Source organism: Argopecten irradians, chromosome 7 (assembly GCF_041381155.1).
Source record: "Argopecten irradians isolate NY chromosome 7, Ai_NY, whole genome shotgun sequence".
Taxonomy (NCBI): domain Eukaryota; kingdom Metazoa; phylum Mollusca; class Bivalvia; order Pectinida; family Pectinidae; genus Argopecten; species Argopecten irradians.
Window position 1 is genome coordinate 43034196 of NC_091140.1, and position 72089 is coordinate 43106284.

The window sequence follows — 72089 nt, forward strand, 5'->3', positions numbered from 1 at the left end:
AAATGAACGCACTTCCATTAATCGAAATCGATTATGTTTGGAAAGATAGTGCATGTTATCTACGAGGTAGATATAGATTTATATATACACATGTAATTCACCTACATTCGTCTCATTTTACTCTTGTTTTCAGTTTCTGGGTTTTGTGCTTGTTAACATACAGTCATTGCATGTATGCGTTTATTACTTTCAGAGAATTATTTAAATTAATAGCGTATAGAGTGCAACATTCGCGAAGAGGATGATATCTTCGCGTTTTAATTTTGTAACAGTCGCGAAAATTTAATTCACGAAATAGTATATTATTTAAGAATTAATTTGAATAGATTTTTTTATGTTATGGAGATATAACACAAAACTCTGAGTGTACTCTAAATTAACTGCAAATCAGTTTACGATGAGATTACACTCAGATTTTTGTGTTATATTTCCATAACATAAAAAATCTATTCAATTAATCATCCTTATAATCCAATTTACTAAATAAAATCTCTTCAATTTTCGAAATTCATTTTGGGACTCTTTTGTCAATAAAATCAATACGCCGTCATCTCAGCCGATCAGAAGCGACGTCACAAACGGCGACGCCTTTTCTTTCATGATTAAGTAAACTTTTAAGCCAACGAAAAAGCTCGTTATAATCCATATTATATGTAAATTATTTGTATCTTGATAACTCGATTGCACATTAATATCCGATAATAGTCAATTTTCTTGCGATAAGATAAAATTCGCAATGAAATAACCCACAAAAATAACAGGATAAATAGTGTTATGTTCCACCAACAGTCATAATGCTGAGTGCAATTCATATCATACATCACCGGTTTCCAGGTAGACGAACTACGTACGCAGTCACGAACGCGGACCACTGGAAAATAGGGGGCCATCTCAAAACTGTATGTGTTTAATGTGTTGTCAAACATCGAAATGTTTTTATTGACTACTCGAAGAGGTTTACGCTGTAGAGCATAACTCAAATTCAATAGGGAACTGAAAACTGATGTCTAATTATACAATGTATGTGTATAATGGATTGTAAAATATTTTGCATGTACTCAACTTTTGCATGTAGTCTTACGAATTTGTATACATGGGTATTAGCAATATCAATAAATTAATGATGTAAAAGTAATATAAATAAATCATAAATCAATGGAGTTTACAACGATAGTGATCAAATAAACAACCACATGTTATAACTTAATTAACGCGGAGAATTATTCGATTGTTTATTTACCTAATCGACCATGCAGGCGACGTCACATTGTACGACGTTATGAATTAATTTTATGGTCACAATGGTGTATAACACGTTTGTCTTGTACGGTAAGACATTAATTATATATGCACATGTCTGAATGTCCGTCATTACACGCATTCAAAATGAGTCATGACATGAATACGTCGGTCTTCAGATACCAAAACCATATCGTCGACGTCGCCTTTTCAATTCGTATTAAAGCAAAGATGATCAAACGTAATGTGACATGCTTGAAGTCATTTGCATTCGTGCGCTTTCGTATCAACAAACAAGTGACCGTACACATATATGACAACGACCAATTATGTGTATATATAGTAGCGATTGATAGGTTGAATTCTGCCTCTTATAAATATTACTTTTTAACAGCTCTGAACATTGCTGTATTTGATATTGTCAGCAGATATAAATGAGTTTTAAGATTTGCATCATATCATTACCCTAACAAATGCCCCCCTCCCCAGTTATCTGTAGGCCGCGTTCCGTGTTCGCGTACCAAGTCCGTCTACCTGCAAACCGGTGATGTCTAGTAATTAATATTGATATAAGAACTACTTAAATGATCATGAGCCTTCTTTACTTTTCAGGTTCGGGAGACCAGGAGACCATTCGCGTCTGGTGTAAAGACTACATGTCAAGTGGTATAATTACCACCAGCAGTAATACAGTATATATTCACCTCACAACGACTTCCGATGACGTCACAGGGCTCATCTTTATTCTTAATTTCTGGTCTACTATGAGTAAGTATGTCAAACTGACAAGAATATTTTAAACGTTTATTCTTTATATAATAAAGAAACTTTGGGGACCAATTGGATTACTTTGTTACAAGCATTTTTCGTTATAAACATGTTTTTCTTATAAATAGTTTTTTTTATCTTTTTTTATATATTGAAAACAAATATTGGTGATAAGAGAAGAGTATATTGGATATATACGACATTATCGATGGGAAAACAAAAACAAAAATTTATACTGCCACCGAAAATAGAATATAACGGATGTACTTGCTGAATGCTTAACCGGAACAAATAGCCTGTTTTGTAACTCTGTATAAAATCTCATTGCCATTCGATTATTAAAACAACACCAATGTGATATATTGTTTTCTCGAGTAATCACAGGATATAAAAGTACAATGGATCTATTTATAGGTACATAAACATAGGTATCAACTGAAGAATGTAAACAGATCAAACAATAAATATTTAAGTAGGCTGGTGTAAAGAGTGGTCATTCCGATTTATACAGATATTTATATCATATTTAAACTTTCCCTCAGATTTATGACATATCGATGATTAATGATTTATCGATCATGGTCTTTTGAGGACATGCTATATTTCAATTGTGAACAAAATCTGGAGTTTCCAGAGAAAGGTGACAACCTACAGGTAGTTTATAAGATATTATACTGGACACAATGGATATTTTCCAGGTGATGCATTAAATACCCATTGGACTAGGTCTTCAAGAAGAAACTATTCAACACGTGACCTATAGAATATGGTCAAACTACCGTCAACTAACCGAATAACAGCCGAACAAATGTTAATCACACAATGCCATTTCAATATACTAGTACATATTATTTTTAACATTGTTATCCGATTTTGAATTGAATTTCTGACTCGACTTGACTTTATCCTGTTTAACAGAGATTGGCGTTATAACTGTACCTACTACCCACATTGTATGATTGTCAAAGACGATTTTTGTTCTTATATTTTCTCTTCTTTCTAACTTTCTTTCTCCTTCTAAATGCCTTGATTTATACCACCACACGCGTTGGGTTCTGTCCCCATGTCGAGACGCACAAGTCTGTTTAAGCGGTCGCTCCTGTTTAATTAGGACTTAACATGTAACTGGCGTTGACGGACTGGTTTACCCGTTGACCGGGAAGGGTGTGAAGATTGGTGTCTCTGGTGGTATGCTTCAATGAGACAGCACTATAAAACGCCCAAGAGTCATTTTTACCAGAATCTCCCAAACCATAAAACATTTATACAAGCAACACATTGTATTCAGGGGAGACCGTCCTTAAATGAACCTAGCTGTCTCAGGACATCATCGAACATAAACAAATATCGAACGTTGATGGAGCAGAGAAAGAATATCTTTCTGCAGATTGTGATTATGTTTTTTTTTCAGTTTTCATTTTCCCGATTCCAGTATTATTTTATATTTTTTTTTGTGTAAACATGAAAATGTTATTTTTTTTTATTTTTTTTATCTAATTATTTATTTATTTATTCATTTATCTTTTTATTTATTGTAATAGTTTCATACTTTTTCGCTGCTTTTGATAATCTTTTCCATGTGTATTGCAAGTTTCATTTTTCACTGCTTGATCATTATGAATTTCTAGGTCAAACCGTATCCGGACCAGTACGTCTAGGGCCGGCTAACTACCTACTCATATCCTTGAGTATCCTCGTGGGAGCCGTTCTCCTTGTCGGCGTTATCTACCTTTTCTATAGGGAATACACAACAATTATGCAGCGGAAGGAGCAGACGTTCAAAAAGAAGCTCCGCGTCAGGCGTCAAGGCATCAGTGGAGCCAGTGGACTGGTAAATACGCAGTTTCAGATGGAGGACACGAGTAGTGAAAAGGAAACGACTTTGTCTTATCTCACAGTTTCTCCTAGCCCGGACTGCAGTGTTTGATGTGACAAACAAATAAACATGCGTATCTACGAGTGATCCTCGATACTCCAGGGGTTACTATCACTGACGTAATATCCACCCCTGGCAAACGAGGGCTGTTATGGAAACTAATCGGGAGAATAACTGACATTGTCGTTTAAGAGTGTTTCGCCTAGTCTAGAAGGACTTGACAGGACGACTAATATGTGAAGACTGAAGTGTTCGCCTTAGTGTCGTCGACTAGTTGCCATGTTGATGTAAAAACTGCCTAATATTGAAAGGAAATGAGTACTCCTTTGTCATCTCCTTAGCTAGCCTGTTTTGTCATATCAACATAATACATGTGAATTTATTCAAATTGTGTGTTATGAGAGAGTTGATATGTTGTTATTTGGCAACTTATATCATGGAAAGAATGTGCATTGTCTTAATTCACCGTCTCCCCAGTGCAGTGTGGCGTCCATACAGTAACTTCATATGTGTTTGTGTTTCGAATAAAATGTTACCAGGAGGATGGAATATTGCTACATCAATACTTTTGATAAGTAAATCCAAAACGACGGCACAAATGAGTGCCGAAACTGTAATACAATATATGTTTATTGCTTTACTAGAAATGAACATTTAAATGTTATACCTATTCAAAGAAACACAAACAACGTGCAAGTTTAAAAAAACAACCCTTATTGATTTCAAAAATGATAAATGCATTGAACTTATATTATCCAGCATAGCGATGGGTGGCAAACTTTTCAGCGACAAGTGAGGATTGTATCTTCGTGTTTAATCATGAGGATTGGCATCCAGCACTTACAATCGTTTACGTTACTAACAAGTTATACAAAGTAAATCAATATATAATGCCTTTACTTGAAGAGGGTTGAAGAAATTTCACTGATTGACAGATAATGAGTAAATATGATGTGATTCATAATTACTTTCTATGCAATTAAAATCACAAGAATTAATGCCAATTAATGTCTCATTATGTGTTTATTACATCAAATTACATAATCTAGCCCGCTCCTTTGGGGATAATTTATTACCATTTGTGTCATTGCTTTGTGTGAATAACGTCATCAGTTTATGGAAGCCGACGTCCTATTCAATCACACAAACTTATGACGTAACAATCAATACCACATGAATACGGATCTATGCTTATTGACTTTTCTTTAACGGTTTGATTATTCATTTAGCATTTAAGAAAGATACAATGGTGCCATTGAAAATAGTAAGTATCTTGATCATTGGACCATTCGGCATTACTTTACCTATTTCATTATATCATTTGATGCCATCGTTAAAATTGTTTTCATGAATACAGCACAAATATGTGAACTTCAATTTAATTAATTTGATTTGGATTACTTAAGATATAAATACAAAACATGTAATAATATAGTTACCATTTTGAATCATTAAAGAGTTCTATAAAAATAAGGTAAATGTTGAAGAGTGCGATTTAATTTGTACAGGTGTTCAAATCTTTTATGTTTGTTCTGTAAATATTTAAGATTACTTCGTCTTCATTGCACTTTAGTTAACCGTGATTATTTCATTGTTCAATGTCCTCTTGATATTGAACCACACAGAATCATTCGTTGGCAAACCCTTTTGTTATCAGACCATATCAGGAAATTCACTACCCAGGAATATTTTATAGAGTATTATGTAATATACAATATTCTGATATAAAATGGAACTTGAAAATAAAAAAAAATAAAAAAAAAAAAAATAAAAACAGTTCAAGCGGTTCCTGAGTACCTTTGTGTCTATGCTGAGTACACATATTTAAAAGGCAAATCATTAAAGCATAAAAAGAACTGAAGAATTCTCGCATACTTCTTTTGTTTATTTTTACTTTATTTTGTTATGCTTGTGGAAAGCCACAGAAATTTTATACCAATATATATTTTTATACATTCCCGAATTAATTATTTTTATAATATTACTGATTTTCTGTGATGAAAAATAGAACATAATCGATGTTGAAGGTAAACTCTTCACTCTCTTTATATACATCAAATACAATGCGTGGTATTGTCTTTCAAATTGATTGGTTGCTTTTACCATCATAAGTCAGCCCTGTGTACGATTATTTAGACAAATGAATGATTTAATGATTTCTCTTGAATGTGAATGTTTTATCCACAACCGTAGGATGATTCTACAAAATCAAACAGCCTTTTGTTATTTGTTCCCTTGTCGGACATTTTTACATTTCTCATCACATTCACTGGTTGACTTTGTAAACAGATTTGTCTAAAGATGAAATGTTTTATTTGAAATCATTTGGCCTCGTTGTAGACTGTGGTCACGTGAGTTGATGTGATTGAATGCTCCAATCAATATGCATCAACATTTGCAATTTTTCTGTGCTATTAATATCATTTACATTACTTATACTTTAATGGCGTCAATGGTAACGCCAATCAACAGGTATGATGGATAAGATTAGTATCGGATGTTTCATCATCTGAAATATTGACTTGTCTTTGCAAAGAGGGATATGGACTGTTTTCTTGTTACTTTTATTTATTTTGATAAATTTGTTGTAAAGATCGATTTAACACGTGCGTGATTATTAAAGGCTAGTGATAGAATGTCCGACACCTTAATTACTCAGCCACTGTGATCAATAGGTGGACGCTAGTGGTAGAAAATCCGTCACCTTAATCACTCAGCCATTGTGATCCATAGGTGGACGGTTAGTGTTATAATGACAGACACCTTAATCATTCCGCTACTGTGATCCATAGATGGACGGCTAGTGTTAGACAGTCCGTCACCTTAACCAATTAACCACTATAACCCAGAGATGGAGGGCAAGTGGTAGAATGTCAGACACCTCAACCACTAGGCCCCTACGATCAACAGATGAGGGCTAGTGGTAGAATGCCAGACACCTTGGAAACATACGTACCATAACCTGCATGAAGCGCTAGTGTTGATTTTATACAAGTACATAATCATTGCCGTCATCGCCGTCATCACCAAAGCAAAGACCCTTGGCGTCGGAGATCCACTATGTTAATCTCTGCATACTAACCATACTTTTATTGATACACAGATTTAATTAACACCTTTATGAAAGGTATGATAAAAGTGGAAAGAGATGATCGATAGATACACAGAGAACGATGTCCTTAGTGGGACAAACTCATCTGCCAATATTAATGGGGAGAATATCAATACCAACTTGTCGCTGCCGTGACCGTTAATATCAATATCCAATATCGCTGTTACGTACCGAATAGATGTCAAGGTCAGACCAACGATGGCATATGCAATTTGTGCAGTTTACCACCCTCGTTTGGGTCAAAATATAAGAAAATAACTACTGTTAATCACTTGGATTTCGCCAGCTTTGTACCTACAGTGTCGTGCCAAAAGTCTTTCACATTTTTATGACGCGTCGTCGGTCAATACCCGGAAGTAATTACAGTTTATTTCCTCGCGATTCAAAAATTGGTACTAGAATCGGAACTCTTTTGTGTTGTGCAAGATGAAGTGCAGGGGTTATCTCCTATATCTGTCAAATTCGCTTGGGGCTATTTTTAGTTTTGTAGCAGACGTCAACAATCATGAAGGATGGTTCGCCGGGAAATGACGTTGGCTGAAAAGGAACTAGTGGCGCGATTGAAAGAAGGCGGTAGAAAAGTTGTAGATATTGCCAAAATTTTAGGATTTTCCCATTCAACCATCAGTAAATGTTTTAAGAATTTTAATGAAAGAGAAAGTGTTGAAAATAAGCAGCGAAGCGGGCGGCCCAGATTAACAAGTGAACGACAACTTTTTCGCCTAGTGAATCATGACCGTTGGCAAACATTGACGGATTTATCTACACAATTTCATTCATTTACTCCTGTTAAAGTTTCAAAAAGAACTGTACAGAGATCTAGAAAATTACATTTTGAGGGTTATTCCAGGCGGTCTGTATGTAAGACGTTGACGATATCGGCAGTTAAAGGAAAAAACGAGTTGAGTGGTGCCGTGGACATAAAAATTGGACAATTTCTGAAAAAAATGAACACTGTAATATTCTCTGATGAGACACAGGTAATTTTAGGTACTGATCCAAAAATTTATGTGTGGAGAAAAGCCGACGAGAAATGGCGTCCCGTATGTTTGGAGATCAGGACAGTACGTCACGGTAGTTCCCGAGTATCGGTGTCGTTTTGGGGGTGTGTTTGTGCCTCCGGAGTAGGTGTGCTGAGACCAATAGAAGGAAATTTAAATACAGATAAGTACATTGAACTATTAGATCAAAATGTATGTCCTGTTGTCTTGAAACATTTTCCTGACAAGCCTTGGTTATTTCAAGATGATAATTGTCCTGCACACATGTCGGGAAGGACTCAGCAGTGGAAAACAGAAAGCAATATTAACTGTTTAATCTGGCCTTCTCATTCTCCAGATATAAACATTATTGAAAATAAATGGAAAATGATTAAGATTCGTCTACAGAGAGTGCAACATGCTATTAAAAGTCGCCAAGAACTTATTGATGCTGTAACTCTGATTTAGACTTCATTTAATCCGGGGTATATTGCTGCGCTGTATGCAACTTTACCAAGACGAGTCCAAGCTGTAATTAGTAAAATTTCAGGTAGGTGTGTTTCATGGTTTCTGAGTTATGGTTTTCTAAAGTTGCAATATTCATAATCACAAGACGACGCAACGTCATAAAAATGTGAAAGACTTTTGGCACGTCACTGTCTGTTCTCTATGTATGTTCAAGAATATGTGCATACCCGAAGCCGCGAAATATAGCATACACAGAAATAAAGTGGTTTACCGTAACATAAACATATTTTGGCATACAGAAATATTATATCATAAATGGAAATAAACGCAGTGCGTTCATTCTCCACTAAATGTACAAATTCCATTATCAAGTGTCCTCTATCAATATTGGGACTTAAAAGTCATATTTGTATATCATTTCACCAGTGAAATGTATTCGTTTATCTTCGTAAATAATCAAGTGTGGTTTCTCATCATCACATTAAATATGACTCTTGTGACGAATTTCGACTGACCTCTTAAGCGATAATGTATTTCATAAATCACCTGTGACTAAGGAAATGAGTAAATGTTACATTTTTCTATCATATCATAGATATTAGCATACGCAATGAGAGTAGACAAGCATTGGCACACAAAATGCTCAGACATTTTTTTATAACTCATTTTATCATTGTCACAAACTATACTGGCAGATACGTTACCAACAAATAAAATCATGTAAACAATTGATATATCATCAAATGTCCACGTTTTGTTCGTGATTATGAACTTTAATATGTATACCAACTTTTACCTTTATGACATAGACACATCCATTAACAATTAAATGGACAGGTGCGATTTAATCTTGAAAATATACTTGTTACGCAACGACATCAACAGATACGTTACTTCTATTTACTTGATTACATAAGATGCCACTTTTCCAAAGAGATAAGTTCACATCACAGTTTGAAAAGTATATAATATTTAGTGTAACAATGTTTGTGGTTTAGTCGACAAGTCACACGGTGTCATTTAAATGATGAGAGTGGTTAGTGTCGGTCAGTACATTACCGAAAGATACGTTATGGAAAAATACCCATATCGACAGATACTCTCACACTTGTCATAAAACATTTAAAATTAGCTGTGTCCGAGAGTTTGTCAATAATTTACAAGCGGGAAGATTCGTTGTGTTGCCAGTGTTGGGAAACTCGAAATAAGAAAAACCTTTACTTTCCATTAGTATATACCTGTAAATAGTAACATATATATACATTTCTGATAATAATCACGTGATTTCTAACACTAGTTTGCTGTATTGATTAAGCTATTAGGTATATTTAATTGTTATTTGTATAAATCACATTACAAATTAGTAACGTATCTGGTATAAAAGATCATGTATCTGTTTGACGAAAGATGTACCGTACTCTAATATTTAGTTTAAAACTATTAAGAATAGTGTTACAACGATTAATTCAAATACATTTTATAGCCAGATATTGTTAGAATGTTTGTTATACTAATGATACAGTAATGTGATATATAAACATGACATAACGTATCTGTTTATTTGGTAATGTACCTGTCATATTTGGTAAAGTATCTGTACTTTTGTACGTTTCACTCCAATTTGAGTGAACTTGGTTTCATTTGTAGCCCTTTGTTTCAGAATAGATATGGTCAGAAAATGTAAGTTTATGGTTGTTTGTGGCAATCAAGTATGACGGAGACAGATCCGTTTTTCAGGTGAAGGAACGCGAGGACGTTGAGAATGAAGCAGATTCTTGTTATTAAATTCGTTTATATACCAAGAGAACAGATACGTTACCGCTGCTAATTTAGGCAAAAAACATCGAAAGTATTGCAGATAAGTGAAACCGCTGAAAATTACATTTTCTTTGATGAATTTTGATGAATTTATAAAACAAAAAAAACATAAAATTTCTCTGTCATGTTTCTACAGTCATATATTTAGTATGTTGAAACATATACGTTGCTTTTTAAAGAAGGATTTTAATGTCCTATACAGTATTTGTGATTTATGCAAATAAAAAAAATTACTGAAATGTACTTATGCAGATATAAATGCAATTTGGTAATAACGGAAAATATAGAAACCAAATACTACAGTACTATTTTCAAATGAAACTATTCGAACGCACTTATGAATCATACAAACCAATATTCACAAATGAACTTTTCATAACTGCAAGCGATAAAGACAAGTTGCTTTCGAGACGGACAAATGGCTTTGAATGGAAAGAAAAGTCCAAAACCAAAGCAAAAATTCAGTTAAAGTGTTATTATGTGGCAATTCTAATGACAAACCTCAATTTAGTTTATTTTAAGAAAGTCACGTATCTGTTATTTACCAAAATATGGTGGCTGACTGTAACAATTATAACTTTTCTATGAGTAAAGATAGGAGCCAGCCCTTTTGTATTTAGATAGTAAAGATATTTGCCAAACAAATGACAATACACAAGAATTTGTTTTCAATTTCCATTTTTTATGTTTTTATTTCTGAAAACATGCAAATTAGTGGAGAATGAACGAGTAATCTTTATACCATATGGCGTACGAATTCGTCTGCTCCTGTTTTTTATAGAGACAAAATATTATTCGTAAGCAGTGTGTCATCTTTAAACAATTATCACATTTTAATACAAACTAATAAGCCATGCAATATAATACAATTTATTAATGATGATTGGCAATGAAAACTAGTACATTCTACTAAATGATCATTGGACTTGGAATTGTGTGAAAAGGTTTTGTCTTTTTAGTCTAGAATGTAACACTAACAATCAATGCTTAGTAAATAAATAAGTCGTAAAAACTAGAAATAATAACTCATAGCCTCATATTCCATAAGCATGTTAAACCTTATAAGCATTTAAAAAATATATCACATTACATTAAAAAAGAAATATACATGTATGAATGAAAAGTTCGACATATTTTAATTATGAACCTTTGTTGGGCTCAATATGCTGTTATATCGCCTTTGTAGAATAAATTATATCCGACGGTTTACCCCATGGTCATTGTTTTAGATTCGTCGAAATCAAAGGCCCTTAATTTTTATAGGTATAAATTTTCTTTAACAAATGTAAATAGGATTAGCAAATGCACATGTTAAGTACAAGAAGAAAGATAGGCATAAGACACCACCCTGCATGCGACCATGAATTAGCCAATGAGAAAAGTGGAAAATCAGAGCATATCTAATATAAGCACATTCCATATTATATGTAGCAATATCAATACCATAAAAATGGTGATATATTTTAATGTGATCATATTTCACTATTGTGATTGATTGCTATTCGATAATGACGTGGGAAGACTCGGGTAAAACACTTCTCTAAAGTAGTAAACGTTTCAAGACAATTCGGCACATTAACAATTTAAATAGGTCATATATGTCGTTTGATTCCAGGTTTACATTCGATTGGCCGGCCTATCTTTATTGTATTTCCTTAGGTAGCCTTTGAATTATTCATTGTATGGGTTTGTCAATGTCCTAAGCACTTATTATCATGGGTCCATTTTTGCTTCTTCGCCGCCCACTTCCACTATGCGTGTCGGCTCGGGAGTTTCACCCCCTACCTCACTATACACCGGTAGACTTACTTGATCCGGCTCTTTTTCTGTTTCATGCAAATCCTTCAGCTCCGGATCCAGTTCTTGGTTTGTATCGTTGACTTCCGGTTCCTCTCCTGCCTGAGGTAAATCTTGCTCCACCTCATTTAAATCCATATAATCCTCATTGACCCCCGGGGTTGTTGGGGCTAGCGTTATCCTCTCAGAATCTATCCCGGGAGTTGTGGCACACAAAGTGACACCTCCATCATCATCCTGAATCGGTGACGGACCAAATCGACAAATTGCCATTTCACTGACGGTGGGGTAGGGCGAATTTGTCGCAAACATTCCGTCCCTGCTAAAGGCGGAGTTAACTCTATCAAACGTATTCATTGGTGGGGACTTACACGGAACCACACCTGGACTCACGTGCTTCACTTTCCATTTCTTGTAACATACAGCAGCAAAGGCGGCCACGATAGCTAAAAGGACGATGAAAGCCACAAGTACAATTACGGCGATGGATCCAGCGCTGAGAACAGCGTCTTCGTCTTCAGATGCAGCTGCCACGGGTACTAATCAAGAAGACAATAGAGGACCATGTGATTGTGAGTTGGAAATACAGTGAAACACGTTTATATCGAACATGGTTACAGCAAATTCATTACTATAATGTATAACTTTGTATGAACTACATTTATATCAAAGCAATTTTTAGTCCTCAAATGTTCGTTATTTATGCATTTTACTGTACTTAAGGATTAACTTGAATAGATTTTTTATGTTATTGAGATATAACACAAAGATCTGAGTGTACTCTAAATAAACCGCGAAGCGGTTTATGATGAGAGTACACTCAGATTTTTGTGTTATATCTCCATAACATAAAAATCTATTCAAATTAATCCTTATAATTCAATTTACTAAAGAGAATCTCTTCAATATTCAAAATTCATTATGGGACTCTTTTGTCTATGAAATCACTACGCCGTCATCTCAGCCAATCAGAAGCAACGTTATAAACGGCGACGTTTTTTTTCTTTATGGGCTGATAAAGTTAATTTTTAAGCCAATGAAAATGCTCGAAACAAGCAAAATTCAATTATATATATATATGCTTGATGTTCATTCATTATAATAAATTTTAAATTTTACATGTAGATGCTTTAAAAGATTTTTTTTTTTATTTCTAAGAGGCTCTTTACAATGCAGCTATTTTAAGAAGTAGAAAAAGACAGAAAGTCCTTTGTAAGCAATATAGTTTTAATTGTCACTCAAAAACTTAATTTTCAAATCATAGTTTTTATGTTATTTTATAAGCTTTCAGGACATTAAGAGGAGGAAAAAACATCAATTCCATTAGAAGTGCATTTATGTTTCCATTTTGCGTTCAATAAAAAAATACTTACCACAGGTTTCTGAAATATTGAGAAGACAAATGCGTGTGAAAAATAGAGCCTTTTTAAATACTGCTTTTGTATAATTTCAGTGAGCTGTTTTTCAATTTTTGATAGTGCTTTTGCATATCAATGATTTCTAAAAACATTCATAAAAAGATTTGTAATCATTTTATAACTATTTTGATCTCTCGCTATTGTTTTTATTACCTTGATATTTATTGCTTCATGCCTCTTTAAATTAATCGATACATTTACCAACGACATAATATATTACGTCAGCAAATTATGCGCGGATACGTAACTGATTTCCGTGCACTTACCACTGGAGACTAGTTCCATGGAAGCTCCTGGCGAAGAGACACTTGTAGATGTTTGAGACGAGTGACAACCTTGTGAGAACTGTGTCATGTAGACCCGAGAGTCATTCGCCGTGTTAGATGCTGCCTACATAGGTAAAATACACTATACTGAAAAATGGGTTCTTATTTGCGTTTACTTTTCAGTCTCTGCATACACAATTCTGTATTGATAATTTCCTGAGATGCACAAGCTTTGATTTAATACCAATTCTGCAAAATCTTTCACAATTTCAATAATTAACTATGAATTATTCGTTTTGAATTTGCCCTAGTAAAGCAGTTCTTCTAAGACAGACATGTCTTATACTTTACTTCAATTTAAAAAGAAACTTTGAAGGTATGAAGAGAAAGTTCAAAGCTTCGACAACCCGGGAAAACAAGCTTTAGATGTGGTTGTTGAGACTGAATATGATAAATCAACAATGAATGATTTATATTCGCTGTAAAACATTTTAGATGAAAGAAAAACTCTTACATGCATTTCATTTGTCATGTTTCATTCATTATTTTTTGTTTTACATTAGATTATATTACTATCGATAATATTGGTGTTTAATTGGATTTATTTAATCAAATTAAAATAATTAATTTTCTTTGTTTTCATACCATATCTGGCGTTCTGATTGGCCAATATTTTTTTTTTTTTGCATACCACTAAGAGAAAAAAATAAAAAATTTGCATGCTTAATTAAACGTTGTACTAGGCAAATAGTGTTTTTATATACAGAGTGTCCCAAAAGCATGTCCCGATTTCCAATATAAGTATTAACAAAAGGATATTTATCTGGGTTGTTTTATATCGTTGTACAGAGCTGATCACTACTTTTCTAACGGTACGTAGATCAAATTCCTTCGTCTATTAAAATATCTTTATAAAGCGTCAAACTCGGGACATGTTTTTGCGACACTCTGTATTGATCTTTTCGAAGAAAAAAATATATAACTGAATGATCAATTTGGCAAAAGGTTCTTGACGGACGACAATGCGTTAATACATTATAATCATTAACCTTATATGTTCCGTAATTTTTATAGTGACTAATCAAGAACATATTCAAATATGTTATTCACAATCAAACGTTACCACAATTTCGAGTAAAATATACTTACAATGTACAATGCATATATTTTAATTTAACATGTTGTAATAAAAGAACAAAATTATAAAGAATAAAAACTAGAACTTTTGAATTGCATAGTTTGATAACTGATATCTATGTTTTTATATTTGAATTGTTTTCGCAGCTTAAGTCTTTCATCCTCGAAGACGCATTAATACTCTTTCAAGTCAAATATTTGACCATTCTAATATGAAATTACATGGGTAGATGAGTTAATTATGGTGTTTTACTCACATAACACGTGAACCGGAAATACGTGCTCTCGTCCGGTGAAGTGCTATCCGTGTTCATAGCGAGAGTGAAAACGTCATCTCCGGACACTTCAGAGTAAATACATGTCAGCTTACCCTCCTCTGTAAAACAACATAACAGCTTGTGCAATACGTTTTAATTAAACTAACTATACTTAACAACATTTGTATACCTCACACCAGGTGCCGTATATCAAGGATACATAATAATTCTATATTCAATATCTTCAAGTTTTTGAAATGGTTTTCTTATGTTTTGATTGTCTTTTTTCAATTTCGTTTTATTCTTCGAATTCACATCAGATTTAAATTCTGATTAGCGTACCGTTGATACTAATACTAATATTTGCTCTTATCAGATTTTATCATAGCAAAAATTATCTTGTCGAATATGTTCAAGAACATCTTTTATACTTATATTGATAAAGAGTATTGAACTCAACACATAATGAATATTCTTTGCTAGAGTCTGAATTTTGCATAATAAAACAAATTTTATCAATTATACAATTAGACCACGTGATGCGTAATAAGATATGTGTATTTCGATTACTTTCGAGTCTCCAAATCTAAAACTTTAAAGATGCTCCACCGCCGACAGAGCATAAATGATATTCATCATTTGAACAATAATTGGTGTTTAATCGTGTATATATATGACTAATTAACAAAAACAATATTATAAAATAATTTATTTCGCCTTTGGTGCATGCGCAATCAGTACTTCATTCCATATAGAATATAGTGTCACGGATTTTTTTCGGGATGCAATTAATTATTTTTCATATTTTTAACTTGAAGTAAAATTAAAAGCTCTAAACTTTCAATGGTGGTAATGGTGTCAAGTAAGTAACTTTTGTAACTGAAGAAAAATAATAAATCGTCTGCTCCTGTTTTGATAGCGAAAAAATACCATTTGTCAGCGGTGAGCATCTTTATATCTTGACCCTTGATAGAGTTGTTTCTATTTAAGATTTATTTTTTACTTACGAGAGTATCCCTGTACAGTCGAGCATGCGCTATAATTGTAGGACATTTCCGAGTTTTCCGTACAAACGTCAAGTTCCGAGGATCCGGTACAAAGGTTTCCGGACCCACTATCGAACGTGTAGTTAAATCTCCCCAGGAGAGAGTTTGGACAGTTGATTTTTGCGTCGGTTAAACTTCCTGTTGAAATATGCATTAAATATCCAGAAAAAAAAACCAATATTTCATGATAGATTTTGTACATGTACATTTGTTTTTGAACTTTTTAATGTAAACTTCATTTTATTTTAACGGTGACTTTGGCACTTTTCTTTTTGTATACCTTTACATCAAATATCGTAGGGTTGTACAAATTAATTGTGGTTTCTGGTATACAAAAATCTAAAAACAAATACAAACATGAATATGAAATAAAATCTTGTTGAATGATAATTAACCAAAAAAAAGCAATTATAACAAACATTAGATGTGGATATAATATCTATGTTTTTTCTAAACTCACCATTTTTGACAAATACTCCCATTTGTCTGACGTCACTAGCAGATGAAAAGTCACAGTCATTGCTGATCGTGAAGGTGGCCGGATTTACTTTTAATACCAAACGGGCGTTAGTTGTATTGGCTAAAACAGCTGTAAAAAGGGGATAGGACGATATTGTACTAACATTATGAGAGATACAAAGAACAGAATATTTTGATAGTTCATTTATCAATAAAGCTCGATGCCAATTTTCAATGTCCATGCATACGAATATAATACGAATATAATATTGTAGATCGACAGTTTGTTACATCATTTACGAAATTCATTTATAAAAAAAATATCAGACAACTTGAACCATCATTTTCTGAATTATAATGTTTGAGTAATACACAGTGGAACTGTCTTTTGGAAAGAAAATTGATTTATCCATATTTTCAGTTTTTCTTAACTTAATCTAAATGTATTATATCATGGCTTTTGATATTGTGTTGACATATGCCTTTATTCAATAAGCTGATTTCCAGACGCCAAAACGACTTGATTGAACTACAAAATTTTAATACCGTCAACTATGTGACGTCATATTTTACAAGGTTGTTGTGGCGTAAAGATCAATGGAAGGTGATACTTATCAACATCGAATCATGCTTCACCCACGTCATTTTAGTAAATCGAAATCGAATTTTCAATGTTGCATGACAGATGAAATACTCGTTTGTCATTCATACATGATACTCTTTACAAAGTTAATATAAACCTTATATACGTTTTTGTCATTTAAATAATATTTTCCATCTACCTTAATAACATAAATATTAAAAAAATGTGTTTGAAAAGAATTTTTATTTATGAGCGCGCTGCTTATTGAAGAAATACGATACTTTATTGAATACAGATAAACATACTAGATAAATAGTATGACTACTTTTATAATTTAAAAAAACCAAATGAATAGAATGATTTTATAATTGTAAGACATGTTAGAAACGTACGTAGTGCAGAATAGTAGACGACTTTACTGGATTGTTGTGAAAACATATTCATACATAATGCTAATTGTAGGGAGACACCAAGGTAGGTAAAAGCATTCGATCTGAAATACAAAATGAAAACAATATTTAATGATAAATCTAATATTTCTAAATATACTTGCTACGGGTTCACCAATTTAATTCATCAATTGACTTCTTTCTAGTAAAATGTCGGCAACATCGCCATACATTTGCCCAACCTATCTCATGGTTATGTTGAAAATAACCTATCTCATGGTTATGTTGAAAATAACAATAACGTATGCATGGAAAATTGCATTTTATTAAATACGGAAATTACAGCTATTAGAGAAAAAATATTTTTGCCAGTACTATACCCGATATCCCATTTTTTGAAAAGTTGAACATCTAATGAATATTTGCAATATTCAAGTAATGAACATTTTCGCACTTTATTAAGAAAGGTGATGATATTGTTTTCTTAATTATGGTTTGAATATTACACAACTATAATTTTTTATATCTTTATATTTGTACATTGTATAATAATCTTATCACACATATTTTTTTGTATACTATATAGGTCCTCAATGACATATTAAAATATATCCAATTGTCTGAGTGAATCAACAAAAATATTTAAAATTTAAAAATCTATTACTTACACGGCCAGGTAGTTATTGTTAGAGTTCTCTGTACAGGTAAATGTTTGGGTACCGAATTCTGACACACTGTACTTGGTGGTAAATGTATTGGAGCTAAATGTCACTTCTCCAAAGTCACTGGAGAACCAGGTGCCACTGAGAGCACTCGGGAAGGAACAGGTAGCATCTGTAATTATATATAAAAAAAAACCTGATTAAATTCGGGAACAAAATAAATAATACCTACCTTAACGACTACTTCTATATAACAACGAAATACTAAATAAGATCACTTATTGGACCCCAATGGCTCGTTTATGACACTTAAAAGACTAAAAGACTAATTAGCTATAAAGGCTATTTCCTTTGTCAGTTTGCTGGTCTTGATCTTGTAATTTTGAGTTGTAAATTTAACATATGAATGTAAATATGAATAAAGTATAACATGATATAATTGAAGCAATAAAATGTAAGCAAACTTGTTTTTATTCAATGACATAATATGAAAGCAAATAATATTGTTGAGTAAAGCAATGTATATAATATTATAGGTAGTAAGGTATGAGCAATTTCTTCCAATATGTTTAAAATAAATCCATATTTATATATACTTTGAGAGTTTGTCTTTAGTTTTGATAACAAATATATCCTTATATTCGTGTATTCATTATGCTCTTAATAAGAAACGATAAATTAACAAACTTTAGTTTGGCATGAATACTTGTTCTTACAACATATTTTCATATTCTAAATTTAGATGCAGTTCGGAATTCCAAGAAAAACACTACCGACCTACGGCATGTTAGAATTGCGTACCAGCGGTAATATATCCTTATATCGCGACTATTTTGTCACCACGACTCTGGTCATAAACAATTGAGGATCAGCTTTAATGCCTCTAGCTACTTATGGTAGTGTGTATGGATGTCTATGTATTAGATATGACGGTATTAAGCAAGGTAACAATGTTAAATAGTATTGCTTATATTTCGCATATTCCAATGATTTAGTGAAATGATTAATCACAGTGTCTGCTTTTCCTCCTTGCAATGACACGAGAACATGTTAATTGATAAGATTTATAGCATTATCAAACTTTTTGCAATTTGTTTTATGTTATTTCCGATATAAGGAAAGAAAATTGATTTAAACAATGATACTATTGTTGTTGATTTTATAATTAAGTTATTCTATGATAACGTTTAAATGAATGTATAGTAAATTACATGGATAAGAACTTATTTATGTATACACGAATAAAATGAAATAAAGATATTACAATAATAATACGGAACTGTTCTATTGAATTATATTTATTACGAATGCTACTAATTATGTGATTTCTTTCTACTACAAAAAAAATCACAACTTCTAAAAAGATTTAAATTTATAATCCATTTCAATTGAAATCGAACCAAATAATTTAAATAACAAAGGCCATGCAAGAAAAATGCAATCATTTACCTGTTGATGGTAGACAAACAATAGCCAATAGAAGAGCGATCCCTGAAGTCCGACATAGTCGGCATAGCTCCCTTGGGGCCAGCATAGTGTAGCATAGCTCAGCCTCCCATTAGCATTACGTCACGTGCTCTCCTAGGAAGATAACTCAGACAGAGATTCAGTTCGGCATACATAGGTAAAATCAGAGTCAGAAAAGGGCTGTGACTATGGAGATTCGGATTAGGGCAGTGCTAACACGTCCTAGACTGAGGCCACAAAAGGGGATTTTTTATCATTATTATTTTATCAAATATGGTATTGTTTTCTTAATTCTTAAAGATGAGTTAAGGCTATTTTGTGAAAATAAACGGATGGTTCATTCAGCAAAGGTATATTTAAATAATTGTTTTACATGCTTTTTTTACTTTTTTAAGTAAATATTTTTTATATTTCGCGTCATAGCGTTACAAGATTAATAAAATGTACCGAGTTTATCCGTTTAGGTTAATCTCCCTATACGTAAAGCTTTCATTCGACATAATAATTACTGGGTACGCAGGGGAGTTAAATACTCCTGAATTATTAAGCCATATGTAATACGTTAAAGTATATGACTAGCTATTTATATTTTGGCAATACAACGGACAAGGAACTTACCATCCCATATCATATTTTTCTAAAGCTTTTTATTGACATTTCTCCGATAAGGGTAATTTCTGTATTTGAAATTTAATGCTATTTTACTCGGCAATGTTTATTCATTTAGTACATATAGTAGGTGACAATTATTATAATGTTAAGAAAAATAATTGGTAATATTATGTATAATGTATATTATGTATAAATTATATAATTAAAGACAAACCATTTCTAAACTCTTACAAGGCGAACAATATTGATGCTAAGACAGTAAACATTTCTTAGATTGGAAAAATGCTTACGTGATAATGAAACAAATAGTGAAAACAGCCTCAAGGCAAACACCGCTGACTATTTACTAATTAATTTTTAAAAAAAATAGAATAATACGCAATGCGCAAAAAATACATTTCAAAACAAAAGTTTTACCATAATATAATTCCTTTTTAAAATCTCATCTATCAAGATGTATTTGATTTTCTGTATATTTTTTTTCATGTTATATATCGTAAATGAAATTTAAAAAAAAGAGACTCGTTTTGAACTGTTACTTTCATTTATATTTTTAATCTGTATACAATTAATTTGAAATTTGGTTCTGATAAAGTGTGGCCTCGATGGATATACAGCTAGCTTAAATTGTGAATTCGTTATTTTGTGAGTAGTTTTTGTTTTTTTGTTATTTTTTATGTGTCCTGTTTTTGTTTGTTTGTGTGTGATTTTTGGGTTTTTTTGTGTGTAGAGGGAGTTGGGTTCGATATCTAGTCATATAGAAATGTGTATCAATTTCTGTGAGTGTTGGCAAGACACATATGAACACCACACCATGATAAGTTTAATGCCATTAAAAGTCCCTTATATACTACCCCGGGTATGTATGGCGGTTGACCCTTACAGTAGATTATGATTGACCTCTGATGACTACGAACATGCTGAGATTTAGTGTCCGTCTAATTCCGTATTACTATGGGACCACTAATCCGCCATTGCGCGATACACGAACCCAACAATACACTGAACATTGGGGAATGGCGGACTCCTGTATCATTGACATGTCCGGATACTAAGCCAGGCACGATGGGATAAACCAACGTTGTCTATATGTTTCAGATGGATGTTTTCAACGTTGTTTAGGAAACCTGTCATATGTTCGAGAGTGCCGTCTGCTCAAACGGAGGAGATGGCACCGTTGTAGAAAAATGGCGTCCTTTTACCCAAGTGTTTAGGACGCAAAACAATGGATAACAGCATGGTTGCATCGCTTGGCTTAGCCATTTCCTTCATTCTTCTTGGCAACTTTTTCGGTATCGGTGAGTGACAATCAATTTTAAACTATACTTTGTGTAAATTTACTTTTTTACTAAAACTTGTACGAAAAACTTTTTTTAAATGAATGTAATATTTTTTATATAAATATTATACTATAACACTTTTTCTCGAAGAGAATGAATGATTTCTTTTTTTATAAAATAAGGAACACTTCTAATCATTTTTGATATTTTGATTTAGGGACTTATATGTTTGTTCAACTCGAAATATTACGATTTCTTCATATTGAAGTTTGCAAATCATACAATATTTATGCCCGAGTAAGTCGCCGAAGTATACGCTTTTTTCTTCTTATATATTGTATGATTTTAACTGTTTCATGAATAGGGCTACATGCTATATTATTGAAAGTTGAAAAATGGATAAAAACAAGAAACTTCGTATTTTGAAAAATGTTGAAATTTCTCTATCAAAATCAGATGAGAACATAAAGTTCATATTTCCAGCTAAAATATTAAAAAAAAAAACTATTTTTTCTATCATTCTTGTTACCAAAACCCAAATGTATATACAAATGTATGCATAACTCCGCTGAGAGAAGTGTTTGTATAAATCAATATCTTAATCCGCCCTACTATTAATACCTTTTACACTAAAACTCTTTTATTTCAGTTTGAATTTAAATTTTGGGATTAAAAGATTTCAATTCATACATACTGAACGATATAGATATGGCCTATATTTGATACCTCGCTCGTAGCGATCATGTTATTGTTCTGTGAAACGGTTAGCCGATCGGCTTGGTATATAAATCTGCCGTATTATATTTGAATTCTTGGTGAACTTGTATTATTAAATCACTAGTTATGACCCATAACATATTCCCTATCATGTATGTTGAAAATATTTAAGTGAAAATTTATGCCTTTGTAATGCTAGCTAGAAGATAATAACATTCGAGCTCATATAAATTTAATGTTCTGCTTCGCCGCGATATAATGTACATGGGCCCAATAATCATAGTTCCTTTATAGCCTTTACCCAATATCAAAAATATGGGTGTTTTTTTTAAAGTTTCTCTGCATACGCCCATTGTCTTTATTCATCAGCTGATTCAACCGGAACCCATCGTCTGCTGTACAGGCTGAGGTGTTCCGATTGTAGTGAGTCGCGATTCGTTGACACCGATTTTGACGTCAATTCATTTCGCCTCAAAGTGATTTTTTCGTAAAAACAGAATCAATCTGTGGGTTTCGGTATAATTATACTGTGATAATGATATTTTAAAGAGTGTGATTATTCAATCAATGTCAGTGCAAAATGTTACAATGACTTCTTCTCCTATTTGTCTGGTACATTTCTCGAAAATTATAGCAATAATAATAATAATTGAAATATTATGATAGACAAGATGTCGATATATCTCTGAATGAGACTTATAGAACCAGATGTTTCAGAAGGGCAATCGTTATTTCTTCATCAAAGACACCAGTCTAATATTAGGTTTAGTCGTCATTTCAACGAAAGAACCAATTCTTCTGATGAATTTTAATAGACAAAAAATCACTCAGCTGTTTTTACTTTCTTATTCATTGATCTCTTATTTTTTAATTTAACAAAGACTCATCTGCTGTTTCAATAGTTCGTAAATATTTGTGTAGCATAACATACAATATATTGTTGGTTGATAGATAAAATCTGTTAAAGTTTACAATTGCTAACTAGTAACGCTCTTAATCGGTGGACAAATATCAACGTTAAGATCGCATACTCACTGAACTCAACTGCAAAAGTTCATTGTAAAACTACAGAAATTGTATCAATATACAAAAACTGGATTGTTCATTATCCAAAAAAGAGCCTGTAATTATGGCCATTGACTAGTTGTAGTTGTCAAGCGGTCAGAGTACAACTGTAGTCCTTCGGCCTGTAATGTTATGGCCTAAGATAGCACCACTGGTAACCTGGCAAACACAGACGCTAGAACGGATGTTATATCCGTAACCAATTCAATGAATAAAAAATCAATCAAGACAAGTCGAAACTGAAAAACGAAATTCACAATCACGTTAAAGTTTAATCAATAATTAAACAATTAAATAAATATATATATAAATCATTAATTCCTTTGTTTACTTCTTAACTTATTATTTCATTTTTATTATTTGTAGATGGGGCGTGTACCTATCCCTCGGATCTTCACGATGGTTCTTTCTTCACCACAAGCGGTAGTACTCTCAACTTCACAAGCAATACAATGGCAAAGCTGGCCATCCACACATTTGGCACGTACACATTTACCTGTGACTTAAACGATGGAACAAAATATGTTAGCAAGTAAGTAGAAATAGCTTAAAATAATTAGTATTTTCTGTTTCAAACTATTTTAATTAAACAGTGTGCACTGTGCTATATTGCACTCATGTTTGACAAACCGTGATCTTTAGACTTTTTTCTTTTGATTCTTTCGATGCTGATAACATTTTGCTTTGCCATAATAGTGCAGGCTAAATTTCACAATTTACTGATCCCTACAGTTCGTAAATCTATACAACATCGACTTTGGTGCGTTAATAAATCTGAATATTTCGCTCGTGGTTAGAATATTCGCGGGTATTAATGAAAGTTCGAATAACGCGAAAAGGAACCATCCACGATTTTTTTTTTATTATACAGTATGTAAAAGCATGGTTCTGTGAGCAATAAACTTCATATGTGTAACCAACATTGAGTTTCTGTATGATTATCTAGCCAAATAGAAATTTACGAAGTGAAATATAGAAAACAAATTCCAAAATCTGTTCATACCTACCTTAGTTTTCAGTGAAGTTATAAGTTTTTGTACTTTACAATAGGATGCATTCGATTGTTTCAGGTCTGAGGTGTTTTATAGATTTCAACTTCCGTTCGAGGCATTTATTTGTATGGATATGACGGCGAGTTCATCTAACAAGTACTCATTTCATCAACCAACCAGTAAGTCAATGTCTTTCATTTTGTTTTAAATTAAATGTATTGATATAGACACTTAACCAACGTTTTCATAAATGTTGTCAATGGGAGTTGTGGTATATGAAAGAGTTTACAGATACACATGTTACAAATGTTTATAAATAACGTTTTTTGTATTTAAACACGTTAAATACAGCTGCCAATTTCCTTTGAAACGCAAAATAATGGAAAAAAGACACTATATTTAAAACTTTTCAAAATAGCCAAGACTATATGGAGTTAGCGATGTCTCGTGACACTTTATGCCTCAACTGACACTTTTCTGAGTAATTCACTAATGATAAAGCACTATATCTTTCAAGGGGATTGCAATAACAATCTTATAACGAAGCTTAGATTACCACTATTACAAAAGCTAGGTATTTAAACAGATATATAGACAAAGCGAGATTTGAGATAATCTGTTTCAATTTAAACATCTGGCAATTCATTTCCATATTCTCGTTTTAAGTAGATAATTTCCCTAACAATGTTGTTTTCCCTTCATTTTCAGCCGAACTTTCAGACGCAGGCAATATGAGAATTAAGATATTTTTAGAAGGCAAAACTATATCGTCCGTATCAGAAGTTTGTGATGTCTCTGATTATACTAACCTGACCAGTATTTTCATGATTAAAGACGGTAAGTGCTGATTACATCATTTATCGGTCCCTGGTATAATTGTACTTGCATATTATTAAGCTACCTGCCCTTGTGTGATTGTGACGCCATGTGTTTGTGGGCGGCGTAACGTTATACTTTCCAGAGATCTTGACGTGAATTTCGTTTACAAAATAATGACGTCAGAATGTGTACCTACCCGCAAGGGAGGAACATGTAGCACTGTAAAATGTAATAGACGAAATGCATGTATGCATAAAGGAATAATTTAAAGGAAAGGTTATTTGACATTTACATAGTTATTATATTTTCATTTTAGATAACGTTATATTACAGTCACATGTGCAATAATTGTCTCAATACTTAAAAAAGATAGAACTACGTTATAATGTATTAAAGTTAGAAGTCTAGGTTGTTTCACGCAAAATAGATAAACACGAATATGTCAATTAATTTAGATTTTAATTTGTTGCCATTAAACATTAATGTATACATCATTTTCTAGGAACAATCGACTCTGAAAAAATTGACTGTCCGTCAATCCTTCAGGGATATTATACATACACATATGATTCCGGAAGCGGAAATGCGTGCAACGGAAGTACCTATTTAGACACCTGCACTGATACTACCCTTATGGACTTCAACCTGACGCTCTGTTCACAGATTCAAGCATATTCAGGTAAAACTATATCACAGTATTGACAAAAGCAATAGTATAACCGAATCATGGAAATTATATGCTCTTTTCTAAGTCCATTACTTATCAAAAGCATCAGTTTTTGTTTCTAAATTATCAATTTCAAGGTTAATGCAAAAAGCAGAAAATTTTAAACTTTTGTTTTTCCTAAACTATTTTTGGTTTCAAACCACTTTTCCATTTGATACACATAGAAAATCTTACATGGGTGGCTATGTGATATGGAATTTATCAATCGAGTTCAAAAATTTGATATGCCACGGGCCATTTGGTGAGTGGCATATTAAATTATTTAACGAGTTTGATCAATTTCATATCACATATTCTTGAGTGTGAGATTCTATCTATCACATAACTTTTATGGGACAAAAGTAATTCCAACCTTGTGGACAAAGAAACATGTCAAATTTTCGAGGCGATCTGCCCCTTTATCAAGACACACAAAACAAACACGATTACATAATAAGATATGGACAGTAATATGGGACAATGAAAGAAGACAAATTTAACAGCACAATGGAGCGCAATTAACCCTTCGTCAAGTGGCAGCCGAAGGCCGGATCTACTAAAAGGTAGCCATGCTGTTCAGCAGAACGCTACAATATGACTGGAAAGCGTTCCATGTGTGGCGAAATTTCGCCACACATTTGACGCCACACGTGGCACGCTTTTGACATATTTTTTGTCCACACGGTTGGAATTACTTCTTTATCCCATATTTACCATTTGAAGTAATTCGTATCTTACAGACTAACGTTTGGTGGGATCCAGTGTCATCTGGAAAATCCTGTTGATATTACTTATTTGACCCTAACACAACTTTTATTGACAGAAATATAAATATAAAATTTAAATTTCGTCTCTATATAAAACAGTAGAAATCTGGCTCGGATATGGCGTTTCCGTCTACTGAGACAACCATGCGACGTCATATATAGATTATGACATCAAAATTACATATGACGTCATAATAGTGCTATAACACACGTGTCTTACGATATTAATGACATGGCCGTATGACATGGCTGGAAGGGCCAGTTATGTGATAAATAGTGTTTCAAAATAGGTTGTTACTGTAAAAAAATCTGTTTGCTGTTTTAAAAAATATTTTCCATGAACACCATATTTGAAAACCAAACTTTCCATTAATTTTGTCTTTTTAGAGGAAAACATGTTTAGCCTAAGAACTCGTTTGTAAATAAAATTAAAATTATAAATAAAAATACCACTTTTACTTTAATTTGAATATAGTCTCTTTAATCAGATAGTAGTCGGCGTTACAATGAATATTCATTTTGCCTTCTATATAGTACTTATTTGTTTATTGTTTAAAATAGCTGATGGTCACTTGAACTGTTTGAGTTACGACTCATTTGGTGATTACTCATCATTAGTCGTTTACAACCGGGATACCAGTGTCGACTCCAGCACCACCTACCGGTTAGCATGCTACGTAAGTATCCACGCAAAGGGAGTTAATCATACAACGTATTAGCCTTCTTACGGAAATAAGCATTAAAGAATACGTTTTGCACTAATATATGTTCTGTCGTGTAAAATCATATGAACATGAACTTTTATCTTCAAAAGTAAAGCATTATTCAACTTTCTCCAAAAAGTAAATTTTCACGAAAAGTGACGACAAAATATCTGTTTACTTTAAAACTCGACAGAACGATGTTTTACAAATGTTACAATAGAAAATAATATGACTCGTTCAACAAGATATATCATACTTTATATTTTCCGAAAAAGAAAAAATTAAGTACGAAAACGATATAACAAATATATTTTTTTAATGTTCATAAAACTTCATTTTACCATATTGAAATTTTATTCCATATATTTGTTTCCAAATACGGAGTTTTTAGAAAAGCAATCTCCATTTTCCTACTAAATAATAACCATTTTTTAAACATGATAATTGCAAATATTTGATTACAGGTAATATCTTCAAACGCGACGTCCGTTTACGCTACCCAACACCCCAATGGTTGCTACTTTGGTCAGACGCCAACTTCGGTCAACTCTCCTGGAGCCACAGTCGTATTCACACAGACAGATACGTGTCGTAAGTCTTCAATGTTTGTAATATACAATTAAACTGCGTTATCTCGAGGTCAGTGTGGAGATAAAACTTCGACATATTTTATGAATGCGAAATATCTAATAATCAAGTTTCATCTGTTACTACCATCGTTTTTCACCAAAAACAAGCAGCAATATATCTGTAGCTTCAAGTAGCCATTAGCTTATTGAGGTTGATGCCTCTAAACTGTAATAAGCCTATTTGACCAGAGTGACCTTGAATAAATGTTATGGTTATTCATTTGAAGCGTCTGGATAACCATTCATCCAAGAATACCACATATCCAATATCAAGTCTCTGAGCCTGCATGTTATTAACAAGAATCGTTTGAAGGTTTATGCCTATTTATATCATGTGACCTTGATTCATTCGAACAAACTGTATGACATTAATTTACTGAAATACCTTCTCATAATTTTCAGCGGTTGACACCACTACCACTGTGGAGCCAACGACCATCGCCTCGACCAGCGAGGCGTCAACAGGACTCATTGTTGGTGTTGTCATCCTCATTCTGGCACTCATCCTAATCATCCTCTTCGCCATCTGGTTCTGGTGGAAGAAGAAGAAGGACGAAGAGGAGCGGAAGAGGAAAGAACTTGAGGCTCTAGAAGAAGGGCTATCAGATGGTCTTCCTGATGAATCTAAGTACGACATTGATCGTCTGATGTATACTCCGGATCAGCTCCTTACACCGTCTAATGTACATCCTAAAGTCACCGGGAAAATCTTAGATAGGGATAACTTTGAGGTAGCTATAATTTCCCTCAAAATTTTCTGAAACGCTATCACAAATTCCTAGAAAATAATTTACTTCTCTTACAAAAACACAACTGATTAATAATTCGTTAATATATATATGAATTAGTAAATAATTATTTTCATATTTATATATGCAATGAATTAATATAGAATAATGGAATAAACTATTAAACATTTCAATACCTTGCTTAAATAAAGTTATCATAATAATAACAATATATATATACATGTTTAAAGCCTATAACAAAATAATTAGACCATAACTCTAAAACATGATAATATGAATATATATTAGAAAGAACTATGCATTAAAGGTGTTTGATATGTTTTGCTATATCTATAATATTTTCACTTGTACATAAAAGGGTTTTGGTGACGATGAATACATGGATGAATTTGGATGGCAAGATATGGTAAGATATTATAACCATGCATTTTAGTCTTATGGCTTTCATTTTTGGTCTTTTTTTATTTAAGCAATGACAATAGTATACTAACTTTAAGAGGTCAACGCAAAAAGTTTTTTTTTCGTTTTTAAAGTGAATAGTCGGGCAAAGAAAACCAGTCTAAATGCGTTCATTGGCCTTTCAAAAGTTCTCACATATTAATACGACGGTCAAGTTCTGCTTAGTTTCCCAGTTCTGACCATTAAAGTACAGAAAAGTTGAAAGCATTGAAAGCGAGGCTGCGTGGAAATGTAACCACGGACATAGTGAGCCGGGAGGACGTTTTAGAATGTCCATACTTTAAATCAATTTCTTCGTACGCAGACAGATTTTGACGAGAGATTTTTTTTCCATTTCATAAGAAATTATACTGGATACATTCACACCATTTTTACCGACTTTAGCTATCCTTGCCCGACTGTTCACTTTAAATACCATGGGGTTTTTTAGAATAAAATTATTTCTGTAAATCTTTTTGATGTTTTCAGTACTTCAAACAGATATAAAAATTGATATAATGTACGTTGTCCATATTTAACAGATCGACGCGCAAGACTTCATGAATGTGCGTAAGAGGAAAGATGAGAAGGACGAATTCGAGGTAGGCGACCCTAAAGATAAGAACAGTAAGAAGAAACTCAAAGATATGATGAAGTCGAAGAAAAAGAAGAAGAAAAAGAAAGGAAAGAAGAAGAAGAAGAAGAAAGGGAAAAAGGCATATGCAACCGACGACGAATATGAGGACATCAGTGATGATGAGGAAGTTGACGGTCAAGTTAAAAATAAACGAGAGTTGACTATCTACCTTGACGGAGCGCAGCAAGAGGATGATGATGGTGAATATTCACCCACTGATAGTAGAAGGAAAGCCAGATTTGAGGAGACGGATGACGATAAAGTGAGGCGAAAGAGGAAGCAGAAGAAAGTAAGTACTAGTATTAGCAGAATGGAATACATTAATCTGGATCATTTTCATGCACAAATAGAAATGAAAAAATGACTTTGGTGTGCTTTAAAAAAATCGATGAATAACAACATTAATTTAGTAATGAAGAAATGCTTCCTTTGAAATTGACCGATTGCCAGTTGTAATCTAACCACGCCTCGTTCTTGCAAACGCACATGTTTCTAGTCAATGTCGGAACAAACATCGTAGCACACACGATACAAAATGCAAACTCACGTGCAGTTTAATTGACATCTGGCGATCTGTCAATTGCGGTCATTTGCAATTTGGCATATTATTAAGATGGCTTACCATTTACTTTCAAATCGCTCTGAATTTGAAAAAAAAATTGAAATCCAGATTAGTTATATTCCATCTTATACTGCAATGTATTGATGTAATCTTCATTGCTATTGAAGATTCACAACGTAGCACATTTATCATATTTCACATATTTATCTTTATAAAGGCACCTTCACAAGCATTATAAAGTGTGCAATAAGCATAATGCATTCTTCTAATAAACATTTAACGTTAATATTTTCACAATAACTCTCACTGCTGGACACAGATGAATGTGCCTATACCTTTGTCTTTGAGAATTTTATTAGGTTTTTACACAGTATACCCCTCTGAATCCCTTCCCTTCGCGAAACCCGGTAACCCCGTGCCATTTGTTGTCTCCAGGACATTGATGACGTAGAGACAGTTAGTGGTATCATATCATGTGATATGATGATAGGCGATTTGGATACTGAAAAGAGCCTCGATGTACCCCGCTTGATTCTGCCAAATTTAAGAGAAACTGAAGAACCAGAAGAAACTCAAAAGGTTAGTTTATTAACCCCTACTGCCCTAAAAGTCAAATATCCAATCCCATAGAAATAAACATTGCACAATATGCTGGTGAATAATATGTAATGAGGATGAGTACAGATATCAAATTGGCATTGAATAAGAAATATTTCTATTTAAAAACTAGACGCCAAATTAAATGCAAAATAAAGCGTATCGTGTTAGCATAATGTGATAAATATTATTAGTTAATAAAATCGTATTGTTTTCTGTCGCTCATGCTGGAAAATTACAGCTTATGTGACAGATAATGAATTGAGATGATCTCTGGATGATCTTGGTGGATGTAAATAAAATATGTAATGAGAAACAGATTATCTCCTCAGAACTCAGTAAGTCGTGCCTTATAAATCTACATTTCATTTACATGCACGTCTTTCACGATTTCACTAATTTTCACCAGTATATTGGGCATCTCATTTAATTCTTTAACATTTTTCATGAAAACCAAAAAATTGCAGAATATATACATACAATGTATTGTAAATAAATATTATTATATTATTGAAGCCTTGAACATGAAACTTTATTTCCTATTTATTTCATATTTCATCTGTCTGTCTATAAGAGAAAATGTATCTGTAATTATCAAATAATTATATATAAATTCAATGAAACTATATTTGGAAAAAAGTTTCCAATTACAGTTAGGTTTGAAAAGAGGGTTTTGTTGCAGAAAAAACGGAAGAGGACAAAAGCTAAAAGGAGTGAACAACCGATGTCCTTCAAATCATTCCGCAAGAGAAAAGTGGACGCTTGGCTTGATAAAACAGTCCCACCATTCGATGGCGATGTACTTCCGATGTTTTATGAAGATCCTAAGTTAAAGACTCTGCCTCCCCTTCAACGAGTTAACAGAAAGAAAGAACCAATATTGTGGTCAGACATTCTTAAGAAATTTGGTGGAGAATTCAAAGACTTGAAAGAGTTCCAGGGGAGACGCAATATGTCCGAAAACCGTTGGAGAAAACTACTTGAGGAGTTATACACAGACAAGAAATACTTCGACTACGTCAATAGTAAGTGTTTTTCAGTTTTAGCATAATAATCATAAAAACTAATTTCTGTAAAAACAATTTCATAAGCCCATGTGTTGTTTTTAAAACATTAATCCTATTTTTTAAATGATCGTTGGTTATACATAATGCAAAGTCCAAAAACTATTTTTCTATTTACACAAAATATCCCATCCTATTAGTTATGCTTTATTTCTTATTCTATTTGCATGAATATAGATACCATAAAAATTATATATTTACATTTTTATCTTATAGAAACTTCCAGAGGGAAGGATGTCGAGGACGACCTGAAATCGCAAGCGAAGGATGGCTTAGACTATCTTTATGATCGCGCCACATTTTGGGAGGAGCAGAAACCAATCCCTCCTAGACCTTCGTCATTTAAAGTTCCACCTTTGAATTTAAATAGTGCAAGGCCCGCAAAGGGAAAAAAGAAGAAGTCGATAAAGCGTGCGCCTCCAACGCCATTAACACAAGTTAGATTAGACTCAATGGATGAATTTCAAAAACCTCCGCGGAGAGAAACGACATTTTAATAGAATTATGAGAAATAGTTCCTGGTTTTTTCTGTGATACGATCTCTCGGTGCTTCATGGAGTTGGCTATTTGGATTGCTGTTGTTGCTTTTGAAGCTAAAGTGTACATCTACTCACTTAAACACAAATTGCATTTACTTACAACCTACTTATCCGACTAGTGGAATCCTTACCAAATCGTTAAAGGCTTTTTTAATAACTTCAGTAATAATTAATTAGTTATGAAAATAATTATTCAATCAGTGCTGAGTGTTTGAATTTTTTTTTTATCTTTCACTATCTTATTCAGTAGAAAGTAAATAAGTAATTTTATTTTAAACACTTGTATCAACAAAGTTCTTATATGTATATACGAAACCGGGAATATAAAATTGCGAGATATTTACATTGATTTTATTTGTCCTTGAGTGTTATACACTTTCTCTTGTATGCATACCATCATATTTCGCGTCGATGTATCTTTCAACTTTTGTCTTTGTATCCGTCATAGAAATTAAATCACATTTTTTTTTATTTCATTTCATACTCAATAATAATTTGTCTTTCAGTCTTGTTTATTTGTTTATCTTTATTGTTGTTGAAAATCAATAAAACTCATATTCATTGTATCAGTTGTTTTTTGTTATCACTAAAATGTTTAAAGCGTTGAATGACGACAATCTCCCTACAAAAATGTGACATATTTTGATTGTCATAACGTTAAGAAAATATCATTTTTACACAGACCATAGTCACAATAACACTATTCACACATTGTTCGATTGATATATGCATTTTATCAATCTTTTGCACTCACTGTAACATCACAAACTTGTTATTCGAGAGAAGTATATTAAGAAAACGAATATCCATACCATATAGAATACCTGATAAAAATAACATGAAAGTTAGAAACGTACGATAAAAAAATGAAGAAAAAAAACAATGTCAAAATATATAACAAATGTAACTAGCATATAAGCAAATATTCATATTTAAATATACATGTATTAGATCAACAATGCTGGAATCGATGGATGTACGAGAAAAATCATCGGCAAGAGTGATAAAAATATTTATTTCAATATCAGAGAAAATAACGATGAGTTTAGATTTAAATATTTATTATATTTTGTTTCTATATTTTACCTTAAAATGTAACAAAGGTTATTTATATACATTCTGATATGTAACAACATTGAAAACCACGAATCAAAGACAATGGCTTTAATACAGACAAGTAATTAAGTAGATTGCACAAATTATTAACCGCTTAGAGAGAAACATATTGACTGTCTTTATTAAAAGAAATTGTTTAATAGGTGTGTACTGAAACCATGGACATACACAAAAAAATATGTACTTATAGTTTACATATCAACCTTGTTTTATATGAGCAGGTAAAACCTACTTGAGAAGGTGTTCTTTACAGGTGATTTATTTATTGAACCGATTAACTTGTAACGCTAATCACTTTACAGCAATATAAAAGTATATGCCAAACAATATTAAATGGGAAAATCAATAGCGAAGTATAATGTGACGGTGAATAATGTTAGGTAGAAAAGTTTTTTAATGATCAATTGAAAGGTACACTGTGAAATAAATGATCTACAAGACATACTTTTGACATGTTGCATTCTTTCTTTTTCTTTTGTGATAAAATAAGCCGTAGAAATCAGTTAAAGCAGGTAACATGTACAGTAATTAATATAACTATGCATACTTTATACAATGCTAAAATCTTTACTTCTGATATTCTATTTATGATTATATGAAAACATGTAGAGAAATTCACTTTACAATCAACAATAATACAGTACAAATATAAACTGATTTTTTAATAATTTAAAAAAAAATTTTTACAATAAAAAATTAGTTTTAGGCTATACTATCAAATTCCAACGTTTTATGGCAATAACATACATATGTATATTATTTTTTTTATTTGCTATTATGTAAATGATTGCATATATAACTTCCCAATGGCGAGTCATACATCTACGTCATATGTTTATAAATACACAAACATTCTTAACCCTTTATATATACATATATGAGGTTGAAACTTATGATATGACGGATTAACTTGTCTACGTCATACTGTGTAATATTGAGTCTTTGCGTTATGCAGAATTATCCTTTTTTTGTAAATAGGTTTAATTATCACGTCATTACTGAACACGCACAATGTATTGTGTCCCTCACAATGTAATCGTTTCACTCTGGGAAATAAATTATATTCTGCTTACAAGAATAGATGAATCTGCAAAGCAAAAAAACGAACTCGGAGGAAATCAAAGGAAATAACGTATGTTTTATTGCTTTATAGATAATAAAGAAACAAACACATAGATAACCACTAATGCTATTATGATTGACTGGCCACCAGACCCTTAATTGTTTATAAGATTATCTCAGCAGAGTTCTTTACTAGATTATCTACCGCTCTGACAAAAATAATAAAGCCAAATTATATCTTTTATTATTCTAGAGACATTACATTATTGTATTGTACATGTATATAGACTAAATGTCCAAGAGAATATTACACATATTTGCAAATCGACTACTGAAACAATCCAGAATGGCCGGTGAGAATCAAGGAATTCTGAAGAAAACGCGGTCTTTCAGTCTCTTTAAAAACATTTACGGGGTCAATTTGACCAGAAGCCATGGGTTTTGTATCTTGTGAACACAAAAACGATGTCAAAATATTTATCCATGGAATCCCTATGTCATGTATGTTAAAAGTGCAGGATAAGTATGAGAGGTAATAATTATATGCATCTGTGGTATATTAATATCAAATACATTTACCAGTAGAACTAGGTACTCTATTTTTCTTTTCATTTATTAAAATCGTTATACTTTCCTTGAATATATGTCATTAGGCTAAAATAGTTTTTACATGTATTTGCTCACGTTAATATAACGATTTTCAGAAGAAACCCAAGAAGGGACCAGGAGTCAAGGTGCTCGCCCATGCTACCAACTATGTAGTGCTGCAGTCTAAAGCAGGTCCTAAACCGGTACGTATTACAGTTTTTGTTGAAAACTAAAACAACAACAATCAAAACAAAACAACAAATAAAACAATAATAAAGACGTTATGTAAATAAGCTTAATTTAATAATTTCGAATGATTCAAATATTATTACGTAAAAAATAGTCCTTGAAATAAAAAAAAAATGATATCAATTCTGAGCAATATCACTTAGAATCTCATCAAAATTTTCGAGGACATATTCAGAATGTCGTCTGTCTAACATCTGTTAATTGATTCAGTGGATTCGATCAAATTTTTTGTCATTCTTTAAAAAAATTGACAAAATATTCGGACTAATGACCACTAAATTTATTGCATCGTTTTGGTCTTATTTCGCCATTAATGTTAACAGAGTAATTGTAGTTGTTTCATCTAAATTATGATATATGTTAAACAGATACGGTAAAAAGGATATTTTTATCATCAGAGGAATGACTCTCTCCATTTGCAAATATTGAATTATTTAAAAGCAGATAGTTACCTGAGGGAATACGGAGGACGTTTATTATTAATGCTCCTAGGTAATGGTAAAATACTTTATATTCAATATTTAAAAATATATCAATACAATTATATTTGTTATCATCACATCATATATCTATCTCAAATCCAGCCACCAAAGAAACCAAAACTGAAAAAGGTGAAAGGTTGGTACGTGATGGCCGGCGAGGTCAAGGACAATAAAGTCACGACAATCAACACGATTATGGGGAAGTCAGTTACTGACTCCAGTACATACTCCGAGTTTGAGAGGGTACCGGCCACACGGGGAAAACCTTACAACCAAGACGTAAGTTATTATATCGATTATTCGACAATACATACCTAGCAACAGATATAGTTTTGTTTTGAGTAACTAGTATCTGAGTTGATCTAAAGGGACAATTCAGTGAGGCTAATTCTGTTACATAAACACGAAAAAAATATGACATATATGTATTGTTCTACACTCCTTATGAAATAACAAAATAAATCACGACATTGTTAATTATTTCGATCGATACCGTTGAAATTCCAAATCGCACCAGGGTTCGGCATACAAAACATCCGACCACAATGTGTAATATCGGGCTGCAAGTGAGTTTGAACATTTCACATTAACTTCACTTCAATGGGCTTTTCTGGCATATCACAGTAAAACCAACTAATCTAATTTCTATTAGAAATGATTTGTTTCCGAAATATGTGCAAATTTTAATGACTCTTAGACTGAATTGTCCCTTCAGAAGATCTTGTAAGACTAAGTACCAAGATTTATTCTCTTTACACTTTACAGTATGATATTAAGTATTCGTTGCTACTTTCGTTTTTGGTCTTGAGCCTTCAGAACATTTTATGGATAGATTTATTCGTGGTTATCTGATTCTGTCTTTGCAATTTACAGAGTTACCTCCCTTACGAGTAGGTATTCATTATGACGTCATTACTTCGTGAGCAAAACTCACGTCGTTTTTTTCTGAAAAGAATGACGTTACGCTCGTAAATACAAGACTTCACAATCAATTTCTACCTGAAAGGACAGATAACTCTGTAATATGCAAAAACAGAATAAAACACCGATAGCAATACTATATATATATACCTGGTTCGTTGGTTTTGTATTCGTGGTCTAATAACAACAACGAAATACCATACAATATTATTTTCCCGTACTTTGACATTCTGATTCTATTCCTATTCTTCGACATTTAATATTTTCTATTGTCTTTTAGGTCTTTGATACTGTTTTCAATAAGAAGTTCAACAGCTGGACGCACGGTTGGGATTCATGATTCATGGATGCATAACGTGCAACACAACCCTTAATGGTTTCAAATATTCTTTGCACAGAACAATTCTATTCTATGAACGTGAATGGTGTACGTTTTTATAGAATACGTGACAAAATACTCAAACGGGTATTTAGCAAAAAGACATTTTCACAGGAGTTTATATTCGAGAAGAGAATATTTGAGACCGAGAAAACGTGGCTTTCATTATTAACACACAAATGGACAAAAATAATCAGATATATATTTTGATATATCATGTTCAAGCCATCATTCCTTATCGGGCATTATTTTTTCCGTATGTGTACCATAGTCACTACAAAAATTACATTATGTACATAAAATAAGCAGTTAAACAGACTTAAATGGCTCAAGGAGTTGTCCCGAACTAAACCTGGCAATGCAATGTTAAAATTCACGTGTTCAGAAACACTCAAAGTGAAGTTGTCATATTCATGCTTTATACATATGCGCGTTCAGTGTTAAAATCAAAACCGGTTTTGGAAGACTGTTCTATTTAAACCTACCTATACCAACACTGGTAACCAGGTGTCATAAACTAAATATGGCTACCACCTTCCTTAGAAACGATGCTCAATGTACAGATGTATCATCTGCAAACCATTTTAAAGGTTTTATCTTATCTCACCACGAATATGTTGGACTTGCGCTGTCAGGTTTATGATAGAAGATTTTAAAGTGGGCGCTATGTTACCACCGGACTACTCGACCGGGACCGTGAATCATGGAGCCGTATCATACCTTAAAGTTGATATAAAATTCATCACACATCATGCACATCATCACTTATCCTTCCTTTCTTTATATGCAATTTCCAAAATAGCATATAAAGATCACTCTTTCCTTACATGAAGAATATCCAGCACCTTTTACCTATGTTATTATGTCATAACCCTTCCATACATATCTAGATTTAGATCTTGCCAACGCCGTTTTGTGGAATTAAAGTTAGTTTCAGCCAAAACATAACATAAGTGCTAACTACATGCCGCTACATGTCATGCCAATAATGATAATACGAAAATGATATAGATATTCCAGAACATACTGATACTTGCGTATTCATTTTTTTAAATGTTGATTATAAAAATATCCAAAAAGTTCCATTTTGTTAAAGAAAAATAGCAGGATTGTACATAGAGCTAAATTAACAACTCGAAACTGCTCGGATATAGCTTTTGCATCCGAGGAGATCCGAATGCAAAAGCATTAGCCATTTGACCTTCCCGACCTTGTAAAGTTGAATTCCATTACAATGGTATTACCAGTCATCTCTCATGTCGCCTATTGTAAATCGATTTATTATTATTACATTATATTATGACTCGTTTCCTATTTCTAAATGTGGTTTTCTTACTAATGTTATTATAATTTTATTTTTCCAAACTTTTCTTCTTCTTATAGTGCTTTTTTCTCATATACCTAATTGCTATCTGGATTTACTTTTCTGTCTTTTTTAAGTGCTTTTATTTATTACGTTCTGTAAAGTGTTGTATTATCTGTAAATAAATCAATGCTGCCAATGTTTTTTCGGTCGGTGTATTTATTTCACCGAATAATGACAACATCATATGAAGTAAATGAAGTTATCCCCGTTGGGATATAATTACATATGAAAATAATGACAACAAAAATTAATTAAAAAATGACATTATACATATTAAGCGAAATACAGATACATACCAAAACTCAACATATATCTGTTCTTGCGGATTGACTTTGATTGCAATGTCATTATTTTTTGTGCGAAATTTACATAGGTTTCGCGGGAAAAATTACGAAGAAATGTTCTCAACCATTTGACGTAACAATAAATACCTTCTATTCGGGGACACCACAGTATGATCCCTTGCCTAGAATCAGAACATCTCGGGACATACTAGTACTCTTAGCAGTTTATACTTCCGAGATTATTAACCACACTTAAGATTTCGAAGGCGACACACTGATTGGCTCACCATAGGGGTCATGGTGTGGTGATCCGGAACGAGGAATTGTAAAATCTTGTATTGGAGCGTATTATGAAGCGTCGTAGTGAAGTGAAATTTCAGGTCTTAGTTTATTTAGATTGGGTTTGTTTTGTGTGGGCTTGAATCAGGTTGTTTACTCCTGGTACATGTGAAAACTGGAACATCCTGTAAGAGGTCATATTCTGATGGACCTTTCCGATTATCCAAACCGTTTTTTCGGAAAATTCATTTTGAATTCTATAAAGCAAAAAAGGTACAATTTTCAAATACCATTTCTTTGTAAGGTAATTTCTTATCAAGCCTATTCTTTAATAGCATAATTGCATATCATAGTGTTATCTGCAATTTCGAGTAGGTCTTAATTGTTACGTCATATGTTTGAGAATGAACGTATCTTTGTTCTCACAAGCTGATTATATCCTAATAGATAATCGCCCACACGATCTGTTATCACTGTGATAAGCAAACACGGAATAGTTGTATGGTGCATACTAAAGGACAGTGTTAACCAGTTATTTGTCTTTAAACCTCTAGTACATCTGTATTCTGTATTTGCAAATCACATAATCTTAAATTTCTGCCCTTATGGGTAGGTATTAATTGTAACACCATGTGTTTGTGAGTGTAATGTTACAGTTTTCAAAGAATATTGCTTGCAAATTAATGATTTTACAATTAATATCTTGTCACATAACTCTGTAATGTGAAAAAGCGGAATAAAAGGACTATAAAACAACTTATTTTGATGTATTATGTCAACTGCATCAGAGTCAGGATAAGTATTTTCATTTCCATTTGTCTTTTCTCGAAGAGTGACCTCGTCTGTTTGCCTTCAAGTGGAGCGTTAGAATGTACCAGCTGCGCCCATCGCATGATCGTAAAAGGTGTCGAAATTAGGGATTGAATCTTCTTTCTTCAATTCATGCTCTATCTTTTAAAATATCTTCTTTCACACCGCCATAACCATAAGTTAAGTATTCTTTTACTGTGAAAAATGGTCTGGGTCATGTCCCCGTGGTGTATAAATACGATAGTATCTATTCCTTCTTAAAGTTCATCATGAAGGCAGAATATTTTGACGAGTTGGTGTGTACTGTTTTCGGTGTTTTAAGCAGCATGATTCATTGAGATGCCACTTTAAAGGTGGTCACTATTTTCCACTATATATGGCAATACTGGCCTGGACTGCCTGTCGTAGTTTTTTTTTCTACTCTCTCCACTAAGCTTCTCAGCCTAGCGGAGAGAAATGGTACTAAGGCAGGTAATCCAGTCTAAAGCTAGGCTTCTCAGCGAAAGAGATCACGGTCTCCCCAAACAAGCATGCAAACACTCAACACGTTGCATACAAGGGAGGCTATCCATCAATGACTTTTAGTTGTTATATATTGTTCAGCATAATCAATGCATGTTCATTATGACTAGTTCTGCATGGATAATTTTGTATATTTATTTCATATGAGATGAGAAATTTTGGCGATTATCTCTTTATAACTAATAACTCGCTGCGATACTTGTTCGCCCATCTTAATTTGCGAGTGTTGAAGTTAACTTGACCTTGGATATAGCGAAATAAAATCTCCCACAAATTAAAACAACATTACAGTATTGTTAAAGCATTTCATTATATTGATTATTGATTTTTTTTGTTCCTTGCCTCACCTTTATTTATATTGTTGTTACTGAGTATAAATTATGTAAAAATAATACATGTTACTTAAGCATATAAAACAAGACATATGCATTACATGAAATACATTTATGGAATTATACATTACATTGGAAGCAAATGCACATCGACATTTTAATTTTCATTTAATATAAATTTAATACAGGGTTGAAATTCTTTGGTTTAAACAATGATTTACATATAGTCATCAGTGAAACAATATTCATCTTGATCGGGGGTAGAAATACAAATACTGTGAAGACTACATTAAGCACACTCTTCCTTTTCATTTTGTTTCCAATAGTCCTCATCATACTTGAATTTTCCTTACTTTCGTTTTCTTTCCTTTCTTTTCAAATGCGGTGCTAGGTCCCAGGGACGGATGCGATATAGCTTGGCTAGCTAAATTCCACATGCCTCGCATTCTCTTCCACAAATCGTCATTCACCTGCTTTGCTGGTTCGTAGAACGTTACTTTCTCTGGAACTTTGGCATGGGTTGCTTCCTGGGACTTGGGTAGTGAGTCCAAATCCGTGTTCGCCCTTCTGAACATCACCATGCTATCGTCCTGCGATAACGCAACCAAAAACATCAAAATATTGCAACAGAAATAGGTGTATTTTTTCAACATTGCATCTTTCGTAATGCAGAGATATTGTAATCTATTGTGGGATATTGATATTGATATACTATTTTTTGTGACATAATGGCGGTCACATTAATTTTGGAGAAACAAGAAGGCCGTCGTACATATATGCGTACATTGTATTATTAAAGCCCTGTGTAGTAAAAGTAATAATTTAAGCATTCTGCAATTGGAAAGAAAAAAATAATAAATATCTTCTTTTCAGACCGGATATCTCTGCATTACGGAAAGAGTTTATTCAGCAAAATTGATCAAGACCTAATAGATACTGTCATTTTGTTACATTTCTATTACTTATACCTTCATTAAATGGATTTACCTCGAGAGATATTATAAAACACACGGTCATACATGGGAATGGATGTGCGTAAGGAGAGGGGTTGAGTGAAGGTAGGCGGGACTGAAACCAAAAAGGAAAGTACTACATATAGACCTACCTGCCGACCACCACTCCTCGCTGATCGAAGCACCAATTCTTTTGTTTCCAAGCGTCCCTTTAGAATTAAGTCATAAACAAGCAACATTCAACACAACGTACTTTAAATGTTAAATTTATATATACTTTAATTTAAGGTTTTTCATGATTTTCTGTATTTGCATATCACAGAGTTACCTGCCCTTGCGGATAGGAATTGATTGTGACAATGTATGTTTCTGTGTGTAACGTCATACATTTTTAGGAAAAAACGACATGATTTCCGTTCACAAAACAATGACGTCATAATGGATACCAATTCGCAAGGTAGATAACTTTTTAATATTCAATTCTATGCAAAGACACAATAAATTCGTGTTGTATTGATAAAAGATCATCGAGGTTATATGGAACTTGTTTTCTACGCAACTGTGTGCTCTGAATCAGTGATGCACAATGATCGAGTAAAATAAAGTCGACTAAGACAGGCGCTTTTTCTGTATTATTTGTTCTGCTTGCAATGCGGCCTGTAGACTTGTGTCAATCATTTTTTTAATCATAAAAACAATCATTCCCATAAAATCATGTGCACATATTAAAATATTATCCATTATAACGAAGGTTGCTTTCATTTGACTCACTAAAGATATGAGAAAGAGAAAAATAAAATCACACAAATAAAAAAAATCATTTTTTTTAAAAATAACGAAACTAATGATAAAAAATCAATTCCAAGATATTTTTCACAGAATATGTATGGAATCACAGATACAATACAGTTCAGTTAGTAGTGGTGTTATTGATTTTTTCGTGATTTTAGACAAATCTTTAACACCTATCAATTGCCTTACCGCATTGGCGTAGATATCTGAAAGAAAACAATAGTGCATATACACCATTTTATCATCATATGTAACAGGGACAAATAAGAGTAATGACAATAGGATCAAATTCACACATTGGATGGTATATAATCTATACTTAAGGGAATGAAATAAAAGAAAATGGGAGAAAGGGGGGCAAGATGAAATTAAAGAAATTGCATCACATGCAATGTTAACCAAAGGTTTGAGGAAATAAGGCATGCAAATGTTACAGTCGTTGGATAATAAGAAGAGACCAAAGAAGGTATGGTGTTGTTGCGATGCAATGTACATCTGGTATTGTTACTAGAGTCGAGGTATTTCCAAATAATTTCCTATGCTATGAACACCATTTACAAATAACATTGAAATCTTGATTTTTTTAACTTTAGAGTTTAAGGTCTTCATTATTTCTAAATATTAACTAACAAGGACAGTTTTTCGTAATATGAGTATAAGTATTCCACATATAATGTACATGATCAATCTACTTAAACTAGCTTGTATACAAATACAGGTCATTACCGCAAAATGACAAAAACATACTCTGTGTAAAAAAATATCAATTCATTTCCGCATGAAAAATGCTTTACAGGGGATAACGTTTTCATATCTTTTGCCATATAAACAACAACATATTTGGTGTTATACGTACGTTGATATCTGCCTGCTCGACCTGTGTCATGCTCGGGGCGGTTTTCGGTGTGGTGCCCCGTCGCATACCCCAACTACTGGTCGGTGGTTTTAGAGCCGGTGACTCCTAATTACAATGATAAATGTGTCATGTACAGTTATTTCGGGTTTTTTTATAATGAATTACGTATTGAGATATTTTGCCAGTATTTGATTTAATGTAATTACTTTAACTCGTAGGAAGGTGTTGTCGTGGATATGTTTATCCAAAAGAATTTCTGACAATTTACATACTCATTTTTACTCAAACGTATTGTAGTTTAATACAAGGCATCTATGCACTCATTTTACAACAAAACAAAAATTACAAAACTGCTTGCCATTAAAGAATTCGTTTGAAGCACATAGATATCCAATTCAATTGCAGCACAGGCACATATTAATAGGCCATTGTGTCAGAAAGTCTGATTATTGTAATATACCTGTTATTTGTTTTAAAATAAGTAAACATAAAATCATAAAAAAAGATATTAAACCTCTAGCCCATCGGTCACCTACCCGACTACTAGCCTCCATTGGATGTTTCATGATCGGCACTTTCTTCCTCTTCTTGATAAGGTCGGCTAACGTCTCCCCTTTCTTCATCCTCATCTTGTAAGCCTTCTCTCGGAGTGACTCCTCCTTCACTCCGGATGGCTTCGATGTCAGTTCTTTCTCCTTTTCGTCCACTTCCGGCATGCCGTCCTCCTTCACTTCCGTGTTTATCTATGTCAACATCCGCCCATGATATAATACTACATTTAAACACTTTCAAAGCATATTTTACGATTATGTGATAATAACGATATCTTGGTCGGCAAATTAAGAAAACCAACACTAATATTATTTGTTCGTCATTGCTATGTAATAATCAATATCACTAAAGTTATGTTATCAGATTCATGATTTTGTATCAAAATCAAGATTTGTTTTTATTTTTAGAAACGAGCCGCCATTTGACACTGTTCCTACACTGAAATTCTAAACCCTTAAGAATCATTTATTCTTCCATGATGTTTGACTTCGACATAAACATTCAAATGAATGAATATGGTTTGTCTTGCAATCGATAGACTGTTGTATGTTGATTTATGTTATTATTATTTACATTTGAATTGGACAGGATCAGGAAAACATGTTAGTCACACTGACAGGTAGGTGGATATCTAATACACACAAATGCAGATTTCTCAACATTGCTTATTACTTCTTTTTCTCTCTTAAGAACTATGAAAAAGAATGGTCTAGTGAAATATTAAAAGTAAGTGTAATTAGAATTTTCGCGTGAAATTGGTTCAATTTTTTTAAAGAAGACAAATAGAAGACAAAACTGATAGATTTAACATTTATCCGCATAAACATGAAAGTCTTTTAAGCGCGTTGCATAAATCAATAGATTTTAGACGGTCTATTCTGCATTGCAATTGATATCCTCAAAAGAAAAAAATATCATAAGGAACATAAAAAAATTTGTAAGCAATAAGCTTCCGTTCAGTTAAAAGAAAACTTGCATTCTGACAGTGATGTTAGCCCCGAGTGCCTGAGTTACATACCATGTACTTTTTTTTCTTTTTCTGACGTTTCGCCGGCATCTTCAATAGAAGCGTTGATGTGCCGAATGTGATTTTATCTTTTGTATTTAGATGATTTTTCTTCTGCAAAACAGAGTTTGCAGCCATACAGAATATGCCTAACAACAATACGTCTAGCTTATATAATTACCGGTAAGGGGGTTTTAGGATCAGGTGGGTGGAATGGTCATTTTCAGGGTCACAAATCTGAATCTAAAATCAAACTTTAATAATCTGACTGGAAAAAATAAAACAACTACAAATTTATAAATTAATTGATAGGATAAGGAATTATCACGCTTGGTCAGATTACTCTTTCATGGTCAAATTGAGCAGGAAAAAACCGGGAAAAAATGGAATATCTGGATATGGGCAGCAAGCTGGAAGAAGGGTTCAAAAGGTCCAAAAGGGTTCGCTGCAGGAAAGATTACATTGATAAAATCATAATTTATTTCACGATGTCATAAAACTCTTCAAACTTGGGACACAAGCTTTGGAAACAAACCGTATGTGAGTGAGTTTTCCTTTTATTCTTTGAATCCGTTTCCACAGCGACTCTGTCTGTCGATATTCGACTTTTTGCACTTTTCTTCCGTCGACGTCGCCTCTTTTTATGTTTAGCACTAGAAGCGTCGACCAACCCAGTCTTACCGCCGTCGTCGTCATCCGGAGGTCGCGGAGTAGCGGACTGTACAACAATTCTAGGAATATCGTCCGTCAACGAAAATTCAGTAATGTCTTTAACTTCGTATTCGTCATCGTCAGAATCCACATCGTGACCGTAGTCGTCCAAATCTGAAATTGGGGATTGCACATCCTCACGTTCCGAGACAGGAGGCATGGAAATCAGAATAGACTCTTCCCTGCGAATCATGTTTCCATTCTTGTCTGAAGAGATCACGCCATCGTGAACGTTTTTCCGTCTGTTGCGGATTTCACCGTTAGCGAACTTAGGATCGGGTCTAGCAGCTTCCTCTATCTTCCTCTTCTCGTAATTCACCCAGCAGAAGTAGCTGACAATTATCGCAACGACGATGACTATAAGTGGAATCACTACAGCGAGGGCTATCGTAGCGGCGTTCACAGATTCAGATGATGTTGCTGAAACTTGAATGCCGTAATGGCAGTTCAATCAGTACGAAACATACTATTTTAAGCACCGCAATAGAGCATGACAAAGAAAGCAGTAAAAATCTAATTAATACACTATTAATAATTTTAACTTTAATGAAAAGCCTTTTCCATAACATTTATTTCCATCTTAGCAATTTTTGAATCATTCTGAAAAGTATTTGGGCTGTGAGTGATTATAGATTATAAATTATAGTATGTCAAAGAGAAAAGTTACATATTCATCAAGACAGTAATGAGATCTATAAATATGCGATATTAATAATTTTTGATAATACTTGAAATAAATATGCAAGATTCTTAAATTTTAATATACAGTATAAACCGGATGACACTCGGACCAACATATTTGGACAGAAAAGATAGTTGCAGATTATACAGGTTTAATGGAACTAATTCAAATACCACGTGACATCCGATAACGTTTGTGCGAGACTAGTATCTCCAGTGGTGATGGACGTAACTATTTGTTATCTTACCGCTAAAATGACGTAAGCGCGGGATATCATCATTTGACGTCATTCCATCACCAATAAAAACAATAGTCCCGCACAAACGCTATCGGGTATGACGTGGTACGTTACGTATTTCCATTATCAAATGACGAAAGGTGCCACACAGTCATACCAGAATATTTGGATAGTATAGATAGGTTTCGTATTATACAGGTATCATTGTTTAATGAAGAAAAAAAATGCCAGAATAGATAGGGATCCACAAGTTATACTGTAAAGTCGAAAGTGTTACGCCAGTACTCAAATAAATTATGAAAAGTGTGCGATACTTACGGCAAGAACCTGTTAAAACAGACAAGTTTTTTTTGTTTGTTAAGAAATGACAAACATAGCAATTTTCAATATTTTGCTTAATACTTACCAATTCAAACAATAAAGCTTACAATAAACAACTATATAGAGTGAATTGATTTCTTGACAATGGAAGACGCCTAAATCAAAGTAAGAGATTTTTAATGAAACTAGGCAATAACCTTTTAAGTAAAAAATTAACTGCCAAAAAAAAATATATAAAACTCATACAGAAAGCCTTTCTTGAGAAAGTTAAAGCTGTGATATTAGCTGACAAAATAACATGGAAAGTGCATACTTACTTGAGAGACTGAAGACAAGGATAGCTCCCGGAGAAACAATTGAGGTAGATGTCTGGTTTTCATGGCATTGTTTGGGGTATTGTGTGAGGTATCGGTTATCTCCTGATGACGTCATTACCTTAAGTATAAAAAAGGGAAATAAGACTGTATCATGCAGGTATTTCTTCTGTTGTGGATCAATATTTTCAAAATACCAAATTGAATAACAACACTTAAATCGAATATAATATTAAGCAATATTGCTATGTTTTCTTGCTGTTGTAAACGTCAGTAGTTAAAGAACTGGAATAAATTTAATTAAAAATGTTACTAAAATAGATTGTTGTGAATTAATGTGTCTCAGACATTTGAGTATATCTAAAGGTTTATAAAAACTTCTCGGTAGTGAATCAGGCATTTTCTATAATTTTATAAAATAAATTCCAGATAACCCGCACTGGCAGATTGCCTGCGGGTTTTACGTCGATGTACATATGTATGTAAAGTTTGTACAATGTACTTATAATAACAGGTGAGTCTATATGCTGTAATGCTTTCATTTGGAGAGGAGAACAAAGGTTTATTTATTATAGATGTGTAAAGTTATTAGCATATTATTTGTTTGAAAGTCCATGTGAAATTACTTTAATGTAGTACGTAGCAGCGTAACTCAGCTATTGATCATTCACTTGTTATTTTGTGTGTCTTTAAAATAGCTTATAACTTATAGGCTGATTATTTTTCTATCTTCGTAATAACTTCCACAGATAACCCGCATCGACAGATAACCCGCATAGACAGATAACCCGCATTAGACATCTTTTATGTTAAAAATCATATAGTGGGACAAAACGTAGGATATTGCGGTAGTTTTATTAAGTGTATTAAGAATGGCGGAATCGAGTATTAAGAAAACAACCTTATACTGTAATACATGATCGGAACATGTATTTGAAAATGGTTGGATGAGAGGAAGAAAGTGATACTCACTAAACAGGAAAAGCGATATGTCGATGACTCGTCTGTGGTGGAGTCGTTGTTGTACATATTAATGTATGTCGTCGAATTAGACGTAAAGCTGTACAAACAATTCAACGTTCCACTACCTGTAATATGCAATATTTATTTGAAAAAAAATACATTCAAGGAAAATGTAGATGACAACGACGATGACGTTGGTTGTGGTGATGATATTTTGGTGGTGGTTGTGGTGATGGTGGTGGTGGTGGTGATGAGGGTGATGGTGGTGGTGTGATGGTGATGGTGTGTGGTGATGGTGTGTGGTGGTGGTGGTGGTGTGATGGTGGTGATGTGTGGTGGTGGTGGTGATGGTGATGGTGATGATGGTGATGATGATGATGATGATGATGATGATGGTGGTGGTGGTGATTGGTGGTGGTGGTGATGGTGGTGATGGTGGTGGTGGTGGTGGTGATGGTGGTGGTGGTGGTGATGATGGTGGTGGTGGTGGTGATGTTGGTGGTGGTGGTGGTGGTGGTGGTGGTGGTGGTGGTGGTGATGGTGATGGTGGTGATGGTGATGGTGATGTGGAGGGTGATGATGGTGGTGGTGATGGTGGTGGTGGGGAGAGGTGGTGAGGGGCATAAGGACGATAAAGAAATAGTATCAGTATGGCAGTAAAATAAGGTGATGGGAATGAACAGGAAGTTGAATGTTGTGAGAAGCGGGAGAAAAAGCAGGAACAGAATCATTGTCATTAGAAATTGACTGTAGTAATATTCAAGATGTTTTAATTATTTTTTCGCTGTTTTTATATTTGCATTAGACTCTTTATTTTTATTTTATTTAAATATTTTATTAAAAAATGGAGAAAAAGCAGGAACAGAATCAATAATTGACTGTAGTAATATTCAAGATGTTTAATTATTTTTTTCGCTGTTTTTATATTTGCATTAGACTCATTTGTTTTAAAAATATTTCATTTTTATATTATTTTTTTAAATCTTTTATTTTTGAAAATATAAGATATTCTGCTTAATAAATATAACGTAAGCATAATTTTGCGTGTAAGTGGTAACTATTTATGTCTTTGTCCTTTTACCAATTTGTACTCACTTGAATACATAACCATCTGGGTACATGATGAGTATGAGAACGTTATAGCGGTAGTAGATGTACATCCGTCAGCAGATGTTGTGTTACCAGCACATACGTCACTTCCGCTTCCATCATCGAAAGTGTATGTCCACAATAAACGGAGATCGGACGGACAGTCCACGGGGGCAGTAGAAATGTCATCTGAAATCCAGAAACACATTTTTTCGTATTAAGTGAACATTAACATGATTTGTGAGTTGATTATGTGCATCGTTCTATATATTAAAAGCTAAATATAAGATTGACAGCCTTTCCTGTATGTGGTGCATGTGTCCATGTGTCTTGTGTGGCTGCGGTATGTTAGTGTAGAGTCTCGTTGTGATAGTGGGGAATTTGCTACGTTGTGGCATACACATAATCAATCATTTTTTTTATTTAAAATATACTGATGATAAGTAAATTAATTAGTTTGGTCATCCCCTTATCACTTGCTATCTTATTCTATTTCGAAGCTGCATACTAATAGAAAAAAAAATATCTTTATATCTTATCACATTCCTCAATAATGTCATTTGAATTTCTTCTCTTACTCTTGTCAGAATTCATTTGCCTCTTGGCCAAGACGCTTCATGGTCAGTTGTTATACTACTAGGCGCTCAGCAATTCAGAGATGGGACAACTGATTCACCCTTGTCTGAAACATTACCGTGCAATTCAAGGCATACATAACCCGAAACCTCAGCTCACTGACACAGAAAATTAATTTTGAAGCACAATTTTTGCATGTAGTGCGTCATCCTGACGCTTCACATTTTGATCACCACGGCATATAAGGATTGAGTATATGTGCATCCAGACCTCAACAAAGTGTAGCCTCAAAAACACGTACAATTTCCCGCATTTGTCATCCCTTATTAAAGAATGAAGTGTATCAGCCAAATGAATACGTCGGTTTCGAGATCTCAAAACGGCATTGGTAAAGTACAATTTACCGTCGATAGGCCCACCATCCGGTGATTATGACGTCATCATTTGACGTGAGTTTCGTGACGGCATAATCACTAGAAGGTGGGACTAATCGATGGTAAATTGTACTTTATACACGTCGTTTTGGGATCTCAAAACTACCTTATTGGGAAAAACTAAATATGTGGTTTGAGGGAAGTGAATGATGACGTTGTAGGACATTAAAAGACAGAATTTACTGAACATAAGGTCAACTTACTATCCTTGACCATTACATAATGTGTTCCGGAAGGGTAAGATGTCCGGTCACACACTGTTGATACGTTCAAAGGAGAGGCGGGAGTGGACGTCTTCAGGCGGTCATTTCCAGCAGCACTGTTAGGTTCTGTAACAGATAAAGCGAAAACATAGAGAATATAGTCAATGTTGTTTGTTTTTGTATAGTAAGTCTTAACAGTGGAGTCCTCAATGATAAAGTGAGAACACTCCATTATTTCAACAATTCTTTGCAACCGACCTTTTTAATATCAGAGATTAAAGGCTAAAGAGGGAATTACCTATACCTATACATTGATCAATCTACCAGTCTATGTGATATAAAAAATAAATATTGAGGCTTTTAGGCCTAGGAAAGTACTATATAAAAATCAAGTGGGAATTATTTACCATAACTTGAAATGTGAATCATTGTCTGGAAACAGTGCAATATCAATAAAACCATCTCTATTAGAATCTAGTATCAGTAACTCTGATCTGGAATGCACATGTATTGATATCTTATATAAATTATATATTTTTGCAACCACCTGCGTCTAAAAACTATTTTCGTCTCAGGACTGAAAGTGGATTGCCAATTTTGCCTTTCTGATTTCTCGTCAAAACACATTTTTCTAGGGCAATTAGTATTTATTTCTTACAAACCTCTTAACTACATATGATATATTATCTCTAAGTAAGAGGTAACGTTTGTGTAGAACAAAGAACCTCATTCCGCCCTGTAGACATATTTTGACTCCTCTTAATCAAAGATTAGACCAGTCCATTATGAAATTTCAGGGGTGAATGATCATGAGTTGAAAACACCTTATGTGTCCATTGCTACTTACCTGTGCCAATAAAGTAGGTGAATTGTGCTGAGTTTACCTCTGTTAATACGAAACATAAGTAAGCTTCAAACTGGAGACTGAGATAATTAAAAGGTGGAGATCTGCAAATAAAATTGTCGAATTATTTAAACAAAGCTAAAACTGAGAGAGTTTTGAATGTAATATAGTAAACATAGAAATACCATATGATTGGTTTGGGCATCGTATTTACATCTTATTAATAGCCAGGATAATTTAAGGATGGACTTCCGTGTATGTGGTGTGTTGCGTGTGTGAAGTGTGTGGTGCATGTTTTGGGAGACAGTGGTATATTCATAATGTGTTTTCTTGCATAGTGGAACTCTTGCCCTTCTTTTAGTGCTATATCACTGAAGCATGCCACAAAAGACACCAAGCAACACACCCCACCCGGTCACATTATACTGACAACAGGCGAACCAGTACCCCCATTCCCTTAATGCTGAGCGCTAGGCAGTAGCAGATGATATGAAGGATTCTAACACAGATGTAAAGAATGTGATACCATATTCCACATATGACTAATTACTTCGCGCGATAAAATTACTACAAAATTAATCAATTTATCCATTGTAAAGCACTGTATCATAAATAACAATAATTTAGTCATTAATATTATTATTAGAAAGATGTAATGTATGCAACACTGTTAATAAAATGTACGTGTATTAATTTCTTCTAAAAATTTGCACTTCTGGAGAATTTTTTTTTTAAAATAAGGTTTTTATTATCTAGCGCTGACAAGAGATATAAAAAAGTAATAATTGTTTACAGAATGAGTGTTGAACCTACATAAAATAGACAGCAATGGTGAATGTAGCAACTAAAAACCAATTTAAACTTTTAATTACCGAAACCAGAGTATCTCTTTTGATAGCTTTCTTCAACTATATGATAATTTAATTAACATTGCAACAAACACTTAACATTTGGACATCACTGCTATAATTGAAGGTAGATTACCATTTTTCTTAGTTTGAAGTAAATCACAGAGAACGCCAGTTATAATGAAAAGAAAAAGTATTATACTGATTGCTAATGGGATACATAGAGAATCTTAAATAAGTGGTTGTAATATGAACTTTTTCAAATGAGTTATAAAATATGATATGCCATGAGCCTTTAGCCGAGTGGCATATTAAATCATTTCACTCTTTTGACAAAGATCATATCACATAGTCACGAGTGTAAGATTATATTTATCACATAACTTCAATAAATAGCGATATAAGTAAAACTTTAAATTTCGTCTCTATATGAAAAGGTAGAACCCGGCTCGGATGTGACGTTTCCGTCTACTGAGATAATCATGCGACGTCATATATAGATTATGACGTCAAAACTACATGTGACGTCATAATAGTGTTATTACACACTCGTCTTACGATATTTATGACATGGCCGTATGAAATGGCTGGACGGGCCAGTTATGTGTTAAAGGTTCATATTCATTATCGACGCCATCATTTGTAGTATATACGATGACTTACTTCAACACATACTGCGAGTCCGAGTAGGAATCGCACGTGAAGGTGAAGGTCCCGAAGGTGGTTGTGGGATAGCTCTGAAGCGAGGTCGAGGTGAAAGTCAGGGACCCTTGCTCGCTGCTGGTCCAGGAACCCGCCAGATTAGCAGGCAATGAACATGTACATTCTAAAATGAAAACCAACAATTGTATGAATTCCGGCAGATATCTTCAGCTTGAACTAATTGAGGTAGTCAAAAACACACTGAATGACTGGTTAGTTTCCTAAACTTGTCAGTGATAATAAAGATCAAATCTTTTGATAACAGGAGAAAATCAAAATCTCATATCCTACAACACAAAGTACAATTAGATCTATCCTAAAAACTTAAACCAACTTAATTTCGCGATTGTGGGTCATATACTTTTACTGTTTCTGTGATCAGACCATTTTCGCAGCGAATAATTTTCGCGGTTTCTGAAATAATCGAAATTTAATCGCTCACTAAATACTATTATGTTTGTGTTTTTCAGTATTGTTCCTGTCATTTTGGTAGTGTCTTTTGTTTATTGCTGTGATATTTAATGTTATAAATCTTATTGATCACTATTGTGTAGTGGCTCACTATTTCAACATCGATTATCAATATTTTCCTTTTTAAATTAGTTATCTTGTATTTAGCATTATTAGAAAATAAATGAGGCCAAAATACAAAATCTCAAGTTTGTGCATACAATTAAATGTAACAACTTGTTTGATTAAACTGAATTTCAAAAATGGTTTTACTCTAAATTATTTCCTTGCATAAAGGCAATAGGAAAATGTACTTTCGTATGTTATTGCAACACTTGACACATTGTTAATTAATTAACCTGATGATGAATAAGCTATCTGGCCTATATATTTCTAATTTTGTGTAAAATATATGTTGTTATGTACAATTCTATTGTTGAGTAGCAGGCTAATACTTTAACCTGTTGTTTATGTCATTACGATGAGTTTAAATTTCATTTTGAGTTGTTAATAGTACGTTTATGCATACGATAATAGAATGTAAGTAAGTGTTATGCCATTGGTTTTGAGTTTTTAATTTAACATTAAAGCTCCGTCATGTATGGTCCTTGTTTATATGTGTCTGAAATTTATCTCATGAATTATCTTTCCTTTATAATCATAATAGGTAACACAAAAAATACAAATCTATATTTGTATTTAAAGATATATTCTACACATAAATTTGTTATAAAATCAACTTCAGCGTCACAAAAACGACAAATTAGCCTAACTCATTAACTAGTTCTTGATTCAACATACCTGAATATCGGACAAAGAATGCTATCCATAGCAACGCACCAATCTCCATGGTTTTTGATTGGCCCCTTCCTAAAATATCCACTGTTTACGTCATATTTACTAATGACGTCATCGTAATTATCATCGATTGATACACACAGGTGTCATCTTGACTATACTATGACAATCACGGAATCATGTTGGAAATGTTAGATATAGTAGTCTGTGCTCTACCACCTTGCTAGGTACGGTTTCGGTAATCACATTCGGCTGTAGAATTGCACTAAACAGATTAGAGTCATTGTTTAAGTATAGCTATCAGGTATTTAAGGTATACAATCAATTGTTATAGTAAAACTAGATCAAATGTAATATATGATAAATCGGATTATACCTCATGTAAGGTGGCAGATAAGTTTCCTCGGAAAAGCCGTTCAATTTTGGTATTACGGTAACCAGGGCCAAACGATGAAGTATGGTTAGCTTCATTGCATGTCAGCAACATTTATCAAATCTCATTCCAGTTAATATTTGGATTTCAGAGCTTAATATCAATAATTCAAAGAAATTTCAAATAACCAATAAAAAATAACGCAGGAACAAAACTTTGAAATGAAAATAAACTATTGAATATTGATAATGTATTTAATTTATCGAGGATTAGACATGGTAATCTGGGCCTTTAACTTGTTCAGATCCACACACGCGGACAAGGTGTTCAGGCTGTGTACTAGAACAATTAGTCCTGTAGTTTTACATAGAATAAGCTTAAAAACAGGACGATAATGCCTTACAATACTATTCAAATTGAATTTGTCTGAACCCTAGAGATTAAAGAATTGACTTCTAACGTAAATTGTTCTACTTAGGTCACAGAAGGGATATTTCTAGCTGATAGTATATCCTGTTCATAACTAGTACTAGGTTCATGAATGACAATACAACCTTCTTCTGATGGTCCCCTAAAGTTAACAATACAACATGAAATAACAAGCAAAAAAAGCAAATATAACAAATTTATGTTCCTAACACTTTCGCAAACGCATTATATATTTATTTATGATTAATTATTATCTACTCTGATCGCAAAGTTTGCAAAAGTAAATCACATTCGAAAGACAGTTTGGTTATATTTTTTGGCATAATCGGTTTTAAAATGATGTTGTATGTATTCTATCTTTTTAATGATAAATTGACACTTATTTCTCAAGTGTCTATGTACCGTAAGTAATTCTCGATTTGTAAAATTGCTATCTCATTAAATATACACTTTTTAACATAAACAGATACTACAATTATTTGGTTTCCTTTGGTTTTATCCCAATACTCTAGTGTTTTTAATTATTTTTTAATAACTGAATATTGTTTAACCTGTAATTTTTGCGGATAAAATATTTCGCAATTTGAACTTAACAATAATATTAAATTTTAGCGAATTAAAATTTTATTTAAAAAAATTGTATATACATATATATGAATAACCCATTTCTAAATATTTAGCCGATAATCTTTCGCGATTTTAGCAATGTATCGCAAAATTGCGATAATGTTATCCTCGCGAAATAATCAGTTAAACGGTATCATATCCATATAAAGACCAAATGAATACTGTATCTACATGAACACCGTCTCACCTGGTTAAGGCATAAGTTGTACAGGTGAGTTCAGTACATGTTGACAAAATTTAAGGAATTAGAAGTCTATAAACGCAACCAGTCTTTATCTGAAGGGGACATGTGTCCAAAAATATCTCATTTCCCTAGCAAACCAAGTTTAACAAACAATTCTTAACTTCAAGGAATTGTTTTAATTTAAAGTTTTCTACAGGATAGCTAAGACATTGGGATGACTTTGTAACTTAAGATGTGTTCCCGTAATTTGAGAATTTCAAGCTGATATATTCCTTAATGTTAATGAGTGTTCGTGAAACTAAGCAAAAATCTACAACAGGATTGCTATTTCGATGTACCTTTATCCTACACGGAGACATGCCATGAAATAGTATTGTCTCTGTCTTTTCTATAATGCATAGCAATATGACTTTGTGTTCGCTATGAACACGTACTGATATAAGCCCAGCGGCTATCCTTCTTGTGGTACAATCTTAGGGCATTGACTCAACTTCATAACCCCGGGGTACTTCTATAGAAATACTAATGGGATAAAACTATCTTTACGGTTGGACAGGGCGTAATTGTTTGTCTAATATTGTTCAATTTATACACAAATTTAATTTGAATGATATTCTGAGAACAACACATGGGGTGATCAGACAACGTTTTATTTTGATACTTTGTTGGTAATGATGGAATATTTAGTTCTACTTTTTCTTATTCTGACACCTAACGCATTTTGTTTCAAATTGTTTGAGGAGAATGATTCAGAAGATTCGGGTGAGTAGATCTGTACATTGTATATAGGTCAAGTGTGTTTATGAATGTACATGTATATAAACTCCGCTATTATAGACCAATTCTTAGTATTTCGATTTTCCTTTCAAAACGCTAAATTATATTCATAATTAGTAATTATTTTTATTCGTAAATTATTTCTTAACATTTTATGTCAATATATTTATAAAAATTATATATGTAAAACAAATATCAGTCATATAAATAAAAGTAAATTAGAATAAAAACGAGGGAAAATATCATCATTTTAATACAATATAACTCTACAGCATATGTTTTGTTTAGATTTAGATTTTTGCGAGAAAATATGTGTAAATGACGGGAATTATTTTTATTTCAGAAATTGTCGGCGTTGAAATAGATTCAGCATTCACGAATCCACGTTATCGACGTTCACAAGAAATCGACTTTCCTGGGTTTGTTGATTATAAACTGTCCGTCAAAGGAAATAGTAAACTTTTACACTTGAGAAAGACAACACACCTGGATAAAGATATACCCGTTTACCGGATTACAAAGGAGCGAGAATTACTACTTCATGATGTTTCATCGGAGGTTCGTTATCATTGCATTCATATAATTTGTTCTGCATGAATTACTGCTTCATGATGTTTCATCACAGGTTCGTTATCATTGCATCCATATAAGTTGTTCTGCACGAATTACTACTTCATGATGTTTCATCACAGGTTCGTTATCATTGCATCCATATAAGTTGTTCTGCATGAATTACTACTTCATGATGTTTCATCGGAGGTTCGTTATCATTGCATCCATATAAGTTGTTCTGCATGAATTACTACTTCATGATGTTTCATCGGAGGTTCGTTATCATTGCATTCATATAAGTTGTTCTGCATGAATTACTACTTCATGATGTACTACACTCCGCTAGGTAGTTCTCCGAAAATATGTATCTTTTATTGAGCGCGGACAGGTAAATCTTAATCAACAAAAATATGTTATTCTACCACATGTTCATTGTCTTTTTATTTCCCCAAAAAATGTGTAATGACATCTTATGTTTTTTTCGATATATAGAGAAAAAGGCACACGAGCAACACTATCCTTCATAAAACTTTGGCGGTGTTTTGACCTAGAATATACTTTCAACTTTGTAGTACTAATATGAAATAAATTCCAGTCATTCGTGTTATGAAATACATACATGTGTTGATAGCTTGATATTATTTAAAACACATTTGTATTACTATATTATCAAACTTAATCTGACACGGTTGATCACATTTTGTTTTTTGACAGGAAAAAGCGTATGCCACTTATCAAGATAGAGAATCAGGAGCCTCCATCTTACTTCACTGTGACAAAACATCGCCTTCATGTAGTTTGGTATGTTCTTAACTACATATAATCATAACATAAACAAAATTATATATTTAGATCTTATCTTACATAGGCTTTGCATCTAACATTTACAAATAGCATAGCATTGTTGTCATTTACTGTTCAATTTAAACCTAAATGGGCATGACTTTCGATGGGAGGTTCAACTACTTACAAAGCAAGCAAGCAAACAAAAAAGTATTATAGCACATTTTTTTCGTTCATAGGCCTGGTTCATATAACAATTAATACAAAAATATAAAACACATTAACATTAATTGGTCGTTTTACAGAGGAGATCGCTATTACCTCATATATATGCCCTCACTATTACATAAAACGTTATGTATATATATGTAATTTTATATCAGTCTATGTTGCTACCATCCTCGATACTCCAGGGGTTACTATCACTGACGTGATATCCACCTCTGGATATATCATAATGAAACTATTATGTAGCACCCTACTATCCACATTTCTATCTTTGTCATTACCTAAGTCTCAACTTTAAACATGAACCACAAGGGCAGATAACTCTGTAACACAGATACACGGTATGTTTACACAATAACATATAACAGACAAAACATTCTACACAATTTTAGTACGGCGGATTCTACCACGAGGGGGAGCATTTCAGAATCCAACCACACTCACCTGGTACCCAAAACCATAGAATCGCTAAAACAACAAGGCCAATGGTAGCATATCATGATACCAAACTACATGGTAGGTTATAATTGTCAAATACAGGGAGGAAATATCCATGTTAATAGCATATACAGACTTTTACAATATTTTGCATTAAAGGCTCTTTCAGTTTCCCACTCTGTGCTTTTGGATGGTTGGTATTGGAAAAAGGCAACATATACGTATGTGGATTAGTTCTAGCACGAATACATACATTTTTTATTTGACATTGAAAAATAAATATTTTAAACTATTATTTATAAAAACATCTCAAAACCTCACCAAACAGCAGACATTTCTTATTATTTATATCATTCCTGGTATATTATGTGGTAAATTATCAATATTAATCCTAATAAACTATGGTATTATTATTTTTTTTATTTTTTTTATGTAATCTTCCTCCATTTCAGTGACCATTGATTTGAATATAGTAAAACACGGTTATAACGAACCTCTGGGGACCAACGAAATCACTTCGTTATAAACATAGTTTATTTCATACACATTACAAAAACCTTGTCATTACTACGTTATAACTACGAATTCGGTGTAAGTGTGTTCGTTTTAATGGTGTTTTACTGTACACGCAAGTAAGTGTACTGTTTATAGAATACCATTGTCTCTGACATAATTGATAGGTATTGTATTAACATTAAAACTCGCTTATAATGATCTCCAATGGAGCTGGGAATTTAATCCGATATAGAAGACGTTCGTTACAGAAATAGACCGAATGTAGATATATTTTACCTAAATTTCGTGACATATATTTTTAATTATTTTTTTATGCAAACAACGCCATCAGGCTGAAATACAAAATACTTTAACTCGAAAACAAAAATGTGACGATTTATCAGTACCACCATATGTATTGTAAAGCACACCTTTTGACGAAAACCTTTCAGATAGGGTCATGAGTGATTGGTAATTCGCTGTTAGAGTGTGTTCGTAGTACAAATAGTCGAGGAATGGCTTTTATTACGATAGAAATGAAAATTCATTCCAGCCGAGTTCGTTATATTCTAGTTTTACTATATTTATGTTTGAATGATATGACTTCTTAATCACTGCAATTAATTCAGCTGAAATTTCCTTTTGGTTTCTGATAGAAGATGTCCATTCATCAGACATTCCTCTTGCACATGACGTCATCAGGAGGAGGACAGCGTCGAATGGCAACAATCACGTGGTCGAACTACTTGTTTTCCTGGACGATACTATCTACGATTTGTAAGCATCGTGATATTTTCATAATCAATATAGTTGCTTCTCAAACGAAATATTTTCATTTTAATAAGACCAAATGAAATATTAAAAATATGAAGTGATGATGAATGCAGTTATTACTATCATTGTTGTACATTTTCATTGCAGTTTTTACACGCTAAGTGATGGAAATGAAACGGAAACCTTGGCGAAAATGAAAATGTACTATATTCTAATAGCAAATGATGTAAGTAATCCATATATATAATTCAAATATGAATACAGAGCGTCTGAAGACACGTGTTTACTTTGTATACATACATCTATGTGTTCATTTTTGGGCGAAAATAATCATCTAAATTTGCGATTAAGAAATTTTAAAACCATTAAAATTTATTTTCTTCGTTTGACTCGGGTAAATAGCAGGCTATGCAATGAAACCTGTCTATAAAGACCACCCAAAGGACAGAGTGGAAATTGGTCTTTATAGTCAGGTGGTCTTTATACACAGGTTAAATTGTGTTAAAATTTGTCTTTTGAGATGGTCTTTATAAACAGGTTAAATTTTGTTGAAATTTGTCTTTTGAGATGGTCTTTATACACAGGTTAAATTGTGTTGAAATTTGTCTTTTGAGATGGTCTTTATAAACAGTTTAAATTTTGTTGAAATTTGTCTTTTGAGATAGTCTTTATACATAGGTTGAATTGTGTTGAAATTTGTCTTTTGAGATGGTCTTTATAAACAGGTTAAATTTTGTTGAAATTTGTCTTTTGAGATGGTCTTTATACACAGGTTAAATTGTGTTGAAATTTGTCTTTTGAGATGGGCTTTACATATAGGTTGAATTGTGTTGAAATTGGTGATTTGGGACCCTAGACAAGTGATCTTATTAAGCAGGTGGTCTTTATACAGAGGTGGTCACTATGGCTGATTTTACTGTATGTATATTTTCCTGCTTTTGACTAGATGGATCTGCGGTACCAATCATTAAGTGAGCGTCATAAAAAGTTCAAGGTCAACATCATGATAAATGGATTTGTGTATTCGCAGGTAAGTGGATTTTTTTTTAAAAGACGATTATGCACATACTGCAACTTAATTAAGGTATGATAATAAAACAGCGTAAGGAGTATGGCCTTTATATTAATGTTTACTTTTAATTCCACCACGAAATTTTCGTTTTTTTTTTAAAAAAGACTTTTAAAGTTTGTTTTATCATTATTTTTTTATCATTTTAATATCATTAACTGAAAAAGTAGAATCAACTTCAATTAATGTAATTTAGGTCTTTAATTTAACGTTCAAACAGAAATCGCGAAAATTAACAGCCCCGAAAACTGACAAGCATTAGTACAGATGAACTCAATCGCGAAATAAAAGTGGCGTGAAAAAAATAGTTAAACACGAGATCGTGAAAATATGTCGCCCCGAAAAAAGGTTGGTTTGCATTATAATATTTTCAACTCAACTGTGCATATGTTTTAGAAATGTATACATGTGTAACCTGCTACTGTAATATAGAATACTCGATATACACTTTGCTACACTCATTGTCTTCATATCCACACCATGACTTTGTCATAACAAAACTGAAAGCTTTATTTTTGTGTATGGCTTTATGCGTCACTCTTTAAAATCCCCAAAGGAATCCAAAGGAAGTGTCTGTAAAGGCCTATGGAACTGTTTTCAGTTCCAATGTGTCATAGTCAAGGGGCATCCTCAATATTCCAGGGGTTCCGATCACTTATGATTTCTACACCCCTGGACTATATCATAGTAAAACTGGGGGCAACAGAACAGAACAGAACAGGTAATTTTGTTTTTTGATGCACATCAAAAAGAGTCGTATAAGGGTACTCTGTGGTTGACTGTGTGTCTTTGAAGTTATGCGTCGCTCTTCTCTCTCTGTAGTCTTCAAAGGAAATTTTGCTGGCCTGTGATTGGTTCATATTTTTTCTCTGAGTTGCCTTCAGTTTTACTGTGAGATAGTCCAGGTGTGTAGAGATCGTAAGTGATCAGAGCCCATGGAGTATCGAGGACGGTCAAGGGGTGGACAGTGATATCAACGTCTGGTATATCGAGAATAACAAAAAACAAACAAACAAACAAACAAACAAACAAACACTGCTATGGCAGGTACCGGAAGGTTTTGCTTGGATACCACACTACATTGTTGACGAAATAAATAATGTCTTCGACGCTGACAATTCCATGGAGATGTTTGCGGACTACCAATACCATAATAGGCAATTTCTACCTGGGTATGATCATGCTATGCAATTTACAAGGTAATTAATTAATTAATTATTCAATTCATCTAATTGAGTTGTTTGACATATAAGAGTAATGACACAGCAAATACACAAGATTGATGTAGACCAAAAATGTGAAATAGAGCACGGCTTGAGAATGGTTTTTTATATGATATTTCCCTAAGTTACTTCAGAATTACTGACACTCACTATATTGCAACAGTTTGAAATTTTTTTTTACTATTTTTTATTTGAATTATGTCTCCTTCTGGGGTGTAATACCTTTATAACCGCACATTCGGTTATTTTGCAGATCAAATATATATACATATGTATTTTGCAAATTCGATCAAATTCATTAAAAATTCGCTAATTGAAATTTTTCGACCTAGTGATAAAAGTTGAAGATACATATTATACATCTATACATGCATATAACATGTACATCATAAACTATTTTTATGCTGATGAAATATCCAATAAAAATATATTTTTTATCTGCAGAAGGGATCTAGCATTCTATGAAGATGGATGGCAGACCGATCTCCTGGGTGAGAAAATTTATCCTCAAATAGGATTTGATTGTGAAGAATTTTCACAATTAGATAAAAGAATAACCATTTTATTCGTGCAAACACTCTTACACTAAATCCCCATTTTTCTTATCATCGTCGATCATCCTCGCCATCGTTTTCGCCATCAACCCCTTCAATAACTCACAAAGGAAAAAGAATTCCGCCATGTGACTCATAATTGTCTTTTTCAGAACTTGTCAGGTCTTCATGGAAGAAAAAATATCACTTTTTACCCGACAACTTCCCTTTGTGGACCTCAACATTTCGTATAAAACGTGTAATGCAAAAGATCTACAAAATTGTTTTTGTAGTTTTTAAAAACATTAGCCTCACAAAGTGGCCAATTCTCTGGCAAAAAGATTTGTATGCACAAACATTCACAGCCTGTTTCTCGATTATATATACTTAATGTTTTGTTTTTAAGTTACTTAACTTGATTGCACTTGAAGATTTGTTTTAGATTTAAGTTAACCTTCTTTCAAATAGTTGGCATGATTTTATAATGTTTGGTTTTCAAAACAGGTGTTGCATTCAAAGGGACCACGTGTTCTGTACCAAAGATGGCGGTGTCCATTATAGAGGACTCCTCGTACGGCACCACTGGGCAGACAGCGGCGCACGAATTAGGTCACAGGTAAGTTGCCAGTCATTTGGTAGGTATTGTACATATATGCCAAGGTCATTGACATATTCACGTAGGTCATGTCTGTTTAATGCCATAAACCGAAATATCATGTATGTATGTCAAAGTAATATACAAATATGTCATGTATGTATGTCAAGGTCATATACAAATATGTCAAGTTTACATGTCAAGGTCATATACCGATATGTCATGTATGTATGTCAAGGTAATATACCAATAAGCCATATATGTATGTAAAGGTCATATACAAATATGTCATGTATGTATGTTAAGGTCGAATACAAATATACCATGTAAGTATGTCAAGGCCATATACCAATATACCATGTATGTATGTCAAGGCCATATACCAATATACTATGTAGATATCTCAGGGTCATGTACCTATATGTCATGTATGTATGTCATGGCGATATATACCAATATGCCAGGTATGTATGTGAAGGTCATGTACCGATATGTTATGTATGTATGTCAATGTCATGTACCGATATGTTATGTATGTATGTCAAGGTCATGTACCGATATTTTCATGTGTATATGTCTTCATGTATGTATGTCAAGGCCATATACCAATATACCATGTATGTATGTCAAGATCATGTACATATATGTCTGGTATGTATATCAAGGTCATGTACCGATATGTCATGTATGTATATCAAGGTCATGTACCGATATGTCATGTACAATGTATGTAAGTCAAGGTCATATACCAATATGTCCTGGTTTTAGGTCAAGGTCATGTACCAATATGAAATGTACGTATGGCAAGGTCATATAATGGTGGAGCACGGCATCCTGTGTAATGATAAATGCCCAATATATGAAAATTGCAAAATAATGACTACGGTTAATGGATGGTGGAAAATGATACTGAAACAGACAGGGAACATAAGTAAATTTTAAAAATATAAACAAAATTTTACTAAACATACTTAATAAATATGATTTGGAAAATGATACAAAATAAATATGAAAATTTTAAAAGCAAAATTAGTTACCTGTTAATGATAATTCGCTGAGTCCGGACTTCAGTTGATTGGGCTTAACGTCCTTGTTCTGGTTATAACTGAGACTAGGACACAAATCGTCGGTGATCTATCTATGGTTTTATACCCAACAGCCTTGGGTCGAGTCATGATGGAGCGGCAGGCTGTAATGATGATAAGCAATATATCATGGCTGCCTTTACCAACCCCTCCACAAAAAAGGTGGCGAGACATATGTGGAAGATGTCATCTTGTTCATCAGACGCCATTTACAAATTCCTGAATAGGTCAGTCTCTTCATCATACATATACATTCATCATGAGAGAATTTTAAGTTAATGATTTTCATCCGCAAGTGTTTTCCATCAGATTTTTATTTTTGTCGCTTAATGTAAGCATTTTCAGTATAATGCATACATTAAACAAATAAGCAAACAAACTTCTGTACTTGGCTGCATATAAGGCTAAGGAACGAAATATCATCACCTGAAATCATGCATTAAGAGGACTTTGCAGTAACTCTTATTTCAAATCAAAACTATGCATGCAATCGTTATTCCATACTTCAACTGACATATTTTCGTTTCCACCCAATTTTCATTTAAATAATTGACTGAATTGTCCCTTAAGTTTTTAGAAGAAAACGATTAAGTATTTATATTGGATGTATATTTTTTCATTACTCAATATAAAGCATGGGAAACAATGGCTGCACCAAGACAAACAGCTTTGTCCGAAAAGACTATACAAAGTACCATGGTTTGGCTAGTGGAGGACAGATATACGATCTAGATACTCAGTGTCAACTAAGGCAGGGGAAACTGTCATTTTCATGTCAGGTAAGTTTTGTTTTACATAATGATTTAAAATCTAAGTATCAGACTAGAACATATTTTTGTGTATCTTAAGTGTGGTGTAGCTAACAACAGCAAGTATTATTGGTAAATATTTACCTTTTCTCAGTCACAAGATAATTATAAATTTCATGACATTTTTTACGGTTTTATTTTACGATATTATTTCTTAATTTTTTTTACACTTAAAGGAAATTATGTATTGCTACCAATATTTTTCAATATTTATCGACATTATGGATATTTCAAATAAGTGTATCTAATTAACTTAAGTTTTTGCATACAGGTTCTTTCGGTTTCATATCACTATACTATATGTAATTGAATGGGACAAAGAAGTATTTTTTTGCCACGTGGACAATTTTTTATCCAGGAAAGGATTACTTTTTTGTCTTGTCTTATATTTCCTATTTGAAGCCATTCGTACTACAGACGAAATTATTTCTTTCATCCTTACAAGTAATAAATAAGAACAGTCTTTAAAGCATTATATGAACTTTTTCTTTACTTTAACATTCAGATAAATACAGGATATTCAGATCTAGCTAAACTAAAATCGTTTATATTGATAAATAATAGGGATTTTCGCTGATACTGGTCTCAAATCATAATGTGGTATTTCGAACATAACCAGACTTAACCAGATTGTTTTGTGCCATGACACCCATACATGTACATCTGATTTTATTTACAGGAAGCAAATCCGGCAATATGTTCAGAAGGAATATATTGTAAAATAGAGAACACGAATTTCTGTCGACGTATATTGGCGATGGAAGGTTCGGACTGCGGTAAAGGCAATGTAAGTGGGTTATTGAGTCAGTATGTTGACAATTCAAAACGCATCAAAATTTTGTTCATAAGTAATGTCCACACCTATTGTCTCAGAACAGTACCTGAAAAGGTGTAATACATTCTTCTTGTGAGAATGTTGAATGCATTCTTCTCTGAACAGCTTTAATGCATTCTTCTGCAAGTTGTAATGCATTTTTTTCTCTGAAGAAGTTTAATGCACTCTTCTTGTGAGAATGTTTAATGCATTCTTCTTGTGAGAATGTTTAATGCATTCTTCTTGTGAGAATGTTTAATGCATTCTTCTTGTGAGAATGTTTAATGCATTCTTCTTGTGAGAATGTTTAATGCATTCTTCTTGTGAGAATGTTTAATGCATTCTTCTTGTGAGAATGTTTAATGCATTCTTCTTGTGAGAATGTTTAATGCGTTCTTCTTGTGAGAATGTTTAATGCGTTTCTTCTTGTGAGAATGTTTAATGCATTCTTCTTGTGAGAATGTTTAATGCATTCTTCTAGTGGGAATGTTTAATGCATTCTTCTTGTGAGAATGTTTAATGCGTTCTTCTTGTGAGAATGTTTAATGCGTTCTTCTTGTGAGAATGTTTAATGCATTCTTCTAGTGAGAATGTTTAATGCATTCTTCTTGTGAGAATGTTTAATGCATTCTTCTTGTGAGAATGTTTAATGCATTCTTCTTGTGAGAATGTTTAATGCATTCTTCTTGTGAGAATGTTTAATGCATTCTTCTGGTGAGAATGTTTAATGCATTCTTCTTGTGAGAATGTTTAATGCATTCTTCTTGTGAGAATGTTTAATGCATTCTTCTTGTGAGAATGTTTAATGCATTCTTCTGTGAGAATGTTTAATGCATTCTTCTTGTGAGAATGTTTAATGCATTCTTCTTGTGAGAATGTTTAATGCATTCTTCTTGTGAGAATGTTTAATGCATTCTTCTTGTGAGAATGTTTAATGCATTCTTCTTGTGAGAATGTTTAATGCATTCTTCTTGTGAGAATGTTTAATGCATTCTTCTTGTGAGAATGTTTAATGCATTCTTCTTGTGAGAATGTTTAATGCATTCTTCTTGTGAGAATGTTTAATGCATTCTTCTTGTGAGAATGTTTAATGCATTCTTCTGTGAGAATGTTTAATGCATTCTTCTGTGAGAATGTTTAATGCTTCTTCTGTGAGAATGTTTAATGCATTCTTCTTGTGAGAATGTTTAATGCATTCTTCTTGTGAGAATGTTTAATGCATTCTTCTTGTGAGAATGTTTAATGCATTCTTCTTGTGAGAATGTTTAATGCTTCTTCTTGTGAGAATGTTTAATGCATTCTTCTGTGAGAATGTTTAATGCATTCTTCTTGTGAGAATGTTTAATGCATTCTTCTTGTGAGAATGTTTAATGCATTCTTCTAGTGAGAATGTTTAATGCATTCTTCTTGTGAGAATGTTTAATGCATTCTTCTTGTGAGAATGTTTAATGCATTCTTCTTGTGAGAATGTTTAATGCATTCTTCTTGTGAGAATGTTTAATGCATTCTTCTTGTGAGAATGTTTAATGCATTCTTCTTGTGAGAATGTTTAATGCATTCTTCTTGTGAGAATGTTTAATGCATTCTTCTTGTGAGAATGTTTAATGCATTCTTCTTGTGAGAATGTTTAATGCATTCTTCTTGTGAGAATGTTTAATGCTTCTTCTAGTGAGAATGTTTAATGCATTCTTCTGTGAGAATGTTTAATGCTTCTTTGTGAGAATGTTTAATGCATTCTTCTTGTGAGAATGTTTAATGCATTCTTCTTGTGAGAATGTTTAATGCATTCTTCTTGTGAGAATGTTTAATGCATTCTTCTTGTGAGAATGTTTAATGCATTCTTCTTGTGAGAATGTTTAATGCATTCTTCTTGTGAGAATGTTTAATGCATTCTTCTTGTGAGAATGTTTAATGCATTCTTCTTGTGAGAATGTTTAATGCATTCTTCTTGTGATGAATGTTTAATGCATTCTTCTTGTGAGAATGTTTAATGCATTCTTCTTGTGAGAATGTTTAATGCATTCTTCTTGTGAGAATGTTTAATGCATTCTTCTTGTGAGAATGTTTAATGCATTCTTCTTGTGAGAATGTTTAATGCATTCTTCTTGTGAGAATGTTTAATGCATTCTTCTTGTGAGAATGTTTAATGCATTCTTCTAGTGAGAATGTTTAATGCATTCTTCTAGTGAGAATGTTTAATGCATTCTTCTTGTGAGAATGTTTAATGCATTCTTCTTGTGAGAATGTTTAATGCATTCTTCTTGTGAGAATGTTTAATGCATTCTTCTTGTGAGAATGTTTAATGCATTCTTCTAATTAGTGGAGAATGTTTAATGCATTCTTCTTGTGAGAATGTTTAATGCATTCTTCTTGTGAGAATGTTTAATGCATTCTTCTTGTGAGAATGTTTAATGCATTCTTCTTGTGAGATTCTTCTCTGTGAGAATGTTTAATGCATTCTTCTTGTGAGAATGTTTAATGCATTCTTCTTGTGAGAATGTTTAATGCATTCTTCTTGTGAGAATGTTTAATGCATTCTTCTGTGAGAATGTTTAATGCATTCTTCTTGTGAGAATGTTTAATGCATTCTTCTTGTGAGAATGTTTAATGCATTCTTCTTGTGAGAATGTTTAATGCATTCTTCTTGTGAGAATGTTTAATGCATTCTTCTTGTGAGAATGTTTAATGCATTCTTCTTGTGAGAATGTTTAATGCATTCTTCTTGTGAGAATGTTTAATGCATTCTTCTCGTGTGAGAATGTTTAATAATGCATTCTTCTTGTGAGAATGTTTAATGCATTCTTCTCGTGAGAATGTTTAATGCATTCTTCTTGTGAGAATGTTTAATGCATTCTTCTTGTGAGAATGTTTAATGCATTCTTCTTGTGAGAATGTTTAATGCATTCTTCTTGTGAGAATGTTTAATGCATTCTTCTTGTGAGAATGTTTAATGCATTCTTCTTGTGAGAATGTTTAATGCATTCTTCTTGTGAGAATGTTTAATGCATTCTTCTTGTGAGAATGTTTAATGCATTCTTCTTGTGAGAATGTTTAATGCATTCTTCTTGTGAGAATGTTTAATGCATTCTTTCTTGTGAGAATGTTTAATGCATTCTTCTTGTGAGAATGTTTAATGCATTCTTCTTGTGAGAATGTTTAATGCATTCTTCTTGTGAGAATGTTTAATGCATTCTTCTTGTGAGAATGTTTAATGCATTCTTCTTGTGAGAATGTTTAATGCATTCTTCTTGTGAGAATGTTTAATGCATTCTTCTTGTGAGAATGTTTAATGCATTCTTCTTGTGAGAATGTTTAATGCATTCTTCTTGTGAGAATGTTTAATGCATTCTTCTTGTGAGAATGTTTAATGCATTCTTCTTGTGAGAATGTTTAATGCATTCTTCTTGTGAGAATGTTTAATGCATTCTTCTTGTGAGAATGTTTAATGCATTCTTCTTGTGAGAATGTTTAATGCATTCTTCTGTGAGAATGTTTAATGCATTCTTCTTGTGAGAATGTTTAATGCATTCTTCTTGTGAGAATGTTTAATGCATTCTTCTTGTGAGAATGTTTAATGCATTCTTCTTGTGAGAATGTTTAATGCATTCTTCTTGTGAGAATGTTTAATGCATTCTTCTTGTGAGAATGTTTAATGCATTCTTCTTGTGAGAATGTTTAATGCATTCTTCTTGTGAGAATGTTTAATGCATTCTTCTTGTGAGAATGTTTAATGCATTCTTCTTGTGAGAATGTTTATATCTTGTGAGAATGTTTAATGCATTCTTCTTGTGAGAATGTTTAATGCATTCTTCTGTGAGAATGTTTAATGCATTCTTCTTGTGAGAATGTTTAATGCATTCTTCTTGTGAGATGTTTATGTTTAATGCATTCTTCTTGTGAGAATGTTTAATGCATTCTTCTTGTGAGAATGTTTAATGCATTCTTCTTGTGAGAATGTTTAATGCATTCTTCTTGTGAGAATGTTTAATGCATTCTTCTTGTGAGAATGTTTAATGCATTCTTCTTGTGAGAATGTTTAATGCATTCTTCTTGTGAGAATTCTTCTTGTGAGAATGTTTAATGCATTCTTCTTGTGAGAATGTTTAATGCATTCTTCTTGTGAGAATGTTTAATGCATTCTTCTTGTGAGAATGTTTAATGCATTCTTCTTGTGAGAATGTTTAATGCATTCTTCTTGTGAGAATGTTTAATGCATTCTTCTTGTGAGAATGTTTAATGCATTCTTCTTGTGAGAATGTTTAATGCATTCTTCTTGTGAGAATGTTTAATGCATTCTTCTTGTGAGAATGTTTAATGCATTCTTCTTGTGAGAATGTTTAATGCATTCTTCTTGTGTGAGAATGTTTAATGCATTCTTCTTGTGAGAATGTTTAATGCATTCTTCTTGTGAGAATGTTTAATGCATTCTTCTTGTGAGAATGTTTAATGCATTCTTCTTGTGAGAATGTTTAATGCATTCTTCTTGTGAGAATGTTTAATGCATTCTTCTTGTGAGAATGTTTAATGCATTCTTCTTGTGAGAATGTTTAATGCATTCTTCTTGTGAGAATGTTTAATGCATTCTTCTTGTGAGAATGTTTAATGCATTCTTCTTGTGAGAATGTTTAAATGCATTCTCTTGTGAGAATGTTTAATGCATTCTTCTTGTGGGAATGTTTAATGCATTCTTCTTGTGAGAATGTTTAATGCATTCTTCTTGTGAGAATGTTTAATGCATTCTTCTTGTGAGAATGTTTAATGCATTCTCTTGTGGGAATGTTTAATGCATTCTTCTTGTGAGAATGTTTAATGCATTCTTCTTGTGGGAATGTTTAATGCATTCTTCTTGTGAGAATGTTTAATGCATTCTTCTTGTGAGAATGTTTAATGCATTCTTCTTGTGAGAATGTTTAATGCATTCTTCTTGTGAGAATGTTTAATGCATTCTTCTTGTGAGAATGTTTAATGCATTCTTCTTGTGAGAATGTTTAATGCATTCTTCTTGTGAGAATGTTTAATGCGTTCTTCTTGTGAGAATGTTTAATGCATTCTTCTTGTGAGAATGTTTAATGCATTCTTCTTGTGAGAATGTTTAATGCATTCTTCTTGTGAGAATGTTTAATGCATTCTTCTTGTGAGAATGTTTAATGCATTCTTCTTGTGAGAATGTTTAATGCATTCTTCTTGTGAGAATGTTTAATGCATTCTTCTTGTGAGAATGTTTAATGCATTCTTCTTGTGAGAATGTTTAATGCATTCTTCTTGTGAGAATGCTTCTTGTGAGAATGTTTAATGCATTCTTCTTGTGAGAATGTTTAATGCATTCTTCTTGTGAGAATGTTTAATGCATTCTTCTTGTGAGAATGTTTAATGCATTCTTCTTGTGAGAATGTTTAATGCATTCTTCTTGTGAGAATGTTTAATGCATTCTTCTTGTGAGAATGTTTAATGCATTCTTCTTGTGAGAATGTTTAATGCATTCTTCTTGTGAGAATGTTTAATGCATTCTTCTTGTGAGAATGTTTAATGCATTCTTCTTGTGAAATGTTTAATGCATTCTTCTTGTGAGAATGTTTAATGCATTCTTCTTGTGAGAATGTTTAATGCATTCTTCTTGTGAGAATGTTTAATGCATTCTTCTTGTGAGAATGTTTAATGCATCTTCTTGTGAGAATGTTTAATGCATTCTTCTTGTGAGAATGTTTAATGCATTCTTCTTGTGAGAATGTTTAATGCATTCTTCTTGTGAGAATGTTTAATGCATTCTTCTTGTGGATGAATGTTTAATGCATGCTTCTTCTTGTGAGAATGTTTAATGCATTCTTCTTGTGAGAATGTTTAATGCATTCTTCTTGTGAGAATGTTTAATGCATTCTTCTTGTGGGAATGTTTAATGCATTCATCTTGTGGGAATGTTTAATGCATTCTTCTTGTGGGAATGTTTAATGCATTCTTCTTGT

At 33.0% G+C, this 72089-nt stretch overlaps 5 protein-coding genes across 7 annotated transcripts in view; 3 read left to right on the forward strand and 2 right to left on the reverse strand.

Moving 5' to 3' along the window:
- LOC138328518 (uncharacterized) overlaps nt 1–4887 on the forward strand; it is a 12820-nt gene extending 7933 nt beyond the window's left edge. Inside the window, exons 5-6 of the mRNA XM_069275355.1 lie at nt 1866–2007; nt 3636–4887. Of these exons, the coding sequence (XP_069131456.1) occupies nt 1866–2007; nt 3636–3934 (441 nt within the window). The 3' untranslated portion in view covers nt 3935–4887. The remainder of the gene's footprint in view (nt 1–1865; nt 2008–3635) is intronic.
- A 6230-nt stretch (nt 4888–11117) lies between these two features.
- On the reverse strand, nt 11118–19905 carry LOC138326951 (uncharacterized). The gene is made up of 9 exons (XM_069272919.1): nt 19725–19905; nt 18282–18447; nt 17617–17717; nt 16643–16771; nt 16144–16320; nt 15137–15255; nt 13743–13866; nt 13432–13440; nt 11118–12597 (listed from the first exon to the last, which is right to left on the reverse strand). Exons 1-9 carry the CDS (start codon nt 19807–19809, stop codon nt 11975–11977), a joined length of 1533 nt encoding a protein of 510 aa, XP_069129020.1. The 5' UTR covers nt 19810–19905; the 3' UTR covers nt 11118–11974.
- Nucleotides 19906–20876: 971 nt separating this feature from the next.
- On the forward strand, nt 20877–38517 carry LOC138328519 (uncharacterized). 3 transcript variants are annotated; one of them, XM_069275358.1, is made up of 13 exons: nt 20877–21652; nt 23783–23948; nt 24487–24587; nt 25117–25245; nt 25730–25906; nt 27262–27377; nt 27869–27995; nt 28436–28764; nt 29141–29188; nt 29763–30146; nt 35502–35588; nt 36219–36395; nt 37318–38517. In XM_069275358.1, exons 1-13 carry the CDS (start codon nt 21580–21582, stop codon nt 37375–37377), a joined length of 1974 nt encoding a protein of 657 aa, XP_069131459.1. In that variant the 5' UTR covers nt 20877–21579; the 3' UTR covers nt 37378–38517. The 3 variants fall into 3 exon arrangements, with proteins under 3 accessions (XP_069131459.1, XP_069131458.1, XP_069131457.1); XM_069275356.1 differs by lacking the exons at nt 35502–35588; nt 36219–36395; nt 37318–38517 and adding exons at nt 30855–30998; nt 31699–32041; nt 32297–33185 and having other exon boundaries at nt 20879–21652; XM_069275357.1 differs by lacking the exons at nt 35502–35588; nt 36219–36395; nt 37318–38517 and adding exons at nt 31699–32041; nt 32297–33185.
- A 2589-nt stretch (nt 38518–41106) lies between these two features.
- On the reverse strand, nt 41107–54581 carry LOC138328520 (uncharacterized). The gene is made up of 13 exons (XM_069275360.1): nt 54345–54581; nt 53055–53217; nt 51547–51647; nt 50700–50825; nt 49493–49675; nt 48407–48522; nt 47438–47555; nt 47118–47126; nt 45704–46299; nt 45181–45282; nt 44147–44353; nt 43611–43715; nt 41107–41599 (listed from the first exon to the last, which is right to left on the reverse strand). The coding sequence occupies exons 1-13, from the start codon at nt 54391–54393 to the stop codon at nt 41342–41344; spliced, it is 2133 nt and encodes a 710-aa protein (XP_069131461.1). The 5' UTR covers nt 54394–54581; the 3' UTR covers nt 41107–41341.
- Nucleotides 54582–56347: 1766 nt separating this feature from the next.
- Nucleotides 56348–72089, forward strand: part of LOC138326952 (A disintegrin and metalloproteinase with thrombospondin motifs like) — a 16414-nt gene continuing 672 nt past the window's right edge. The window contains exons 1-13 of the mRNA XM_069272920.1: nt 56348–56716; nt 57075–57289; nt 57998–58084; nt 58687–58810; nt 59884–60004; nt 60149–60227; nt 60948–61031; nt 62118–62269; nt 62738–62784; nt 63331–63442; nt 64581–64733; nt 65141–65285; nt 65995–66102. Of these exons, the coding sequence (XP_069129021.1) occupies nt 56626–56716; nt 57075–57289; nt 57998–58084; nt 58687–58810; nt 59884–60004; nt 60149–60227; nt 60948–61031; nt 62118–62269; nt 62738–62784; nt 63331–63442; nt 64581–64733; nt 65141–65285; nt 65995–66102 (1518 nt within the window). The 5' untranslated portion in view covers nt 56348–56625. The remainder of the gene's footprint in view (nt 56717–57074; nt 57290–57997; nt 58085–58686; nt 58811–59883; nt 60005–60148; nt 60228–60947; nt 61032–62117; nt 62270–62737; nt 62785–63330; nt 63443–64580; nt 64734–65140; nt 65286–65994; nt 66103–72089) is intronic.

Excerpts from the sequence above, each read along its gene's own strand:
- LOC138326951 (XM_069272919.1), bottom strand. The coding sequence starts at position 19,809 with ATGCTGGCCCCAAGGGAGCTATGCCGACTATGTCGGACTTCAGGGATC. Across the intron at positions 17,718-18,281 it reads AACAATAACTACCTGGCCGT|ATCGAATGCTTTTACCTACC; the intron begins GTAAGTAATAGA and ends TTTGTATTTCAG. Across the intron at positions 16,321-16,642 it reads GGGAGTATTTGTCAAAAATG|GAAGTTTAACCGACGCAAAA; the intron begins GTGAGTTTAGAA and ends ATATTTCAACAG.
- LOC138328519 (XM_069275356.1), top strand. The coding sequence starts at position 21,580 with ATGGATAACAGCATGGTTGCATCGCTTGGCTTAGCCATTTCCTTCATT. Across the intron at positions 23,949-24,486 it reads GGAACAAAATATGTTAGCAA|GTCTGAGGTGTTTTATAGAT; the intron begins GTAAGTAGAAAT and ends CGATTGTTTCAG. Across the intron at positions 27,378-27,868 it reads CCTACCGGTTAGCATGCTAC|GTAATATCTTCAAACGCGAC; the intron begins GTAAGTATCCAC and ends ATTTGATTACAG.
- LOC138328520 (XM_069275360.1), bottom strand. The coding sequence starts at position 54,393 with ATGGAGATTGGTGCGTTGCTATGGATAGCATTCTTTGTCCGATATTCA. Across the intron at positions 51,648-53,054 it reads GACTCGCAGTATGTGTTGAA|ATCTCCACCTTTTAATTATC; the intron begins GTAAGTCATCGT and ends TTTTATTTGCAG. Across the intron at positions 49,676-50,699 it reads TTATGTAATGGTCAAGGATA|ATGACATTTCTACTGCCCCC; the intron begins GTAAGTTGACCT and ends TCTGGATTTCAG.